Source organism: Dipteris shenzhenensis, chromosome 33 (assembly GCF_047967505.1).
Source record: "Dipteris shenzhenensis isolate YYH24624 ecotype China chromosome 33, Dip_SZ_1.0, whole genome shotgun sequence".
Lineage (NCBI taxonomy): Eukaryota > Viridiplantae > Streptophyta > Polypodiopsida > Gleicheniales > Dipteridaceae > Dipteris > Dipteris shenzhenensis.
Window position 1 is genome coordinate 10,807,919 of NC_141628.1, and position 72,089 is coordinate 10,880,007.

Consider the following 72,089-nt stretch of genomic DNA (forward strand, 5'->3'; position numbering starts at 1 on the left):
TGTATCATCGGATTCGTGGTTGCTTTGATTCATGGTTAAAACTGAAGCTTCAATAGGGCAAGGAAACTCCACAATTGCCTGATGCTGCAAAGGGGTATCTGAGGTGGATTATGGGACAAAGTGAAGGTTCAAGTCATGGACCGAATTTCACCCAGTCTTGGAGGTTCTATACAATCGGTTCAAACATGGAGGGAATGGAATTTATACATAATGTGTACCAAGAGCCAATGGCAATAGGGGTTGCTTTTTTGGACGTAATGTATGGACCAAGCAGATGTAGAAATCAGAACGAGGATTGCTTTGAGTGTTTGTTGAAAAGCTTGATGACAATCGCTTCTCCCCCAGTGCAATTCCTTCTTGTGGTGTTCTTGACCATGGATCATGTATCATGTTTGAAGAATGCATTAAATAAGACATGTGGACAATATAAAATACACTTTGGTTGCCTTAATTTTGAAACTATAGATATATTTATCACTGGATCTATGGATGGCTTAATTGCCTGTGTACTGGTACGCAAGGAAAAGCATTTCAACGATATTGAGCGCTATACCAATGCACAATGTAAGCCATCAATATATGTTGCAAATGAAAAATATGAAAAATCAAGTAGTGCAAAAGAATCAGGTGACGAGGTTGATGATGACGAGGATGATGATGATGAATTTGACATTGTTTTGTCCTTGAAAAGAAAACATTCAAGTATCATGAAAGACATGATCATGGGTTTTTGTCTAGAAGATGAGTATGTATTGGACTTGTTCTATGAGGGGCTTGCTGAAATAGAGTGTCTTTCTTGTAAGAGGCATGTTATTTCAGTTATTGAGACTTATGAGGAGTTGGCAAAGGTGGAAAGTATTTGTTGCACGTATGCTTATAGTAATCATGAAATTCAACAATGGGCTGGCTTGCAAGAACCAATATTGGCAATAGAGGGGGTACCAAAAGAAGATGATACAAATGAAGGTGGAGGGGATAAAGAAATTGATACCATACCAAGACAAAAAGAGCTTCAACCCTTCAATGAAGAGCAGCGTGAGCATTTACAAAAACACGCTTCAAAGTTTTGGGAAACGAAAGAGGAAGCAACATGTCCTTGAAATTGTCCTTTTATATGGTGTTCATGTTTTCCATATGTTATCTTGGTATATTCTCCATATGATGTATTAATTTCATTCCAAGAATCTTTTAATATTACTTGGAAATTTCTTCTATCTCATTGCCATAATTCAAACATGAACATATGTATTCTTGAATATGTTTTGTGATGAATGAATTAGTGTAAATTGTTGTTTCTATCCTTATTCACTTCATATGAATGCTCAAATATGTTTTGGCCACTTGGCCAAATCTTTTCTTAGTGGGAACACTTGGGCAATGCTACATAATGTTGGACTCCACTCTATCTATTATGCAAATGTTTTTGGCATTGTAAGGATATGTAGTTTTGGGGATTAAAATAACTTGAAAGGGTATAGATTCAACAACTTTAGGGGGTATACTATGCATATGAACATGAATGCTTTCTTTTTTTTAGTAATCCAATTTTGTTTTGAAAAAGAAAAACATGAATGCTTTCACTCAAACAAATTTCATTAAGAGCACACAACCTAAAGTTTGACAATTTGGTTTTCCAACTCAATCTTTAGTTTGTTTCTACTTATGAATTTCATTTCCTTGTTTATCAATAGATCTTGGCCATCTCAATTTCACATCGCTAGAAGCATTGCCTGTATATGTGACACTTGATCCAATGATTCATTATGTGCCTAATTTGAACATTAGCATGCAAGTTCCAAGCTCAACATGGTTGATTGAAAATGTTGAGCATGCAATGTCTGGAGTTAATGTTCCATTGACAAATGTGGATGCAAGCTTAGAAGGTAAAGGAGAAGATGCAATGTCATTGTATGAAGCCAAGGTGTAGGAAGAAATCTTAGAAGGTAAAGGAGGACATAAGTCACCCTCAGAAATAATGTCAAAAGAGGTGATAACAAAAATAAGACTAGCAGTGATAATAGATTTGAAAGGGTTATTGCTCGAGCGTTGTTTTTCGAAGTCAAACAAACATATGATCTTGCACAATGGGAAGCATTGGCTTGTTCTCCGTCTTGGGTATTTAGAGTTTCTACAATGGTTGCTCGATCACTACCATGTTGGCATTTGGTCCACTGGAGGAGAAAAGGGCATGCTGCAACACATGCTGAACACTTTGGAGCATCATGTTAACAGAAAGTTACATTTCTTCATGGTTTGGGGTGTGATGGCATGCCACAAGCATACAAAGAGTAGAATCATTCGACCAGATAGGATGAACGTGGAAGCGGAGTTTAAACCATTAATGAGAGTGTGGTGTTGTTTCAAAGAGGAATGCAAACCAGCAAGAACAATGTTCATTGATGTTTCGCCTTACACGGGTTGTGTTAATCCAGCAAAAAATTGCATTTTCTCTACAAAATTTGATATAGATTGTGGTGATTCTATTTTGCTTCATGAGTTATTGCCGTACCTCCAGATGCTAGATGATGCAGTAGATGTGCGTAGTGCCATCTCTTCTACCAGATTTGGTCAAGCTCCGATTGTCGAAGGGCATGATATGTTCTATTATTTTCAACCAATGATCCTTGAATTCAAAAAAAAAACAAAGAAGTGCTCAAAAGGATGAATGTCGACGAATCTCATATGTCTACTCGTAGTTCAATAAAAGACACAAAGAAAGGTATGGCTTCACCTATAACCAAAACTAGAGTGAGAGGGACTTGTACTACTACAAGAAGTATGGTGCATGCTCAACATGTTACATTGAATGAAGAGGAAGAATGCATGCTAGGAAAAAATGCCAAAATGGGGCCATTGAAAGATAGTGAGGCAAAACGCTTTGCTATGGTTCTTGGATGCAAGGAAAGGGGAATCACTGTTGATCCTGCAAGGGCATTCTTAGCCAACTTGATTCAATTTTATTGCATAGACAACCCTTAGTGAATCTAGGTGATCTTGTTAATTAGAGTTGTAGACACAAATGCTCAGCTAAAACATTTGTACCTACATTTTGATTTATATTTGGACACTATTTGGTTAGATTCGATTTGCAAAACATTATGTTTCAATTTGTTTTGTCAAAGAATTGATAGACATTGAGTTAGTACCTTGTGCAAAAAATGCTCTATGCTTTGTGATGTGAGTTTGTATTCCTCTACTAAAAGAATGATTCTTTGATTTTAAACATATGATAGGTGTTGCAGATTGTCCTAAAAAGTTAAAGAGCTATCTTATTACAAATTTTGATCCTGCATCCAATGGTTTATGGAAACATGAATTGCCCATACCCATTGAGCACGTGTTCGAAATGAATGGCATCCATTATGAAGTAAAGAAATCAACAAAACCTGGAGTAGGATATGGTCTTGTTGTACATACGAGCATCAAGAAGAAACAAGATTTGATGGTATATAATGGTCCAAAGTATGATTATGATACTTGGAGATCTCTCCTCAAGTTTTTCCCAAGGATGAAGACTTATGGAATGTTTGAAGATCCATTCATTGAGCCATCGACAGATGTGAAATGTATTGTGGGAGATGCATTGTATGGAAACATTACTGGATATATAAATAGCTCAATGTATTATAAAGAAAGAACAAATGTTATATTTGTATACATCCCTAAGCTACCACCTTGGGCTCAAAAGTCACAAGGAGATTTGAGTGCCCATGGCTACATTACTGTGCAAACCATAAAGGATATCTCCTTCGGAGATGAGCTACTTTGTGAGTATGAATACTAGTATGGAATTGTTAATGATTGTGTTAAACGATGTGATGCAAAATTTAGTTGCAAATTTGGCTATGTGTCAATGGTTTTGATTATATTTAGCACATGAAAGCAATTTAAAAAAAGGTTTTTATCAAGGCCATGTCTCTGAGTTTCATGAGCTCTATTGTGATGGAGAGTTTTAGAGCTCTATTGTGATGGAACGGTGTTTTTGAACACCACATTTATATGATGGATGTCAAAGCTCTACCATAATCCTATTGCATATGTCAATATTGCAATTTATCAACATAGAAACATATGCATTTGGCATTAATTTGATACATCTAATATACCAAATACAAATTGATAGTTGTTGCAAGTTTAAATTTTTTTTTTAACACCACATTTATATGATGGATGTCAAAGCTCTATAACAATCCTATTGCATATATCAATACTACAATTTAATTTACTCCAATGAATCTTCCTAACGCAACATCTATAAATTGGCTTTTGTTTGTGGTTTTGATGTATATGAAACAACAAACATCTTTCTTTCACTAGCGAATCAACAAATGTTTTGGCCATGGGACCATGTTCACATCTATTAAGGCCTTTTGCCATAGCAACATACGGAAGCTTGTTGCTTGGGTTCTAAGAATTGGGAAAGTATTGTGCATGATCTAGTCTCCCCCAACATAATTGAAACTTGGGTCCTCAATGGAGCTAATGTTTCAATAAAAAATATCAAATTTTACTTTTGAAGTGACTATATTTTATTTCGTGGGAATTGGGATTTTCCCAAATTCTCTAATATAGTGTTCTTGGTTAACATGTGAACTCCATACTTGGTGTGCATGGCCAATGATCAATGCTTGTTAGGGTGCTTGGTTTGTGAAGATGCCCTCACTTGCACTCCGAGGGTGCTTTGTCACACAACATCCTAAGGGTTCTTGGTTGTAGAGAAATAAGCATCAGAGCAAAATGGGGTTGTGCAAGTGAGGTGCAAGTATGGAAAGAACCATATGGACATGGGTAAATGAGCATTAAAAGATCAGTACGAGCAATGTGGGAAACATCCAACGACTATATCATCATAGAGAAAAAGTATCAGTGCCCCTTTATAGATAATCATAGCTACAAGAAGTAATCAAGCAACAAGTTGTTGGTGCAAGAATCCTCACACACTCGCCTCAGCTTGAGAAACAAGCTTATCTCTAACTTGAGCAACACTAGCTTGACAATGTATATGACTCTATTTAGACAACTAGTTGGAACCCTTTCTCCATCGATTTGTACACTTAAATAAAAATAAGAACATTATAGACTTGATGTTTTTATCAATATAGCTGACAAAATCAACCCAGGCACATATATTAACCATATTCAAAGATTAGATTACCTGTCTAGTTTCCTCCTAGCCATCCTTGTGCTCAAAGGATCACTGCTTGGATGCTTGATTGGTGGAACTCTAGTGCTTGGTCACTCAAGAAATTGGGTTTGTAAAAATTTGAATAAGGGTTAACTAAAGGAAAGATGCCATTTTTTCATCCTCAAAATTCAAATTCAAACATTCTCATATAGCGAAGCCATTTTTTATTGATATTTGTAAGAAATACATAAGTAAAATAAGAGAAAGGTAATGCTAAAAAATACCTTTGATAATTGATTTACCAATTATATATTGCAAATTTAAATATTACATAAGTCTAGCATTGCAAAGAACCTTCTTTACATGCTTTGATATTTTGAAGAGATGGTCCAAAATTTTCCAATAGAAGGAAGACTTGTTACGAAACAACTTTGACATTTGATTTTATGTTATAAATAGATCACAACCAAAACAACAACAACAATATCATTAACAATAACAAAAATGCATGGAAATGCTATTATATGTTTAAAAATCATACTCCAAAAATAAAAAATCATACTCACAAAATAAATCCTCTTTTGTATAGATATCTCTAATGGATTGTGCAAGAATCTACCAAAGATATTAGTATCCAAATGGCATCTCATTTGTCTTCAATTCAAGATGATAAAGTAGGATGCATTGTATACTTCTAATTAATAGATATATTGATATATCCAGCTACATTTCTAGAGCATGTCCATAGAACGTATCTCCCATGATGTATAGTATACCCTCTCTTGATTTTTTGGATATTTGAGGAGGCTATAAGTCCTCAATCTTGGAATGTGAAGTACTGAGACTAATAATTTGAGCATCATAACAATAGTTTGAGTGCCCATTATACACTAAAAGTCTTTGCAATGCATCTATATTATTAAGCACAAAAGGCCATAACAAAATCCAACAATTTTAGATCTTCTTTACTTTCAATTTGAGAAAATTTAACTTAAATACAAAAATTGTCAATACCAGAGCTAGTGCTCTATAAGCCATTTACTGTAGGGTCTAATTCAATAATTAATTTACTAGTTTTGGTGAGTCATCAAACCCTAACCATAAAATAAAGGACAAAGATTTAATAATATAATTGGGAAAAAATGAGGACTAAAGGAAATAACTAAAGACACATCACAAATAAGCAATTATTAGAATTTATCATTATTAAGGATTTATTATCTATTTAATCCATGCAGTTTTTTGAGAGTCATCATATATGCTTTTGCAAACTTTTCAATGATGTATGGAGGAAAGTAGCCCAATAGTTGGGGCATAGAAAAAAGCTTGCATATTGCTTAAATAAAATTTCCATCTTATTCTATTTAAGAAATATCCAAAGTTGTTGAGCTTGGCTATAAAGCACTTTTCCTTGAAATTTTATTAATTATTCCTTGTCTAGATCATAAGTATCTCCCCTTTCATTTTTGGGGTGGGCAATCTCAAAATCTTTTGAAATAGATGAACTAGGTATATGTTTTGGAGTAGATTCCTCCAAGAAATCTTTGATGTAATTAGTAGTAAACTCCTCCCACTCCAAATTACCTCTTTGAAATACTTGCTATAGTGATAGTGGTCAATATGAATTTTTCACTCCCAACACCGAGTCATAAAAAATGATAACAAAGTCATGCAAACAACAAGTCAACTCCATTTTTGGAAAAAAACCCAAAAAATATGCATTTTGTCAAAATTAGAGGGACGAAATATACACTTCATGTCAAACATTTTAAAAAACTAGTACTTTTATGAAAAAAGAATGCATAAAATATTACTTGCATTTTACTCAAGAACCCAAAAATGTCTAGTATTATCAATTGAAAAAAGTGTTTTCTTTAATTTGAAAAACACGATAAATTACAAAGAAGAAGAAACTCCTTCATTCAACTAAGAGAGTCCTTAGAGCTTTTTCTTTAAAATACCAATTGTTTTTCGTGCAAGTGCCCATATATTTTTAACTCAAATCCATATACAAGCATTTCTACATCCTATAAATCAAGCATGTCCACAAATCGATGAATTCCTTTTTCTTTTTCTTTTATCGCATTGTTTAAGCACCTCTAGATGATATGTTCCCTGAAGTCCATTGGTTGAAAGAGTTTTTTATGAATTGACTTCCACATAAGTAACAACATTACCCTCATGGATAAGTACACATTTCTAGAATACTTGTTGTACATAGCATGCTATCCACAAATTGATAATTTGTAAAATGATGTGACTTTAAGATCTAATACAATTTGATGAAACACTTTTAGTGCATTGTCTAACAAAACAACTTTTCTTTTTTATACACACTTGATCAAATGATTGAATTTTAATATATTTTGACATTAAGATGGGTAGGTATATATACTCGTTGTTTACCGATCAATCTTGATAATGTTCTTTTTGTCTAAAAAATTTCTCAACAACAAAGATAAAGGAGATTAAATGTATTGTGAGTCTCATCTAGGTCCCATCTATCGTAAAGAGTCTAGATATATATAATTTTCTTATAGGATTTACACTTCTTTCCAATGGGATATCACCAATAAGATGGTGTTGGTAGGAGAGAATTCTTAAATGTTTTCCTACATAGCAAACAAGATATTAAACATGCATTCAACACATGTGGCCTTGACAGATCACTACTTGAAAACTGTATATATCATGTGCATTATTAAAAACCCTTTTTTATAAATCATAAGGCTTTAAATTGACCCTTTTTCCATACAAACTTGCGATTTTTTCCATTACACGATGTGAAAACCCCTTTCAATAAATATATTTTCATAAAATTTTGTGAATATTTGCTATTTAAAAATCTTTCTGTTGAACCCATGTGCCCCCAAAGCACTTGGTTTGTTGGTCTCTATGATTTATGTAAGTAATGTTGATAGCATCACACTTGCCCCATAGTTTCATAGAATGGAAACTAGTCATGAGTACATGAAAACTTCTCAACCATTTGTCTCAGCTTAGTAATTGGTATTATTGATGTCCACATGAAACACAACTACTATTGCGGAGCACAATCCATTGTGTGCTTCCAAGTTATACATACTCCGGTGGAGCACAATTCATTGTGTCATTCCAACTTGTTTAGTCTAGTGATTTCCAAAACCTTAATCAAACTTGAGGAGGAAATTTCCATTTAACTAAAAAATAAGTAATATCCTTAGGGTTTCATGTAGGAAACATGTGACTATTACTTGAGTTCAACAAAAGGGCTTTTTTAAAATCATGTTTATAGAAAATATATTTTTAAAAGAGGTAGCCAACTAAAAATTGAAAAGTTTAATAGATTTGTATAGAAAAAGGGTGTCTTTTAATCATATATAGTATTCACAAATAAGGGATTTAAAAAATAGGACTTGAATACACATGATACATGTAGGCTTTATATATACTAGTGCCCTTAAGGTAATATCTTTTTTCTTATACATTGAGAATTATTCAAGCATTCCATTGACTCTCCAAGTTTTTTTGCTATATGGCATTTCTAGATGCAAAATACTTTCATTTGTGTTATGACATGCAAAAGCTCCATTAATTGGTGACTTTATAATTGAATAAATCTAATCTAGGCTTAGATTTACAAACATGAGATCAGATCTACTCTATATCTCCACCACATTCTCTTGCATAATATAAGAATTAATCTCTCATAGAATTGACAAAATGTCACAATGCTTCGTTGTAATATTTTGGCATATCCACCATAAGATGAATTTTTGATAAGGGTAACTTCATTAAACATACCAGCTATCTTGCTTTGATTCTTCATGAAATTGAGCCATAGAGTCTATGAATCTCTTGATATGGAATCTAAATTGAATGATGCTTTTGACCAATCAATACATTTTTTACACTACTCACGATGTCTCCCTGTTCATAACTCATTCGTAACACTTGACATAGTGTCTTTTCCCACCATTATTAAGGCTTTTTATAACTCTTGAAAGGTGTCTATTGAACCCATTATTAAGTCTCAAATATTCTACTAGTCTTTCTTTACGAAAATTTTGTTAGCTGTAGGTTGACAATGCTATGAAACCTTGGAGATTTTACCAGTCTTGGAACCAATTGAATTGAAAAGTACAAGAGGACTCTCATCAAACTAGTCTCATCAAATTACTCTCATGTAATCTCTTATATTGACATCAAATCCTCATTTCATTTCACAAACTTTTTTACTTTAAAATTTTGCAAATTAGTGGATGCAGTGTTCTTACATTCATTCCCTAAAATCCCACTCAAGAATAGATAGTGTAGCTATCATAATGCAACAAATACTCTTTTTGACAAAGGATATGCTTTCAATAGAAGCTCAATATTTTACAATAATAAAATAACAAGAAATGGAATATGTCGGCAAACATATTATTACAAAATATACAGTAAACATTTTCTTACCATTCATATAATATTTATAACCATGGTAAACTGACTTTTACTAGGGAGTAAGTCAAACTAGATCTAGGCAGGTAGCTGTATTGAGTGAGAATATGTTTTCTTTGAATTTTATAATTAGAATAGTTTGGTTTATAGCACTTTTCATCTGTATATAGCACTTCACATTCCACACATAGTACTTTGCATTTATCACATAATGACACATTTGTGTGGGAGAAGAGTTAGAACACTTTTTCTCCAACGTGGCCTTCCTTCAGTTCATGTCAATTTTCACTCATCACAAAGCAATTTGAATTTAGCACATAGCAATGTCAATTTGGCATTATATAATTAGATTGGAATTTGCATTTAGCATACGACCACATGTTTTGTTTTTAGATAATTGAATTTAGCACATAGCAATTTGAATTTGGTTAATAGCACTTTGCATTCCGTACATAGCACTTCGCATTCTGCACATACTTTACATTTAGCACATAACCACAAATCTGAGTGGGGGGGGAGTAGGAACACTTCCTCTCCAAAAATTATAATACCATGGAAGGTGCCCTTCCTTGAGTTCATTTTAATTTGCATTCAGCATAGAGTAATTTGAATTTCGCACATAGCAATTTGAATTTGGTACATAGCAATTCACATTTGGCACATAGTACTTTGTAGTTAGCACATAACCACACATTTATCTTGGGGAAAAGTTGGCACACTTCCTCTCCAAAAAAAATTAGACCAAGGAACATGCCCTTCCTTGGGTTCGTACCGATTTGCATTTAGCACATAGCAAATTGAATTTGGTAAATAACACTTTGCATTTGCACTGTGAGTTTGGCAAATAGCACATTGCATTTAGGTCATATGGTGGGATATTTGATTCTATTAAGGACATTGTTAATCCTAACTTTATGAAATAACCCATGTTGTTAAATTATGTTTTACCAGAAAAGGCACAATATTGTGTTTTCAAAATCATGTAGCAAGTACGTTCTTTTAGAAATTTATTGATGAATTACCATGAGAAAAAACTCGATTACAATGATCTTTTCTTTTTCTCGATGAGAATTTGCTATGTAAAGAGAGAATTTACTTCTCATATTAACATGAGAACGCAAATTCAAAGAGAGAATTTGATATGTGAAGAGAGAATTTGCGTCTCATATTAAATTTCAAAAAAATAACATGTTACTTTCTTTTTATTTTTTTGAAGCAAGTTATTTGCAGAAGTAGAAGTACCTACTTTATTTATACCCTTATAGATCCAAGTCCAAAGAATGACTCCCAATTCACCAATTCAATGGAGCTACAAAATATATTTAAAGACATCTTACAAATATTGTCAATCAAAGAAAGTAATCTTGACTTTAGATAATAGAAATGAAATAAGCTATTATTGTATCATATAATTACATAGCATTTTGCATTTTGTATAATTATATTGTATCATATAATTACACATATAATTACACGGCACTTTGCATTTTTTAAATAGAAATTTGCATTTTCAATTTTACAATTAGGTAGAAGGGGCTCTTAGTGACATTAGCCAATATGACATGGTAAAAGTTGGTGACACACTGACAGGATGAGCAAGAATTGATAAGCAGGTGGGAACAACTTACCACTATAAAACTAGAGGCATCGTCTTGAAGTCGCTCATGGGGAAGTTATACACAAGCACAAACTTGCTAGGAAGCAGTGGTGGACGTTCTTGCGAAGGGTTTAGCTTAGAATGTAGGGAGAAATGAGCAGGTTACACACAAGCAAAGAGAAAAATACCAAAGGTACGATATTTTTGCTCTTCTGTTGGACTAATGTCCCTTATGATCTTTAACAAATGATCTCTCCCACATGCCCGCACCTCATTTCCCAACCATGGAATCCCCTTCATCCTATTCAGAACAAACAAGGCTCAAAGAGGAGGTCGTAACCACCATTTTGAAAATGGGGCTGAAGGCTTTGATCTTTGTCTCATCGCAATATCTTGTCTTGATGAGAATACTGACAATTGGGGGATCGCAGCAAGGAATTCCACCACTTAAAACAAGGAAGAGTTACAAGATCATGAGCATGGGGAGGCATGAGAGAATCTTGAAGAAGAGATGGCAAGGAAGGTTGAAGAAAAGATGGTGATCAGGGAGGCCGAGCTCTTGCATGTCTCTCATCATGACCATCATCACAACAACTTCCGTAACTTTTTCCAAATCCAACGAGGGGTTGAGATCTATGTACTAGAGGCAAGGTTGGATGCCTGTACGGAATAATTATTAAGAGGGCATTCCCGTGTGGTACCTTTCTCCATCCAAAATTCTTGGTTAGCCAAAATTAGGTTATTGGAGACAGGGTGGGCAAGATCCCCATTAACACTGCAAAATACGTTGATGTTAAGTGCACAAAGAGGGCAGCCTCATGTTTGGGAGGTTTTGATTGAATAGAAAGTCTTTGAAGAAGATCCAAAGTAGCATGAGAGTCGCTAAAAAATTGGATACAGCCCTTCGCCACTTGTTCCGTGAATGGTTGTTATTTGGTAGATTAGATGTGGGAATGTCCTCTAAGGTGACAAGGCCCCCCATGTCAATAGGTAGACAAGGTCTCGATTAAGCCCTAAGCTCTTTCAAAGTCCACTTCAACTTCTATAAATGTGGTAGGCTAGCGGTAGAGAGGGGTTCGAGGAATTCTTCGCTTTATGAACAGTCGCTTCCCTTGCTTGGGATATAGCTCCCGCATATCGCATTCATTTCCAAAGTTCATCTTCTTCGTGGATGCATTTAATGTGATGTTAGGCCCAAATTCGTATACCTGCCGCTTCCACTCGATATCCTTCACATGTTGTGGGCATGTCCGATCTCGAAGGTGCTTTTGCAATTTGCTCTTCCACTTTCACGGCCTCCTTTTCCACTTCTTTGGCTGCTAGATGATATTGAACTTCCTCTATGTGTTTCAAGATCTGAATCCTTCACATCCGATTCATTTGTAATCATATTAGAATTATTTTCTATTCCTTTTGAATCTAAGCATGGGCTTGCATCTCAAAGGTCAATAATCCTGTTGAAGCTTTCATTGCTATCCGCATCTGCATCCATTTTCATGCGCGTTCAAATATTCTCATCATGGATATTGTTGTTCTTTCCAAATTTCTTCTCCATTTTAACACCATTACTAGCAATTGTTGCGTAAATTGCAATTCAATTGTTGTGGGCGGTTCATTTGATCTGACTTTGTTCCTCATAATCATTGCCTCCACACCTGTAATCAATCTTAAGGCTTCAAATCCATTCCATTAAATCCACAGCCCTCACATGTTTTTCAATCATCTTGCAATGCCCTGGGATTTCTCATTTGTACACATCTAACAATTAACATAAATACCTCTCTCTCTTGCTTTATCTTTCACGGCTTGCGGCTTTGCTTACGAATCCTTTTCATCCCCTTGTCCTCGGAGAATCACTCATTCTACATCAACAGGTGACCCGGCTATCTTCGTGTGATCTCCACCAACTTGCAGTGCCCTTTGGACGTGGGAGGTAGCAGTGCTTGCTTGTAGTGGATGAAGAAGTCTGGAGGACCCACTACTATATGTGGGAGGCAGCAGTGCTTGCTTGTAGTGGGTTTGCTTGCAGTGGATGAGGAAGACAGAGGAAGAGCAGTATACGAACAGAAAGAAATGCAAAGAGAAGGAAGAGATCAAGGTGGAGACGGTTTACGCATTTTCTTGCTATTCCATTAAAATTTACAAACTAATGTTTAGAATTGAAAAAGAATTGGAAAAATCATGCAATGTGGCTCAAGGAGAGCTCAGCTTTTCATTTCATGGCACAATATTGCATTGTGCTACGCCTAATCAGTAATTGTTACTATGTGCGGACATAAATTCAAGGTTTGTTTCGACGTGAATTAGCAAACACGCATAGAAACGAAGCACTCTTATATTATAGTAGAATAGATCTTATATAACAAAACAGCTGCGGTGCACTGGTAGGCAACTTAGTTACAGAGATTGAACTCAAAAGGTATAAAGCCGAACGCCGGAAATCCACGTTACTTATATATGGTAAATCCGACCCTTGCATTCACAACCCCATAGAACGTCATCATCTGCTCCGCCGCAGGATTCTGGGTCTACGCAAACGGCCGTCAGTGTGCATGGTTCACATCCTTGACATTTGAGGGCACAAGATGGTGGTCCGGAGCCGATTTTGGATTGGAAGCGCTCGTTCTTAGTAGTCTGCAGTCAATGCTTAAGAGTCAGTCGCGAGGTTGTGTGCTCTTGACCTTGTTTACAATGCTGAACAGAAGGAAGACACTAGCTTCACAAGGCCGCTGATAACCTATGCTTGCCTATCATGCTTCAGATGCTCTATTATAACCTCGTTCGTGGGAACGAATTGGGGGGGAGGGACTGTTGATTTGCTGCCATCGATTACGGGCACAAGGTTGACACCTGCGCATAACCAACTTCCAAACTAGTAAGTTCTCAAGTTGAAATCGCGACAGACATCGAAGACCAAGATTGTCAGCAAGGACACAAGCACAGGGAATCTCTTACGCGAACTTATGGCTTGGCTGCAATAAGACAATACGACGAAGCTGAACACGAGCCACAAGCAAACCCTGCCCATGATTTGCTAGCGAAGTTGAGAGTGGCTCTCTGAACGTGGTGGATTGAAATTGACCTTCACTTGGATGACCACAAACATCTGCGCCTCCATCTATATAGCAAATGCTCAAGCCGACCCGGTTGAGCGAGCCTTAAAAGTCCCGACTGAATTTTCCTGGGGCATTTACAGATTGCTCTAATGCAAAATCTGCGAAAGCAAGTTAAAGCTGTCTCCCTGCATTTCGCGTCGGCTCCCGTTTTTGCGGTGCCCCTTTGAGTGCTCGAATTAGCTGATTGTTGCAACTTGCAAGAAGGTCAATCCAAACTCTCAAATCGCTTCGTAGAAATGAATTCATCCGATCTGATACTGCCGGCGTGCTGGATTCATTCTCAGTTAGCAATTACTGATTTTGAGGTTGAGAAGGCTGCGTGTGCGCATCATCGGACACGTTTATGTAGACAGGTGATGCGGATTCATCTTTATGCGCGAACAGGATTCTATGATTCTCACTAGTGACTGAAATAAATTGCACGACCTCACTTTTTTAGCATTCTTGTAAGACGTTATCCTATGGGCTCTTGATTCTCACTAGTGTGGCAAAGTCACGGATTCATGCGCGCATGATTTTCACTAGTGTGGCACAGTCACTGAAATAAATTTGCATGACCTCACTTTTTTAGCATTCCTCTAAGACGTTATCCTATGGTCCTTCATAGAAATGGTACACCATACACATGCACAACTAGGACACATCATCATTTTGTTTTTGCATTAAAATTTAAAGATTGTGGTTAATTAGAATCATGCACAGACCAGATCTAAAGTTATCTCGGCTAACCACACACTACATCCATTCATATGTTATTAAAAACAATTAAATTCAAGTAATGATGAGGTAATGATTATGCAAAGAACATTGCAAAGCAACACAACTAGAGTGAAGGCGAGCTCAAAGTCAACTCCAAGTTGGTGCATGCAATAGAGTCTTTACTGCCTAGATCATGTCTCCAAGGTTCATAGTCTAAAATCAAAAATCGATCCAAACTTGGGAATAGACCAAAGTTAGAATCCGAATCTACGACACTTGAATCTAAAAGCCAAGAATTGAGAATCGCACTTCAAAGTTAGATTCAAATGCAAGCCAAGACTCAACATTCACTTTCAAATGTCTAGGTTTATGAACTACGTCCAACTTCAATAGCATAAACTTAGTCAAAAGAATCTCCAATATCCGTGCTTTAGACTTCAAAATCCGAATCCATACTGCCCTCTTCAATACCAAATCGGTAGTGCTTCACAGAAGGACCTAGATCTAGCTTTCATTATCATAGTACTACTTTGATGGCCAATTAAAGTCTAAATTCGTAAAACACCCAAGAGCTAATGGCCATGGAGTATCGATTTATACTTAAAGACTAGATTCATATGGAAGTCAACCTAAGAAATAGTAAAACACACAAGAGCTAATGGCGAGTATCGATTTACACTTAAAGGCTAGATTCATATGGAAGTCAACCCTTTGAAGTCCAAAGTCGTAAGAACATCTTGATAGATAAAAAATATTGCCCCCTTGTGATATAATGGAGTGAAAGAATTTCCAAAATCTACCAATTGTTGTTTGAGCTTTAAGCCCCAAATTATGTAATTTAGATGTTGTCCTTTGGGTATGGGATTAGTTGGAATCCAATACCAACCTAGTATATGTGAAAATTCGAGGGGAAAAAGATTTGAAATGAGCATAGTTATCATAATCTTGATTCATGCATCTCCATGTTAATCATATGCTTGTCTCAAGCAATTAGGGCTTCAAATGGACCTGCAGCTTGAAAACAAATAGGCTGAAAGTCTCCACAACTAAAACCTACAAGTGCAACATCCAACTCTTTGTCCATCCCTCTCATACTTTATATGGCATGAGGGAGGTCGTCATACTTTTCACCTTTGAGTGAAGCCTAGATAAAAAGTTCTTAATAGTTTTGCGCCTTCATGAACTTGAAGGTAATGAATCCCACCTCACTTACAATGTGCGAAAGAAACTGATTCATTAGTACTAGGTTTATTTCAAACTTCATATTTTATTCAAAAAAGTCTTATGGATATTATTTAATTCCATAAATATTGAATTAATTCTTTTACAAAATAATATTTTTTACCAAATTAAAGAAAGTGCAATTGACATGTCAAATAGATGTGTATAGATATACCTAGACCAAAGTAAATGGATTATTGGCAATTGAATTCAAGGTGTCAAATACATGTATATAGATATACCTCGACCAACGTATGTGGGTATGATTTATTGGCGATTGGTTTTGCACACATTACACCCCAGTTGAAGTAGAGATGGTAGTTAACATGTCATCTTGTTGAAATAAAAAAACCTTACCATGAAACCATATCTTAGTGGTATAGTGCTAGGAGAGATGAGCTATGATTGGTCGAAAGGGATAACTCTCATCCACATTGAGGGCTATGGACAACCTTGGCAATTTGTAAAATACCAAGGTGTCTTGTGTCTTATAGCACATGAAAAGGTGAAGGCTAAGAGACCAAGATCTTTTAGTCTATGGTTCTCAATTCTTCTCTGTCCCTTATCTTGTTCTTCCTTGATGCCTCTTTCCATTGCAGTTTCTCTATATCTTTTTAGCATGATATTAGCAGCACTAGGTTGTACCTCTGGGCCAATGCAAGCTTTGGTGCAGACCCCGCATGGTGCCACAACCATACGGTGCAATTTCTTTTAGGGCACCATGAGACACCACCGAGTGACATGCCCATACCGCGCCATTTTGTACACAGCGGCATCAAGGACCATCCAATTTGCAAGGATATGCAATCACGGCCATTGAGACATCACACGGTCTAGAGAGGTACCACATGGTGTTGTTGCAAAATCTTATTAAAAGACCCCGCCCCGTCACCACCGTGCCTACAATTGTCACTTTCTTCCACTTGTCTGTTTTATTTCATCTCAAGTGAGTTTTTTTCTGTAGTATTTGGTGTCAGTCAGGATGATGATCCGCCTCAATCAATCAAAATCACCTTGCCCTGATTGACTGTAGGATGTTAGAGAGGGAATGAGAAAGAGAGAGAGAGAGAGAGAGAGAGAGAGAGAGAGAACGAAAGGAAAAGAGAGAGAGGGAGAGTACAAGAGAGAGAGGAAAAGAGAGAGAGAGAGAGAGAGAGAGAGAGAGAGAGAGAGAGAGAGAGAGAGTGCATGTTTTTGTATCAGTTAGGCTAGGACTTGACCCACTTTGGCCGGTCAGAATCGCCTCGCCTCGAGTCATGTTTATAATAGCATACTAAAGATCAACGCCAGGTGATGGCTTGCATCTGCCAATCTGTTTTCCCCGCTTTGAGCTTCTTATATATCATATTGATCTATGTATTATTTATATACATAGGTGTTAGTAGGGTTTTATCTGAATGATGGCCTACTTTTGAAGACCATGTGGGTATGCAAAGGCCTAGAAAATGAATTTCTTGATCATCTTCTATACCCAATGTGGGATTTAGGGAGGGTTTGCAGAAGGGAGACAATTTTCAATGTATACTTACTAAAGAGAGTATAGTAATAAGATATCAAGTAGTGCGCTTACAAACGTTGAAAAAATAATCATGGCACATGGATACCTATGGATTGTAATATCGTGAACACCACAGAGGTAGAGGTACATATGCCCAATGGGGATATCCAATATCTTGAGGTCACAGGTAGTTGGAGCTTGAAGCATGTTCAAGAATACATCGTTGTCACCTTTGATGATAGTGATTTTTTCTTTACACTAAATGGGAAGATAGTGAGAAGGCAACTCGAAGCTTGAGAAATGGAAGCCTCCTTGTAACTTGTCCATTCATACTAGTATTGAATAAATGTAATAGTTTTTGAAGTGTGATGTCATTTGTACTGGCAATGAGTAGACTTAATAAAATTAGTAGTTTTTGATGTGTGTTGTAATAGTTTTGAAAATATGATATAGTTTTTGAAGTGTGTTATAATAGCACTTGAATAAATGTAAAAGTTTTGAAACTATGTTGTAATAGTTTTTTACTAAATGTAATAGTTTTTGTTAAGTGTGATGTCATTTGTACTAACATAGGGCCCCTAAATTCCCAAAAAAAATCCATTATTTTACGTGGCAGGGGGAGGCGAGAGTGGAATATGATGGCAAATAATTTAGGCCAATATATTAAATTGTCCAATATTTTATTACCTAAATTGTAGTCGAACCTTTAAGGTATTTAAAGAGACTGAAGTCAACTATATAAAGGACCATTAGGTATGACATAGCCTTTATTGTCCTCACCTCCTAGACAGCCTACTCTTCCCATCTTCCACAAACCTCCAATGGCCACACCCCACGAGGCACACCACCATGACTTCGTTGCATGTACTCATCATTCAAGTAGAGAGGCAGAGTTGTATGACATTTTTGATCGTCAGATAGATGTCATTAGCACAGTCCACAAGCATCTAGATCTCTTTAGAGGTGTGGTAGATTACATGAGAGAGAAAACCAGTCCTTACCTAATTCGGCTAGACATAGATAGAGTACAGTGGGTTCTTGTGAATCTCCTCATTGACTATCGCTGGGTTGATAGCACTTTCAAGTTTAGGTTGCAAAGAAGCAAATCCCTTAGTCCAAAAAGTTTTAGAAGGATTTCCAAGGATGAAGAGTTGGATCTGCAAGTGGATCCTATAGGAACTCGTTTTGTATCCCTGGAAATAGCCTATTGTGTAATTCTTTTGGAAATGGAGGACACAGATGCACCTCCATTCATCAATGTAGAGCTGCCTCTTCTTCTAGTAGTAGGGCAAGATGTGGACATTGAGGAGAATCCTGATGTGGTTGTGGAAGCCGTCATTGCTCTAGATTGGTCTAGTGCATATTTGGACAAGGGAAAGTACACAGTAGAAATAGAGCAGATGACAAAGTTGGTTGTGGTTCCCGAAGCAGGCGAGACATCATCCCCCATAGGACAGCCAGAAGAGGAAGAGGAGGAAGGAGAGCAAAAAGAGAAGGAAGAAGGCATGACGGATGAGGTTTTGATGCAAACCCTTACGTATATTTTGATTGAAAACAGAGAATATTTATTATTGATTGACTTCAATATATTTAAAAATTGAGAGAAGATGAAGTACTGGGGGCACTCTCCACTTGGGAGTGTAGTAGTAACTTAGGTTACCCAAAAGAGGGGCTGGATAGGTGCACAGATTTGGCACCCTGCAAACACTTTGGAGCATCCAATCTTAACTGTGTGGGAGGAAATGCATGACTACTAATGCAGCAGTTACAGAGACAGAGTTCCATGAGGTCCAAGAAAGATTGGAGGCAGAGAGGGCGCAAAAACGCTAGAGACTTGAGAATACTGCTGACGCCTCATCATCGGCACCAGCTCTAGCTATTGATGAGAGCAAAAGCTCCATCGATATAACTCGACCGGGAATGGATGAACAAGATGCTGCCCACATTGTAAGTTCATGATATTTTGTCAATATGAATGAATTTATGTTCTTAGTTTGGCATTGAGAAGATTATTGATGTTATCTCAATTTTTAGCACATCATCGAAGTCGATCAGTTTGCGACACGTAAAGGGGGTAGAGGTGATAGCATCGGTGTGGATTCAGCACTAGGACACTACATGGGAATGTTCGAGCGCCATAGCCTAGTGTACTTCCATACTTTGTTCTCCCCTTATGCGAAGGAGGAGATAATAAAGTGCAGGGCACTTTCAAAGCTAATCTCCCTTGTGCCTTTACCCCCTTCTGTACGCATTGAGTGTATTTTGGTGAGGTGGGACTTGGCACTATCTACTTTTGGAGAGAAACTAGCAGGAAGAATCTAGCGGTTACTGCTATGGGTGCTTCAGTAGGTGTTTATGATGCTGGGCAACTTGTAGAATCTTTCAGTGAACCCACTGTTTTGTCAACTCAGAGGAGAGCAACAATAGTAGCTAAAGCTAAGTAAGCAAATATTTTGTAAAAAGTGCATCTATTGGATGCAATATAGGTGCGCGTAGGCACGACTTTAGGCTAGACAAGGTCCTCGTCTAGCCCAAAGTCGTGCCTGTGTGCACCAGGGCCTCTCAGGGGCCTTTTTTTTTTTTTTGGCTATGTTTTTCTTTTGGGGCATATCTTACTCCCATCACACACACACACACACACACACCCATCACACACACAAATAAAAAAATACAAAACAAAAACAAAAAAAAGCCCCCGAGAGGCCCTAGTGCGCACAGGCACGACTTTGGGCCAGACGGGGTCCCCATCTGGCCCAAAGACACGCTTGTCCACACCAGGTCCTCTCGGGGGCTTTTTTTTGTTTTTGTTTTTGCGGATGCATCCCCCATCACTTACACACTCACCCATCACACACACAAGAAACAAATACATTAAAAATATTAAAAAAAAGCCCCCGAGGGGCCATGGTGTGCACAGGCGTCTAGCCCAAAGTCACGCCTACGAACACCAAGGCCCCTAGGGGGCTTTTTTTTGTTCTTGTTTTTTGGGGGGATGCGCCCCCCATCACATACTAGTGTCTAATCACATTCTACCATGATTATTGACTCATTACATTCTACCATGATTATTTGCCATCAACAATCAATTACATTATGTACATACATCAGATATGGAAGTAAATAATACACTGCAAGATTCCACTTGAAAATGAAAGCTCAAAATTGAAAATCTACAAGAAAAATAGTTTCCAAAGGATTCTATTACAAAAAATATTTACAACCATCTTTGCACAAAATTGCTTTTAACAACCAAAATTAGTGTCCATAGTGAATACAACAAAAAATGTGATCTATGGCCTAAGTTGTGGGTCTTCTCTGATCTGCCTTGCTAGTTGCATGTCTTTTTGCATGATCGTAACCCTCTTGGCATGGATTGCACACAAGTTTGAGTCTCAAGAAGGGTTACGATCGCCACTTCTGCTGCTTCTTGTATGGCGGCCAGTGCGATTGATTGAATACGATAGTCGTCCCTTTAGGACTGCATAATCTCTTTCACCAATCAAGCGAGAGGAGCTCTTGGGATTAGAAGGCTCACACTCCTTTGATGCTTTTTTATCTCTTGAAGTGCCTTCCTTCGAGGCTTTCTACGGTGTCTTCTAGGGACTCCACCTCCACCTCGCCTACCACAAGCTTTTCCTTTTCCTTTTGTTGTGCGATGCAATTCTAACAAAGATTTTTCATCCTATCTAGAATGTGGAAAGTCCTTAGTAGCATTGTGCCATGCGGGTCATCGTTGTTGGCTCTCCATTTGTGCCCTTTGTTGTTGAGCCAATTAAATTCGCATTTGCCTAGCATCTTCTTGTCCTCTGGCCCATTCTTCCAATCTGTGTCTTTTGCACTCCTGTTCTTCTAGTCTACTTTTTGGGTCTTGAGGTGCCTCGGGCTGAGACTCTGAGGATTGGATTGCTCCCCATGATCTTCTTCATCGTCATTTGTTTGCTCATTGGTTTCTGTCCTCTCCTCCTCCTCCTCCTCCTCCTCCTCCTCCTCCTCCTCCTCCTCCTTTTCCTCCTCCTGCCTCCTCTTTCTTCTCTCTTTGATCATTGCATTGTATACATCGGGAGGGATTGGGAGCTTTGTTCTGGAATCAACCGGTCTTCCAGTCTGCTTTGTTTTTGCCATGTCAGTGATGGTGGGGCTATGGGAAATAAGACTGTAGGAAGGAATATACTAGTATGAGAGAGTACTGGTGGTATTGAGAAAATGAAGGTATTTGCATATATATAGGGGTACATTTATTTTGTGCATCATTATTAGTTAGGCCCCTTCCCACTTTACCCCCCCTCAACCCCTCCTCCCCCCCTATTTGTCATCGTCCCCTTGGGGGTTAACCTCACAAAATTTTAGTGTGCCACATGCATTGTAAAGAAGGGATATTTATCAAAAAAATTACTTAGTTCATTAAACATTAGGTTTTTTCATTCAACTTTAGGAAAAAATTACTTAAAGAAGAGGGGTGTTTGTTTTGGGGAAAAAAACTTATTTAAGGGGATTTTGAAATTCCCCTTGAACTCCCATGAGGTCACTCCCCCAACCTTTTCTCATCGCCCACCCTTGTTGGGTCCACAAGTACAAAATTTAACGTTTTTTTTAAAAAAAAGAGCCAATTAATCACTTGTCCACAAGAAATATTGAAGTGTGATTTTAATTAACATCAAGTACACTTGGTTTAGCAATCCATTGCTTTCCAACATGACTTCTGGTTGCTATCCAACTTCTATGTTTTTGGGAAGCTTGCGAAGATATCCATGAATGCATTCTTTTACTCGTTTGAGTTCAACGAACTGCTTGGGCTAACTCCATTTGCAAAGCTTTATTCCTTGCATAGGAGGACCCGACTATACCACGATAGAACCTCTCGAACATCTCATGAAGAGCATTACTTCCATTAATCCCCCCTCCATGTCATGTACTCTTGAAATAAGCACCTCGAGCTCTATAATGAGACTTTTCCATCCCTTGGGCACTCCAAGCATTCAAGGAACCATATTGGCGAAGAAACCATGGACAAAACCATGGACCATGAGCATAAAAAATGTGCTGCATACATAGAAAAAACACATGAGGTAAACAAGAATAAATTGATTGCAATTATAATTTTGAAAATAGCAAAGACCAAACACACCGTGTAGTGAGTAATGTGTGATTCACCCCATCCATCTACCATGGCTTCAATGAACTCTTTCACGATGACTTTATATAGTTGCACATCATCATCATCTATGGAAGGCTTCCTCAAGATCTTTACTAGATTATCCAATTCTTTCCAAACACATATTCTCAAGGTTCTGACATGAGTATCAGCTGCCAAATTAGTGGTGCAATCACATAACTTTTTCCAATAATTCCAATGCAGATTTAATCGATATTTTCCATGATTGGACAAAAACCTTCGTGCCTTAGAGCCTCCCATGGACACTTTATTTGGAAGATTTCTTGATTTCCTGACAATTGTGCATCTTTGATTAGCTTTACATTCCCCCCATGTAGACCCATGCTTGAGAGTAAAGCTTCAACCCTTGCTATACATGATGCTGCTCTCTCCTCCAATTGCATGTTCCATGCATATACAATGTGCAAGTAAAGCAATTTATCAATGAGCCGCATCTCCGCATGTAACACATAGAAATGCACTCTTTGTAATGGAATGTTTAAAATTGGATCCCAATTTTTATTAATCAGATCTCTGTTGGGTGCAGCATCCTGATTGCAGCTCATTACTCCATTGCTCCAATACATCCGTTTGTTAGCCTCATCATCTATGATGTCATTCATTACATCTGTAGCATTCCCAAAGTATTTTCCTCCTTTTATTTTCTTTTTCCCTCTATGTATTCCTATGTTACTACCTCGAGGTTGGTGTAAATGCATACAATAAAGACACGGATGTGTCGCATTTGCACTCAATTCCGTTCCAAACATACACTTCAATGTCTTAAGATCTCCTGCCATGTGCCATTCAACTTTAAATGATCCGAACCCTTCAACTTGACGCAACTCTCCTTTCATTTGCACATCTATGACACTTGGAATTGGAGATCTATCAAATACCCATTTCAAGAATGAGTGTGTCTCTTTAGGAAGTTCAAACACGGCAAGCCACCAAATGTGCTTTTTCGATTGCACACTAAAATCTTCCCTAATTTCCTTATCTTTGGCATGTCCAAGGGCTTTATTCATCAAAGTAATACTAACCCTCTCCAACTTGTGGCCTTTTACAACCTCACACTCATCCAATTTGATAACGAATACTAACTTTCCTTCACAATCTGAAAGATTAAAAGATTTACATGATTAGAAACGATTTCAATAAAAATTCCAGCTCTCTAAATAATATAATTTTAACCTACCCCATGCTTTCATGTTGTAAAACTCCACCATTGTAGCTTGGACCCTATGCAGATCCAAAAAAACATTATTATGCTCTGTGTACTCAAAGGTTCTTGGTCCTTGCTTTGCCCCTTTAGTAGTTGGTCCTCCTTTCTTTCTGCTATGTTAGACATTTGTCTTGTTTGTGCCTTCCAACGTCATGCTTTCTGAGATGTGTATAAATCCACCCAACAAATCTTGAACAACAGAATTTGTTTCTTTCGTTGCATTTCTAACATATACTAGTCCCGGCAATAGAGGATTCTTAATGCCTTGACCTCGAAGTGCATTTACAAAGACATTATACATAGCTAAGTACCCTTGCCGACTAATGCCAGCAGCATCACATGCATGGACAACTTCCGATGGATCTATAAGATTCTCTAAATCAATTGCAACCTCTTGTAATATTGCATGTCACAATGCATGTCGACGAGGGTCCCTAACAATAGAAATGAATTCTTTCTTCTTAACTACACTCTTTATGGCACAAAGTTTGTTAGAGGAATTTCTTCCAATAACCTCATCCATAAAAATTTTGCAAAAATCATTGCAGAGTTTTACTCGAAGAAAAAACATGAAGAAGAAAGGGATTGTTGTGGAAAGGCAATAGCCAATGCCCTGGTCCATATGACCAAGATGGCTAGTGGTCCAGAAGCAAATGCCGATCTAGCCCAACCTAAAGGGAGAGAACATATAGAACTATGTATAGTATTTGCCGACATGTGCTCTCACACAGTGCACTTTCCATTGCCAAGGCTAACCTTGCATGAACCGGTGGGCAAGGGAGGAGAAAGAAAAATTTTCCGAATACAGGTTGTGGGTGTCCCAGGCCTTAGGCCAACATCGTGGTACATTGGCAAGAGGAGTAACAGAGGCGATGCTCACGCTCATCTAGCACCATGGATGTTTATCTATACTTATATATTAATATAAAATCTCGGTGAAAGTTTTTGAGCTAGTTTTTTGAGTTTCAAAGTATTGCGAGGACATAGTACATTTTTATATATTTTCTTTTGAATTTTGAAGTAATAGATGTAAATCTTGGTCACATCAAAGTTTCAAATCCTGACGAATGTTTTAAAAGTTTATGTTTAGGGCATATGAACTTTCAATACCAATAGAAAAGTTTCGCTTCCTAATGAAACTAACTTCAAAAAATCATCCATGTCTAGCACTAAAGAATGAGCTAGCGATGACAGTGGTCCATAGAGCTGTATGTTGGGTATTGGGGTAACTCACACATCCAAGAGCTTTGGGTCGTCACTCTGTTCTTCAATGGTGGAAGTGTGCACGATATGCTTTTGTGTCTCCCACAATGGTGCTAAACATATGGGAGATAGGTTAAGACCATACATTTGAGATAAGAACCTAGCATTGACTTGAACTCTCCACTCACCAAGTTGCAAGCAAGGTTATTATGTCCCCATGCTTTTTCCATTGTTGTTGCTACTACTATTGCCACTGGTTTGAGAGCTATCCAAGAATAGAGATATGCGCACACCGATGTACCGGCAACTAATTACATGTTGAACTTCACACAGGATGATGAGTCTGTCCGACTAGGGACTACTGATTGGGGAAGAAGCCTCCATTGGACCAAAAGCAGGTATCTACAAGACCTGACATATGCTCCTCCAAAGGCATTTCCATGGTTAGTACCAGAGTTGTATGCCAGTACAAATACACGTACAAATGCCAGGGGTGCATGGGCACTAGAATCACATTGTTTTGCTGTTGGTTGGCTATTTAGAGAAATTGCCAACTTTCTCATAGATGTTGTAGGATCTCTTAGTGACAACTCAATGAAAGAAGACATTGCAATCAAACTCTTGGTTGATTGTGAGAACTCACTATGCAGGATTGATCCAAAGGAGCGAGCTACCATGGAAGTAATTTTGACAAAAATGCATAGTTTCAATGTAAACGAGGATGTGGCAATGTGACCCATTGAGGAAACGAAAACATGTTAAACATAGGCTACATCTTTTTTTATCTTGACTCATATGACCGCAATTTGGATTGCCAAATTTTTAGTGTAATGCAATTGTACATATGGATTTAAAAATGTTCCTATAACATGTATCTTCAACTCAATTGTAACAATTTGCAAGAGTTTGCAAGCAGTGTTTTTTCAATTTAATCGATCATGGTATCCAACCTTAGCACTATATTAGGGAATTCTCCCTAGATCCACTTTCAAAGAAGGGCTTAACATTTGACCACATGGTCAAATCTTAATACCTTATTTGAAAGTGGGACTTGGGAGATTCCCAAATTATCTAATATAGTGTTTTCATCCCTTTTGGAACAAATCAAGTCAAGTTATGCCTACATAGATCACTGTGCCTCCTCCTTTTGTTAACCCTCATCAAAAGTTGATACTCTCTTCCTTTCAATGGTAGCTTCACCACACCAAGAGCCACCTACAACTTGCTTCAAAAATGGTACAATTGAATGATGATGAGCTTTGTATCTTATTTTGAGTTTATGGCTCACATCTCCACTTTGGTGTCCATGATATGATCTCTTTGCGACTTCTGCATCATGCTTCAGGATTCATTTTGTAGTTTCTCGAATTGTGCCTTTCCTCTCAAAACTTAGTCTTCCACTTGTCTGTGTGATTATATTGTAGTTGGGCCTCTTTTTGGAGCAATTGAGTCAATCCACTTGTCACTATGAAGTACTTTCTTGTTTTCTAAACATACCCCTTGAGAGAACTTCATCTATCTATTCTCTATTATAGGTAGCACACAAACCTAGTAGTGAGTGCTATTGGATCTAAGACTATAGTAGCTCCTCTCTTATCCCACCATCAATCTTTGATCCCCATGGATTCTTCGACCTCTCTCAATAGGTGCATTTTCTCTTTGAGTGTATAATCGTGTTGCTCATCATTTGAGTTCTAATCATCCTCCTCTCCTAAAGTTGGTTGACCTAATCTTTGTCTCATGAGGGAGGAGGATTCTACAGGGATACCAAGATCTCTATTGGAAGCAATGAGTCTTGATCATCCACTAGGTCCTATGACTAGGGTTGAGATGGTGGAGGCACTAGGACTTCCTCTTGTTCAAAAGGAGGAGGTGAAAATGAGTAATACCATGTCGATGTTGGCCTTAACAATGTTGAGCCTAGTAAAGGCTCATCTTTATTCTGGTAGCATGATCTATGTGCCAAGTTGAGTGATCATCATCTTGGGCTTATTCAATTGTTGTTCTCTCATGACATCTTTCAAAAGTTCTTGGGGTATATGTATTTTGGTTCTTTGATCTTGTTATCTCATAGCCTCTACTTGATCTCTACAACCTAGAGAATGTTGATGGAACCCACATGTAAGATTCAATGATGGAACCCCAAGATGAGTGTCCTTGGTCTTGATTGTGATGACTTTGGATCCCCAATCATGAAGAACTTTCACACTTTTTATCCATGGATGGTCTACCCAATAGCAAGGGGTAGGAATTCTCCTCCATGGTGATGACGATGGTGCTGACTATGTAGTTGATTCCCTTGTTTGTAATGACCATATTAGAGAGCTTGCTCCAACTCTCGTTTGCCATTCTCATCTAAAAAGAAGATGGATTTTGTCTTCAACTAAGGTCTCAGAGCTAATGTCTCAGAGCTAATTTTGAATGCTAACCCACCATCCATGATGACCCTTGAGATGTTTTTCTTCTTTACCTTGATTGTGCTGATGGGTGCCGCCTGTGTTGAGGAACAATCTCAACATCACGTGTTCGATATTGTACAAAGCATAAGACATAGAGTGCTATAAAGGAAAGGGTTGGAAACCCTAACCCTAACCCCAAAGGGATTTATATATATTCATCATTTTCAACTAAATCTAGTGTACAATTAATCATTTGTGGTGTGCTCTCTAGCTATGCCCTCTCTCCTCATCTCCACTCTTCTCCTCCCCTCTCTCCATATTTGTTGACAATATCAGAGATCCCTTGCCTTCTATTGAGGCATTGCGGTTCATATGAGAGTGTGTGAAAGATTCAAAGTTATTGAGTGAGATTTTGTAAGTTTATTTCTTCTCATCCATAAGAGAACATTCTTGTTCATTGATAAAATTTCCGTTCATCCATTTTATGAGAGATTCATTTTTTGTGAGAAGAGTTCAATTGATTGATTGATTGAGAGAGAGAGAGTTCTCCTTGAGAGATTGGGTTTATTAGGACATCTAAGAGAGTTTAGAGAGGTTCATCTCTATTTCTAAGAGACAGAGCTTTCATTTGTTCTACTTCTCTTTCGAGAGTAGGAGAGTCTATTTATGGTGAGAAATCCCATTCTATGCCTTCTATTCTCTTCAATTCATCGCACTAGTGTCCTACATCAACCTCCTGATAGAGCCCAAAGTAAGGCAAGGGCTCAGCTGCATAGTGCAGACTCCCATCACAACTAAGGCCCATGACGACACCTCTACATTAAAGCTCCGCAGCAATGCCAGCGACTAATGTGACTCAAGCAGCCCATGCAATAAGTGACCTTGTAGCTTCACCGTTAATTGCAACACCTCCATGGCAACAACCAATTGGATCCACAGAGACGACATGCTCAGCACCACGCTACAGGATAATGGTGGCAGCACCGACCAGCTCCACTGCAGATCCAACAACTAGTACCTACTTGACCGTCAGACTCACGACCACCTCAACACCTCATAGCCAACTGAAATGGCAAGGCTACAATGACACACTCTCTCAGCAAAAACATACAACTGAAGTTAAGAGGGTTCGCTTCACTGCGGATCAAGTTGCAAGAAAGATACAGAAAGTTAGTGCGAATGACAATAGTATCAGTGAAATGTTTGGTGCTTTTGTCGAGGCGGTCAGAGTTGGGAGACCCAAAAGTCAATTTTATGGAACTTGCATGCCTTGAGCATGACTCGCAGCGTATCAATCTTAAAAAACGAGAGAATTTTTAGGCTAGTGATGGTGCTTCACGTAAGGTCATGCATGTTCGGGTGGATATTCGTCCGGAGGCTTTATGTCATGAGTACTCCCGTCTTCTCAATTGTGGTGTGTTCATCCCTCGCCCTCCTCCAAGCCTGCAAGCCTCTCCTCCTCTACTTGAGATCCAGTCTGCAAGTCTGGAAATTGTCCCCTTGAAGCAGTGCATTATTGATAGCACACAAAAAAGCATGCTGCCGCCAACGATACTGTCGCCTGTCGCATATCCTCCCAAATCGAAGCCCTTTGACGCAAAATCAATTGTTTCACCTTGAAAGAGGCACTGAACAATGATCCACCTTCCTTGTTTATCATTTAAGGCAACAGCTGGTTGAAGAACATGTTTGACCAAGAAAAGAACACTCCAAAAAGGGTGTTCTCCCGCATAAAAGATGCCATAACCAGCATAATGACCTATCCCGCCAGCACAGAGGTGTTGATTATGATCTCGAATGGACACTATATCAAGCTGCAACTCATTTCTATAAGCCCATACAAACTTCCATTTGCGATGAGCATCACACAATCCATGTACATTGAAAGTCAAGCACTTGATTTGTTGAAGCATATTTACAGATTTTATACAGCTATTTACAGCTGAAAGATCCAATGCATCAAGTCGTCATATCCACCTTAGGGTCTGGACCTCTTCCCTGAGGTGACCCAAGAGTCTTTTATGGGAAGAAAAGACCAGCCACTTCTTCTTCTGGGAAGAGAGTACAAGTGGCTGTGATACTAGCACAATAGTCCCAACTCTTGAATTTTCAACGAGTGTATGACCAGTAGAAGAACCACTGTTCCATGTACGAGGAGGTAAGGGTCTCTTGACTAAGACAATTTTCCTCGGTGTCTGCCAACTTTCAGTGGCATTCTTTTCCTTCCCCTTAGGTGAAGCCACAGAAGGCATTGAGGCAGAGGCATTACCATTGATCATAACAAGATCCTTCCCCTTGTCTATTGCTAGATTTGCAAGCTCATTACCTTTATTTTTAATACCAGAAGGCCCAGGGGCATCTTTGCTTTGCACTATAGAAGGCATGGAATCCAAAGGCACTTTGTGCAGAACCAGGGGACATTGCGAAGCCATATGCCCAAACTTTTTACATTCAAAGCATCCTCCTGCAAAAAACCCCATTTCATCTTATAAAAGGCGCTATCCCATGGCCACATTATTAATTGTGACAAAATAAGAATCTGGAGTAGGCTGATCCGTGTCCCAAAAAATGCAAAACCTATTGGAATTTCCATTCGGGCGAGGTGAACAAACCACTTCTCCCAAAGATGCAATAATTTTGGGCAAAAGAGAAGCCAAACATTGGGGGAAATCAACTACTTCAACTCAAACTGGGCAACTATGTCTAATCAATAACAGTAGAAGGAGGATCTTTCCAATCCTTCCGTGTATCTTCAAAGCCTTCATGCATAACATCAAAAACAAGATGTGCCTCATGAGAAGTGTAAATAGGGTCATCCTAACCTGCAACCTGCTTTTGTTTTTTACTGAAAGTCTTGTCAAAAGCATAATCATCCATTGGACCTGAGAGAAGTGGAGAACCACAAGGAAAGGGATAAAGCAAAGGCAAAGCCCAGAGAGGAGAAAGGTATACACGAAAGGTATTGAAAGAAAAGAAAGGCTGGAACAAAGAAAAAGAGCAGAGAATGAACAAAAGGCAAAGAGGCAAAAAAAGGAGAGCACTCCAAGAAACGACGAACAACAGGTACAGAAAACGGAGAGCTGAAAAAACAAGGAGTTGCTGGGGTAGAAGAACTTGCAAAAGGGTCACGGGACTCCAGACGGCCACTAAGGAGACGGGACTCCAGACGGCCACCAAGGAGATGGCAGGAATTGAAACAGCTCTTCAGAGATGGCGTGGGATCTGCAAAACAGGTGCAGGACCCTAGAAGACAGCCGTCCAAAGACCGAAGTCAGGGCTGCAGGAAAGGCACGAGACCTAGGGCGGGGCTCCAGAGGGTGCACGAAACCCTAAACAGGCCTACGACAGCCAAAAAATGCCATACCAGCAGCTCGACCAGCCTGTAGAGAGAGCGCTATTAACGTCTTCGAGAGGCCTGACGGGCCTATGAGACAAAGTACAAATAAAAAAAGAGTAGCTACTACATCTGCTACTCAATAAAAAAAGAGTAGCTACTACATCTCTGAGTAGCAGAGAGTCCAGGAGTGCACATGGCATCTCAGCTCGAAGTTATAGCACACAAGTCTTCCCATGAATTGGCCTTCATTACATAAGTTTAAGATTGAGAGTCCTTGGGTTTGGATTTGAAATCCTTATTTAAAGCTTGCCCATCTTGCCCATTTTTGTACGCTTCCCTCACTTTGGTGAGTTTAGAATTCCTTTGTTTGAGCTGAATTGGAGTGAGCTCCTCAGATATCCAAGTCTTTGTACCCCTCAATTTATGTGTTTGTCTAACGATCTTAGCTCTTACTGCCCTCCCTCTGAAGTAGACATGTGCTTGTGTGTCGTTTTGATTGAAATTGTATATATCATCCTCGTCCCATTTAATATGTGGTATTTTTGTCTTCTAAGGATTTTTACTCGTCATCATGAAGGAACTCCTCTTTCAACCCCTCAATGCCTAAAATCATTCTACTATGCATTTGGATTCTTGCTCTTTTACTTCCATATAGAGATTAGCTTTATCTACTTTTTATAACATCAACAATCGCCTCTCCTTTGATAGAACTTACTTGATTAGTGATCATTTCCTTAACTCTGGAGACAAGCTGTGGTACTGTGGAGATCTGCTGCATTTGTGTAATACTTCTGCGATAAATTCCTATTTTCCACTGCTCTCCATGTCTTGTACCTCCCTTCCAAGAGCTGCAAGTTGAAGCTTGAGCTCTCGTACTTCTTGTTGCAAGTAATAAATATGCTCCTACAGGTCTGAGATGATCCTCTCCTTCAAATACATCTTTGCCTAGGGAGAGAGAGAGAGAGAAATAATATTTTTAATGTTCAACTAAAATATAATTCCATGGGCCTTATGTGTGATGTCATACTTGAAGTGACTTCATAAGGGGAAAATCCCAAATCAGGATGTCCATTGAACTAAGAAATATTTTAGAGATGAGGTAATTATTCAATTCACTTAAATCTTTATCATTATCAAAATGGAACGTATATATTGGGCTAGTATGGCATGATATCCTAGATGGTGGAAGCTCTAGTGAAATTCTCATCAATATTTACAAATATGTTTTTGAGGATGGCATGAGAAACCAATAGACAATCTTAAATGGTCGTTGTTCCAATTTAGGAATTACAAATGCACTTGGGAAAAACATAGCATTTAGAACTCGGAAAAAACATTGCAAACATTAAAATATGCTACAAGTTTATTACCTTCGATTGAAAGTGTTCATTTAGGAGCGTGAGGTTAAGTGTTAGGAACCCCATGGGAACCATATAGAATTATCTTGAAAACCTTAGGTGGAAGTCGTCATAATTCCCAAGTTCCCATGTTGAAACGCTTACTTTCTTCTAAGACACATGCTAAAATTTTCGAGATGGTATAGATGAGGGAATTAATAATAGAGGAATTGATGAGGGAATTAATAATAGAGGACATATAAGAGAGCCATATAAGTCACTAGATTGGAGAGATACATTCCGACGGTGGAAATCTTGCCTTTGAAAATAGTATTAAGGCATGTGGTTACATTACTTCAAATGAAGGCTACCTAGACATTTAAATGCATAAAATTACAAGCTATTGTATACCTTTCATGTAGCCTTTGTTGATTGTAACCCTTTTTGAACGTTAATTAGCACGGCAAGATGATAAAATCCACTGCTATCACACAAAAAACACCTTGTTATTCATATTTGGTGTTGCCAATCCTTTTGTGGACATTGCTTACATGCTGGCTCTTCATATTGTCTCATTGCCTCAAGATATTTAAAGACTGCAATTCTACAAGTTGAACACAACGAGGGCTCTTAAAGATTAGCAACAACCTCTATGCCAAAATCAGCAACACCAAACTCAAGAAATGCTTAGGAACTACAAATTGTAGATGGCACAATTTAACATACAACTACTTCCTGACTACCTCTCATTAAATATCAAACCAGCAATCTTTCTCCAATCATGTTTGAGTATGAACAATTTAAAAAAACAGTAAAAGGTTGTGTTTTATTCAAAATACCATGAATATTTTGAAGCTAGATTATGCTACAACGAGCAGGTGGTGCTATTTGGATGTGACGTCAACAAGGCATATGATAGAGTGCAATAGCATTTCATCCTAAAGATCCTCCAGCATATGGGCAGTCAGGCACGACGGCGACTAGGACTAAGGGTGCAGTTGAGCCATGTGTCTTTAGCTCATGCAGGCATTGCATGTAAAGGACTTCATGGCAACCTGCTTGTGGAAAAACTTGGAAGGATAGTGGTGTAGGTAATGAAAATAGAGTTCCACTGCAAGAATAGACGTGCAATTTAGATCTACAACAAAAACTATTGCTATACAATTGTTATTTCCACCACACAGCACACTGACTACAGAAAAAAGTATGAAAGCCAGGCCATCAAACCCCAAAAGCAGTAACTTTAGCAATTACGGCAATATTTCTGTAAAGAACGATGACGACTTCCTCAAGATTCAGTCCGTCTTTAAGAGTAACACATGAGCTCTGTAGCCAGAGGAAAACACAGTCAGATATGAAATCAAAGGCATGATGTTGAAATGAACAATGGCTCTTTAAATTCCTCAACACACCTGGGAAAAAGAAGAGGTGGCCTCAATAAGGATCAAAAGATACTTTGATGTGAGACATGTACATCAGCACAGTGAATAACTTTTGAGGGACATTTTTCATGTACATAGCTTTGGGGCAATATTCATAGAACGCATGCTATGTCCCACGTGCCAGCCAGAAATACTTTTTAAGTGTAATGGGTAGGGCTGATCTAGGGCTGTTCTCATCTTATGTAAGACACAAAATTTTCATAGCATATACGTCAGCCAGTGTTCCGCATGCCAGCAGAAATTCCATTGATTGTGATTAGAAGGGCATCCCTCAATTTAGGGTTGTTCTCATCTTGCCTCAGGCGGCGCAAGATTTCGACCTGAAGCATATTGATTGGATTTAAGTAACACAGCCTGCTCTCTATCAACCGTTTCAAGGTCTTGTTATTCTCTGAAAGCTTCTGATGCCCACTGATCAGTAAAACATATTTCTCAGTCACATGGAAGGCTTCACGTAAAACTGCACCAAGCTGTTGTCTATTAGGAGCCACCAATAATTCATCGTAATGTTTCGCAATTGAAAGGTCTGCCTTGGCAAGCACCATCTCAATGAGATCAATTGTTGATTGGAAGAAAGGCCACTCCCGGTACATAGCTTGCAATTCTTCCAGATACCCCTTAGAACACGCTGCTTCAAGGCCTGCACCCACTCCAAGCCAAGCAGGAAGAACAAACCTTGTTTGTGTCCAGGCAAATATCCAGGGGATTGCACGTAAGGAATTGATTCCTCCTGTCTTTTTTCTGCGTGTTGGGCGACTGCCTATATTCAAATTTCCAAGTTCAGCTTCAGGGGTAGCTTCATGATAGTACTGCAGAAACTCTTCATTTTCATATACAAAGCTTCGGTATTGTTTGCAACTGATTTCTGAAATCTCTTCCATAACGTTACGCCAGCTAGCAGAACGTGGAGGGTCTGGAGGGTGCAGAGTAGCAAGCAGTACAGCTGTGGTGTAGATCTCCAGTTGCCTAACTGAAGTCTGTGGAAGACCAAATTTCGCTTGGACCATTTCACCTTGCTCTGTTGAGCGAAGTGTTCCCTGTTTAACAAGAAATATGCAGAAACATACTATCAAATATACACTCACAAAGAGGGTACATGACTGCATAATTTTAAACGTAACTCAAATTCTAAAATCAAATGTCAACTTCAAGCCTTACCATGACTGAACCAGGTGGTTGTGATTGAATAGCAAGATACATAGGACCACCTCCACGACCGACACTTCCTCCCCGGCCATGGAACAATGTAACTTTAATACCAAATTCCTTACAGGCTGCTACAACATCCCCCTGTGCCTTATAAAGTTCCCAGGCTGCAGTGAAACGACCAGCATCTTTCCCAGAATCTGAATAACCAAGCATGACCTGTACATGGACTTATTCATACAGATTCAGAACAAACAATTCAGAAGCTCAACCACATATAAAAAGTGTGCATCCAACATGATTTTAACTTTTACAAACCTCTTGATGTCCTTGATGGTTCTGTATGAGATGTTGTCTATACCAGTCAATTGACAAAAGTTTTCGAATCACCATTCCAGCATCTCGTAAATCCTTAACAGTCTCAAAAAGAGGAACTACACGCAGGCTGCAACCCATATGTCGTAAGAAACCAATCATATCCCCACATACAGAAGTCCTTATGCATACTAAACTGAATAGAGAAGTATGAGATATATTCTTAGATCTTGCCGCCTTATCTTATTTTCTTACGTGGTTCCAGGGCATGGTTTTCCAAGCTCCCCACTTAAGACCAAGCGAGCTTCCTTGTGCAATAGCTCGACTGCCAGCACATCACTTGCCTGCAAAGACAATGCAATAGAAAGCACGAAACACATCACATGATTTATCGGAGCTCTTCTCTTGCTCTTTAAATAACCTGAACTTGCATAAACAAAGTGGCATTTTTATATTAAACTATTGTGATGAAGAGTAAGCCTTAATTAATGATCTTCTTAACATAAGTATTAGATAAGCTAGAACAACAGACCGAATGAAAGTAGTGATGAAAGAGCCTGAGAGGAAAGGAGATTTCAAACCTCTGAAGTCATTGAGATAACATAAGCCCCCAAAGAATCACTACCTAGCTCTGCTGCGACACGGAAGGTATCCAACACCTCTTTTACTTCCAAAGAAACCTACAGATGAGCAAATGACATAAGTGTATAATTTGAAACCCATGACAATAAACATGTTCAGTTTTTAACAGATCCCTCCCCCCTCTCTCTCTCTCTCTCTTAAAAACAGATCCCCCCCCCCCCCCCCTCTCTCTCTCTCTCTCTCTCTCTCTCTCTCTCTCTCTCTATATATATATATATATATCAGTGCCAGGGTACATATCTACATCAGAACCCAACCAAGCTCTGTACGTGGGCACAAATCAGCATCACAATCAGTGCCAGGCCACATATATGCATCGCAAGCTCTCTATGTAGATACAAATCTGCATCAGGATCAGCACCAACTCAACCAAGGTCTGTACGGATCTTCGTTGCGATCAGTTGGCAGGCCACATATATGCAGAGGACATCATAAACACTATAGATGATATAGTAAACAGTAAAATGAGAGGAAAAAAGAGCAACAGGAAAAAGCCCTTAATGTCAGAATTGTGAATAAGGCCTGAAAAACAGCAGATACAATATAGAAAGAAGGCAAAGTCTGAGCGTACAAATAGGTGGTGAGTAAAAAAAAGAGATTATTTCTTAAAAGCAAGCAAATTGGAAGTTTCGAGGAGCTAAAACAAAAGCCGAGGAATTTTTCCAGAAATTGCATGGCAACAAACCTCAGGAGAGGAAAGCAACATAGAAAGACATGATACAGTTTGTCAAAGACCTCTACGAAAGGGGAGGAGAAGAGAAAGTAAGTCATGACTTTTCCATCAAAGCAGCAAACAACATCAGAACGGAGGAAGACTGCTGAAAAGGCTATAGATACACAAGGGCTAATTAGCAGAGATGCTCGCATGGGGGGAGATAAGACACAAAAAAATGCTCGCCATACTTCTGAACTGTTGGAGTTAGAGCATACCATGTGTTAAGTAGAGACTGAGGGCCTTCATTGTGGGTGTACCCACCCTTGTGAGGATAGTGTAGAGTAGGTTTGGACGTGTACCAGGGCATGTGCCGATGCCAGGGTCTAGTGGTCTATCCAGCCACCTCTGGGGAAGATCTGCCTATGTGGAGGCCCCACCTGGTGTTGTGCAGATGCCAGGATGGGACCAGATCAGTGCAGGCCAGTTCATCCCGTGGCTTGGGGCCCGATGGGCATGTTGGCAGGCTGCCTTGGAGACACGTGTCTGCAGGTGTATCCAGGAGGGGTGCTGGTCATATGCACAGCTGTTAAGGGCCTCCTTGTAGCCTGCTTGCTGCCACGATGGCAGCCCTTTGGAGGCGTCATGGGTAGGCCTATATAAAGGGCGAGTCAGACAGGGTGAGGCTATATATAGGCCCCCCCTCCCATTGTTGCATCATGTCACAGTTGGAGGTTTTGCCTACCAAATAGAGGGCTTTTCCCTGAGATCCCTTGCAGTCTCTCTTCTCTCTTGCAGTTTGGTTCATGGGGTGTGCTCTCTCCTTTCCTTTTGCCAGCGACAAGCTATCCCAATAAAGCCAGTCACTGCTTTAATAGCATCTACCCACTGCTTTATTAACACTGAGTCACTGGTATAATTCCTTGTTAACGCCAGTCGCTGCTTTAATAAAGCCAGTTCACTGCGCTATTTGCAAAAGCTAACTCACTGCTTTACCAGGTTCCCTATATAAGCAGCCTACCTCATTTTCAGGACCTCACTTTCTGTTGTATCGAAACTCTGCCAAAATTTCTTTCAAATTCTCCCAAAAGCTTCCGCAAACACCCCTGCCATTGAGTCCCATTCCAAAAGGTTATGGTGATGTGGATAGAGACATCAAATTATTATCAGCACCATCCGCCAGATCAACACCGACAAAGAACAGGAAGGAGGAACAAGCACAAAAGGCCCAAGAAGAAGAGGCCGCAAGAAGCTCTAGGAAGAAGAGACCGCTCGCAAACACCAAGCAGAGGCAGGAGCCCAAAGACAGAGAGGAGACAGGGAAACGGGAACAAGAACTCTTAAGACAACACAACAAGAAGAACAAGAGAGGCTTCGGACCTCCACCTAGGTTCTAGCATAAAGCGTTTACAAAAGCATGTTCCATTGAAAACATCCTCCAAAATGCTTCTAAATGTTTCAAAAATTACCAATGAAACACGGACATAATACTCAATACCAATGAAACATCTTATTACCAATGAAACACGGACATAATACTCACTTTGCCAAGTCTCACGTTTGACCTTGCAAGTATCCCTTCTTGCGTGTTTAATATTATTTCATTTTCACATTTCCAAGGCCTGTAGAATATAAGCTGATATATGCCTGAAAGGAGCTTCAGGTTTTCAAAATTCAGACCGAACTTTTGAAGCACTCTAAAAACTTAGTCTGAGTTTCCATTAAATATGACTGTCTTTTTGTAAAAATGTGGACAAAGTCAGGTTTTCAAAATTCAGATCCAACTTTTAAAGCATTCTAAAACTTAGTCTGAGTTTCAGAATCTTTTTGAAGTTTCAAAACATTTCCAGTAAGTATGACCGTCTTTTTGTAAAAATGTGGACAAAGATAATCCAAGGAGGCCTTAGATATCAGTCATGATCGTAGCACAAAGTATTTAGTCACAAACAACAATAACAATGTTGACCCATACCTGCATTTGACCCTATTTGCCTAATTTTCCTTTTTGTTAATGGATCATCCCATCTAAGCTCGACCATGCACATTTAGAGCAAGGGGCAAGTTCACTTTGAAATATCCAGCAGCCATGACTTTACAATATCAAAAGTGATTCTCACATCACAAGAAAGGGTCCTCCCACCTTCCTAGATCTTGTTCCAAAAAAGATTCAGAAGCTCCGGTATTCCTTGTCTTTGGGTGCCTTGGTATCCATTCTAACATAAATGCTGTGCTATCTCAATATTGTGCACACAACGATCTTGTCAATATCCATAATAGGTCAATCTGCCCACTTGGGATCAAGATTATTCCAAGCTGTGTATGGGATTAAATGAATTTGGATCAGATGGTGGAGGTAAGAGGACACCCATATGTCTCATGCTTTGCCTCACCGTAAGCCTTAGACTAGGCTGCTCTATTTGGACACTTATATGGCATGCCATTAGCCCAAGTTCTCCTATCCAGATTCTCTCAACCATGCATTGATGTCAGAAGTCTTTCAGAGCATGAATTCAGGTTCAAGCAGCAAAAGTATAGCCTGAGTTTGCATTTCATTCATGCAGACGGAGCATGCTAACAGCAAGTTGAGAGGGGTTTGATTTAACATATAGATGTTTGATGCTTCACTTCAACTAAATAATAGCCAACTAAACTTCTCTATTTGCAAAACTTACACTTTTAAGTTATATCACATCTGAAACAATATTTTGAGAAAGATTTGGAGACTCGAAAGGGATCTGGTCATCAATACATTGCGGCATTGCCACGAAGAGGAAAACAGATAACATTACCTCTATGGTAGGAGGAAGAAGAGGGCGCTTTCCCTTTAGTTCTGTAGTGAGAAAGTTCAGTTTTCTATCTTCATCCCATTGGCTGTAAGTGCCGATTTCCAAAAACTCAGTTATTGCATCCAAAGTCTCAGTATGCTTGGTTGATTCCTGTAACTCAAAGAGATCGAAACTGCAACTGGTTAGCAAGTGGAAGCATGGATTTCATCACGATTAGGTAGTCTACAACAGATTACTATCAAGCTCAAAAGTGCTATGTCACCTGCCGCAAGTCAAGCTTCATTAATGTCATCCCAAAAGTTGCCACACGTCTGATAAGATCTGCAAGCCGGCCATCCGCCATGACCTCCGAAAAGCATGCTTGCTTGTATATGAACCAGGGCAGGGCCAAATTTTAGTTTGTGAAAGTTGGAAGTAGAAGACATTAAAGGCCAACTTCATGCTGCTTAAATATATGAGGTCATGAATTAATCATACCATAGAATCATAGCAAAGCAGCAGAGGTTCAAGAAGTTCTTCCGGCTTTTCATAATATTCTGATTGATCATAGTCACAACTGATCCCTTCAAGAAGCTCCTCCATACGTCTGCGTGAGTTGATTAGCTACTTGCAACAATAAGACGCTGTCAGGGTTTGCATTCCTCAATCCCTATCTTCCTAATTTATGCAAGCTTCAATATTTACATTCAAATTATTGGATTTGTACCCTGCAAAACTGTTTTAAGTATTCCTAATAATACTGCTGACTAGATTGCAACTGATCCTTATCACAGAGCTTAGAAGAATCCAATCACCTTTTCTCTGACATGTCCTAGAACAACCCTATATGGAGCAATGTCAGGACGTCCACTCATACTAGGATAGAGTAGCTTGTCGACACTTGTCTTACTTAAATTAGACTCTGAAATATTTTTCTTTCTCAACCCCGGCGGGCCCATCCCTGTTACTGCTCCAGTACTTGTTGAAGCTGGTGGGATTGAGTGTATTCCATTACTGGATAATTGTTCCGAATCAGAAAACATAACACTTGTGTGCTCAGCTTTTGCAGCTGTTGGTGATGACTCTTTTGATTGTAGAGCTGAGCTTGAAGTAGTACCAGCAGATGTAGCCTGCATGAACCAGCTTGACACTCTTAATCATTTGATTCGTAGGGCTTATTGTTCGACTATATACATGAAGCATTGAAAATCTTCCTTGTGGATTTCAGAAATCAACTCCATCCATAGGTTTAAACTTGGTCATACAAACCTGAAACGTCGACAGCATGTCTATGTCATCTTTGACTGGTAGCTCCAGAATGGGTATCTGAGACTCTCCATCAGTGCCTGCAATCAAATGCGAGCTTTTAAAAATCAAATTATCATGCTGATTCAGAAGCAACAAATATACAATGAATAAGTTTACAAAGAATGCCCCAAACATATACCTGGCCTCTAATTTGTTCACTCAGATAATTCATGTGGTGCAGGCAACCGATTTACAACTATTGAAACCACCATTAAATCCTCCTGATTCAGGTCTTAGAACAAATCCAATATTGCTAAGTGGAGAACTAAGAACTTGAAGCAGAACGTTCAGTTTGGAAAAACAACTAAGTTGAGCGTCAACACTATGATATATAGATGAGAAAATGGAAAGAATGGTAAGACAGGACCATATCTTCACAATGTACAAAAAGGAGACTTGCACAAAACTAATATTGAAGCAACTTTGCCTCCCTGCTAAGCTTACACCCATCTGTCTTGATAAGGGAAACAATGAAATAAACCCTCCTCTCCTCCTTTCCACTGGTGTTTGAAGGAGGTGGTTCTCTATCTGCATGACGGTTTCATATGAGTTCAAGCCACACTTTGTGGACATTTTTGTTTGCCTATCTTGCTGGGTAAATTCCCAATCTGAGTATTCTCTACCATCCTCTTACTTGTTTGCAAATTGGAGTGAGATCAAAGGAGTTAGTGGGATCCATATTCTGCTGTGGCAGTAGCAGAGATTTGCTCCCCTATTCTCTGAGAATTCTTCACAAATCAGCTTGGTTGGTGCAATGAATGGCTTCAAATGGAAGCCCTAGGCAAATGGACATTGTCACAATTTCCAATCTTTTCAGGTTAAGAATTACAGATTTGCAGACAAGGTCTGCATGAGGGAAGGGAAGAAGAGCACATTACTTTGACCCGTAGGTTCCAAGGCTTCCAAGGGCTTCTGTTTCAAAGATAAAGATTACATGACATAGCACGAGGGAAGGGGAGAAGATCACATAACTTTGACAAGCAGGCTTCAAGGCTTCCAAGAGTCTCTGTTTCAAAGATGTAGATTATGTGAAGTATGCACATCGCTGCTGGAGTGGATGCAGGACCATGAGAAGAGTATAGGAAGAGATGTGACCCTCTGCACATGCACGACCTACAGCTCGAATGGCTGCAAAACTGACCGCATTACAAGTGTCAAGCACTCATTCAATCTCTGCTGCAACCTCCGTCTTTTGCATGCCTTCGGAGGCTTCAATGGATAGAACATAACAGCCCCTTTTATAATGAAAGAGGAGCAGTATGTGCTTCCTCTATAGCAGACCGGCTCACCAACTAAGCCAGCCAGTCAGCAAATATGGGCCAACCCAAAGGAATGTCTTCCAGGGGCCAACCTGACTAACCCAACCCTGCCCTCTAGGTGGCCCTGGTTGGCTCCTAGTTGGCTTAGAGGGCAGGCCCATTGCATGCCCTATAAATTACTCACTCCTAGGCTTACAGGGAAGGACCATTGCCTGCCTTATAAATACTCTCTGCTACGCCTTCCAGCCCCCTTGGCTGGGCATTTTTCTGCCCATACAGCGTAGTCTTAAGGCATCAAACGAAGAATATCCATGTGAGAGTCCCACAAGGACTCCACAGTCATGCAAGTGGGCCGCATGTAATGCCCATAAGACATCAACATCAGCCCCTAATACATATATCTACATGAATCCAGGAACATGCCCAAACTCATCCTCTAAAAACACCGACACATCCAAAGAGGGATACCTCTGAGTCAATCATGCTTGCACTTCTTGTTTGAGAGCTCACACCATAATTACCCAGAACCAAGGACAGGAACGGAAGCAAACACCACATCATCATACACACGAACCCCATTACAAATAACATTGAAGATATCCCCCGCGCTGTTGAGCAATAAACCCACATGTCCCGCGTGGGTGTCCCGCTTGTCCTAATACAATTCCCTGATCTAGGTGCTTCTTTCTTTTCTTTTATGTATTTAAGACAGAATTCCTTTCTTTTGATTTCTTGTATGTAATCCAGAGTTACGTTTTCTCCTTTTATGTATCATAGAGGCATACAAGCCATTTATAGTTTCCCTACCATGGGGTATATGACCATGATGTAATTCAGTATTTTGGTCTCATAGGTTTTTCTGACATTCTGCAGATCTTCTTTCATCCTCTTTTCCCCTCATTTGTTTCTTTAATTGTGTTTTTCAACCTCTTTCCTAGGCTGAAACAGCGAGTCGTATGGTTAGGCTATTATGAAAAATTAATAGGGAATACATGCTGCAACTGCTTAGTTGCTGAACCAGTTGATCTTATCCAAACATAAAGGACAGATTATGCAATCCTATGATGTGACCAATGCAGTGAAAGGCCAATTATGCTCCAAGTTGCCAGCAGAAATGCAGATTTAATGGGAGTTATGATGCAATTAAATCCTCATTTTTCCCGTGAGAAAGTAGACCACTAATAGTTGAATCCTGTGAAAAATGGCCTTCCCAATTCAAACACAAAGATGCTCACATTTTTTAAGATTCCTGAACTCTACACGTGCTTTTGCCTCACCCTTCACAAGCAAAATTATGTTTGACGTAAGAACACAGTCTCCTGGACTTTGAAACTATGAAGCTGGTTTGCAAGACTACCAATACAAATTTATGTTTGACGTAAGAACACAGTGTCCTGGACTTTGAAACTATGAAGCTGGTTTGCAAGACTACCAATACAAAACACTACAAGGACTTCAAATTAGAACAGAAAAAGAATTTGAAGCTCACTATCTCCTTTATGAATCTCCAAAAGACATCAGGTCCTTGTACTGTGACATTAAGGACTGGAAAGTATATGCTGCAAATCTTATAAAATTTTGAAAGGTGGTGTACAGTTTTCTTTCTGTCGAATGCCCTTAAAATGCTTAGGTACACACATGATAAGATGGGTCTCCATCACAAAGACAGCTTGCACACACAAGCACTTGTATGATCCATTCAAGGACAAATGTCTTATCAATGTTGTCCCAAAAATGAAATCGTACACAGCAGCTGTTACAGTAAATTTCGACCTCAAGAACTACATGAAAAGTGTACTTACCAGCACAAGAAGGCATATCAGCACCTGCTGGAAGGTGAGTTGGAAGAGCAGAAACATGGTGCTCTGAATGCTTCCCATGAACTCTGTGGTTGCGTTGGTGGAGCCAGCTCTCATGATGGTGTTCCTCATGTTCATGTTCTATCACAATTTCCAAAAGACAAAATTTTATTCTATGTAACAAAATAAGTTATTTATGTTGACAATTCAATTATGTGAATCCCCCAATTGCTTGTTTCCATGAAATGTAAACAAGAGCTCCAGGTCAACTCGTGGTAAACATTCTCGGTTCAACCACTCTATTTATAATTCTTGCCAAAACAGATGCCCGTCTGCTGAATTTTTAATTTTGATATTGACTTAGTCAGGAATGCAATTTTTGTCTAACTTAGAATGTAACAAAGACATAGTCAGCAGAAATTCATCCGATGCCGTACCTTTAGCTAAAATCTCAGATGCATATTGTGCAAGCTTCTCATCACATCTGTTCATAGAGAACTCAAATCGAAGGTTGTCTATTTCACGTATATATAAATCAGCAGCAATCCACCTTGCCAATAAGCAAACATCTCTTGTCACCTGCCAATCATAAAAGATAACCAGCTTTTCAATCAATTGAACACTTTAATCAGAACTCATCTATTCCCCGTTTGTATCCATTCATTGTCTCCATTTTCTACCAGTATGCAATCTTCAGTCATTGATGTGAAACACATCTGCCAAGAGCAAGGCATTTGCAACCCAAAAAACAAACCTAAAAAGAGACGTTGAAATAACAGAAGCACCAATCTTCACTCGTGCGTCTGAAATACATCTGTCATAAACCAATTTGCCATTTGCGAACACTAAAACACAGAAACCTAGAATGTACAGTAGATAGTGCTTCATCAAAGTGAGCCAAAAATATGCAGGCAAAGCTAGGGGCTATTTATAGGCCTGCCAAGAAGCTGCAAATAGATCGGCAGATGCACAGACCAGACGGGTCTGTCATAGACCTGGTCGGCTTGCTGTAAGGTTGGTTTCAGACCCTGGTCAACTGAGTTCTGTTGGCCCAGACAAGGGGGTATCCAGCCCCTCCACCCCTATAAATACAAGGCATTAGAACACTCCCAGTATCCTGTTGAGGCATGATCCTAGGCAACACATGGAAAGAAGTGTGAGCTTCCTAGCTCCCTACAGTTCTCGACATTTCAGTCTGTTCTGACTGACGGTTTTCCCCAGCACCTTGCCGGATGTTTGTGTGTCTTCTCTAAGCGATTCTTCCCATGCCCATAGATGAATATATTCTGTAGGCTCACGGAAGCAAAAGGATGCAAAGAGTGAAGCAAGAAGTGGAAGCCGTCACATCAACTAGAATGAAAATGAAAGTACAAAGTACTATAAAAGAGAACCCTAGGACCTAGTGTCCTAGTGGTACCACTAGTACTAGGTGTCATAAGACACTAAAAGTACTAGGTGACCTAAGTGCCAATAACTAACGCTACATGGCACATACCAGGGCCCAGAGGACATCAATACGACTAGGAGAAGATGGCCTACAAACCCCCCTCCATGGTATGGGCTGAAGTATTCTGGAAACGTCTCAGAATACTTGGTATTTTCTAGTCATGGTGGCACATGTTCATCCAAAAGGATATAGCCACCTATGAATGTACAAGGTATGCCAGATCATGTAACAAAGGAAACCAAGTGTAAAACCTGTCGAAAGACTTCGAACTTGTGACGAGGAAGTGCCTTTGTAAACATATTTGCTATGTTGTCCTCTGTGGGAAGGTAGGACAACTCTATGTCTCTTGCTAACAACCGCTCTCGAACATAATGATAGTGGACTTCAATGTGCTTGGTACGCGCATGAAACACTGGGATTATGCGCAATGGCCAAAGCACTCTGGCTGTCAGTGTAGACCATAGTGGAGGATGTCTGGCGAATACCAAGATATGTAAGTAACTGTCAAAGCCAGACACACTCTACTGTAGCGGTGAAGGCTGCCTTGTACTCAGCCTCACAGTTGGATGTGGCAACTGTTGGTTGCTTCTTGCTAAGCCAAGAGATACATGAACTGCCAAGCAAAATACAGTTGCCGGTATGTGACACTCTGGTGTCGGAACAACCTGCCCAGTCACTATCTATGTAAGCATGCATGGTAAGTGAACCCTGATCACCATAGAAGAGGACTAAATCATGAGTGCCTCCGGGATATCTGAAGACTCTCTTCACTGCCTGCCAATGCTGTGAACTAGGCATGTGCATGAACTTGCTGAGCTGGGATACTACATACTGTAAGGCATAAGTAAATGAGACATCCAACAGCCTGCTGGTAAAGAGTGCTATCACATGGTGGGCTCCCATCATGAGCTGCAAATTTGAAGCCAGGGTCCACTAGAGTAGAGATTGGCTTGCAATTCTCAAACTGAAAACAATCAAGGAGCTGTCCAATATACTTGGACTGTGACATCATAATACCCCCCTCAACATGAGCAAACTGAATGCCCAAATAATAGTGCAGCTGTCCCATGTCTGGCATTTCAAAAGCTTGCTGCAAATCAGCCTTGAAAGCTGCAATACGCTGAGTATCAGAGCCCGTGATCAGCATGTCATCCACATATAAAATCAGCACTAAAAAATCAGATCCACTCCCACGAACATTAAGAGTGGACTCTGTGGGGCTATTCTGAAAACCAACGGACAGTAAGTGCGCATGAATTTTGGCATACCATGCCCTGGGTGCCTGCTTCAAACCATAAAGGGCTTTTCTCAGCCGGCATACCTTGTTTTCAGAGCCAACAACCTCAAAGACAGGAGGTTGTGTCACATAAACTTCAACCTGCAGATCCGCATGAAGAAAGGCAGTCTTGATGTCAAGCTGGTGCACTTGCCAATGGTGATGGGCTGCAATGGCAATAACACATCTGATAGTAGTAATCTTGAAAGTGGGAGCAAAGGTCTCCTCAAAGTCAATGCCTTGTTGTTGGGCATACCCTTTTGCAATAAGACCGGCTTTGTGTCGATCTATGCTGCCATCAAATTTCCTTGAACCTGCAAATCAGCATGGGGTGCTGGCTGATCGTTGCTTGTTGGAGGGCCTGCAGAAGGGTCATGTTGCTGGTCAAAGTCCCCCTCTGAGGGAAGAAGAGGTAACCAAGAGTCAAAAGCATCAAACATGTCAACTTGTGGCTTAGCTTTGGAGTCCAGAAGAGGAGAAGCTGAATGTTCAACAAAGATTACATCTCTACTGACAATAATCTTCCCAGTATTTGGTTGGTACAACCAATACCCTCTGCTCTCTTGGCTGTAACCAATGAATATGCAATTGATTGCCTTATCATCAAGCTTATGTTTCAGCTGAGATGGTACATGGACATATGCGAGAGACCCAAAAACTCTCATGTGTGAAAGTGAAGTCTTCTTGCCTTTCCATGCTTCATAAGGTGTAACAGTCCTCAATGCCCTTGTAGGTGATCTATTCAGCACATAGTTGGCACACATCACTGCACAAGCCAAATTTTATTGGGCAAGGACTTGGCCTCAAGCATGCATTAGCCATCTCCATAGTGGACCTGTTCTTTCTTTCAGGAACAGGATTATGCTGAGGAGTGTAAGGAGTAGTGCATGAGTGAACAATGCCCTGTGAAGCCAAAAATGCATCAAACCCCTTTGACATATGCTCTCCCTCCCTATCTGTGTTGAGGGTGACAAGCTTGCATCCTGATTCATTCTCAACCATATTCAACCATCTCTGAAAGCATGAGAACACTTCAGATTTGGCTTTTAAAGCATATACCCAGCAATATCTTATGAAGTCATCAATTAGAGGCATGAAGTATTTGTACCCTCCGATGGCATTTGTCCTCATTGAGCCACAGACATCACTATGCACTAGCTGCAATTTCCTTTGTGAGAACTTTGGACAATCCTTTTGAAAAGGAAACCGATGCATCTTACCCAAAAGACAACCCTCACACACATGTTTGGAAACTGTGTGAGTTTGAGGTACATCATTGGCCATGCCCTGTGAATGTAACTTGGACAATCCTTTTGAAAAGGAAACCGATGCATCTTACCCAAAAGACAACCCTCACACACACGTTTGGAAACTGTGTGAGTTTGAGGTACATCATTGGCCATGCCCTGTGAATGTAACTTGGCAAGAGCTCTATAATTGAGATGACCCATTCTCTCATGCCAAAGATGAGTTTCAGCAAGCTGTGAATCTGAAATAGCAAATGCTTCAATAGAAAGTGCAGCTGAGTGATAATCAAGGTGATAAAGCCCCTTTTTCAAAGTGCCAGTGAGAACTATGGCATTGTCATCACGAAGATCATATACTAAGCATCTGTAATCTGCCTACAAAATCGTAGCCCAAATGCATAAGCCCCAAATGTCACCAAAAAATTGCAGATCTACTACAATGTCTGCTCCGGATGGTACAGAACTGTACGGCCGGTACGAAATGTGCCGATGCCGAAGTACGAAAATGTATGGACGTTAAGTACGAAAATCCGTACTACTGTACGGACTGTACGGTAAGGACGAATTCTAATGCACATTACAAAAAATCCGTACGGCTGTACGGACGAGCTAACGCGCCGTACAAAAATCCATACATCTGTACGAACTATACGGAATCATTCGGACGAGTTGACACACCGGAGCTGTGCATGATGTCTGGTAGCTGACGCTTGACGATGGAGCTCAAGTGCGTGAGCTGGAGCTGGAAGTAGGAAGCTAGGAGTAGGGAGCAGGTCCGGGAAGGAAGTGCTCTGATACCACTGTAGGCTCACGGAAGCAAAAGGATGCAAAGAGTGAAGCAAGAAGTGGAAGCCGTCACATCAACTAGAATGAAAATGAAAGTACAAAGTACTATCAAAGAGAACCCTAGGACCTAGTGTCCTAGTGGTACCGCTAGTACTAGGTGTCATAAGACACTAAAAGTACTAGGTGACGTAAGTGCCAATAACTAGGCTTATGCAGATGATTCATTCTTCATAATGATACATGGCACATATCAGGGCCCAAAGGGCATCAATACGACCGAAAGAAGATGGCCTACATATTCGAAGTTCTGCTTGATTACCTTATGCTTCAGATTTCTGAGTGTGGGTTCAGCGCGTGTGCAACAATAGTACGAGAGATCAGAGAGAGATTGATTGTATTGCTCCAATAGGCCCTCTACTCTAGCAGGTTTTGGCAATGGAGGACAAGTTGGTTGGAAACAACTACTTCTTATGTAGTTTTATGCAAAAATCTATTGTTTGCAAAGAAATTATGTCTTGCAGATCTTGCACCTGCCACACCAGCGGGCGGTGGACATCAAGCTGCACCTCCATCTACCACACAACCAGAGAAGGTGGGACTCACCTGATACTCAGGCTAGCTGTAATTCTATGTCAGTCAAGAGATCCATCACTCCTCACATCCATTCATGCACAACTTTGAAACATGCATGGGAGATTCTTGAGACCGTGCCTCAGGCCAAGAAGCTGCTTTTCTCAGGAAGGAGCTTGAGAATTGGGAGTTGCACGAAGGTGACAGCATAATTGATCATCTTACAAAGCTCCATGATCTTGGAGAGCAACTCCTAAATATTAATGAAGTCATTTCTAGGGCATGGTCGTCATTACCATATTCCTACCTGAATTTTCACACTTCTCTTACTTTGTCTTTGATGGGTAATGCACAACCCTACAATTTGAGGAGTTAGTGAGCTTGTTGTTCCATTGGCAAAAAAGGGGATAATACACACCACAAACAAATGGTGTTGCTGAAAGGATAAACAGAACTTCATGGAGATGGCAAGATGCATGGTAAAGGGTAGATATCTGCTTGACAAGTTTTGGCTTGAGGCCATCATGTGTGCAGCACATGTTCTAAACAGGGGCCCTAGAAAGGCATTGAAGACCATCAATCCATCTGAGGCCTGGTATGATAGAAAGCCTAAACTCCTTGTTTATGTTCATGTGCCTTCACCGTGGTTGTAAGACACATTAAGACACGACACGTCTAAAGTGTCTTAAAGATAGGACACGTAAGACACGTCATTGTAATAATAAATCTTTAATCGATATATGTATAAGTATACAAGTGTAAAACTTGCTAGCATAGCTAGCTGCTAGATTCTAGAAGTACAATAAGCTACCCTTAAACAATGCAAGAAGTAACAATGCACTTGTACAATGTACTCGAGACTTAAAAGTTAAAGTTAAGACTCACGACTTAAGAGCTTGCAAGTCACGACTCACAACTTTAAAGATTTAAACTGACAATTGAATATTGATATTCAAAAAACTAGATAAACAACTTAACAAGAGCCTAGAGGGGCTACATAGATTATATACCAACATCATTACTCAATACATATAAATATCATGGCAACAGTCTGTCAATCACATGTGACATGAATGAAATATGCATCTCGATACATATAATTGAAAGGAAACTTTCGACTCTCAAGAGTCAAATCTCTCAAGATTCATCCTAATCCAAATCTGCGAGGTCACTGCCACTGCTGGATCCGAAGTCACCATCAATGATAGCATGGTTAAGTCAAACTCGATGTTTGTTGTTACACCGCACCCACTAAAAAGAACAAGTGTCTAAAGGTGTCTTAAGGTAAGACACATGTCTTAAGTGTCGTAAGTGTCTTAACAGATAAGAGGCAAATTAGATGACAAGACTGTCGACTGCATATTTATGGGTTCCAACAGTTGTAGTAGGAGACACCATCTCTTTAATCCATGCAAGCAGAGAATTTTTTACCTCAGCCAATTGCTGATTTCAGTAACTCAATAGTTACATTTGAAGGTCTACTTCCATTGGACACAGAGGTCCACGAAAACTGCCTGCCTCTGCTCAGATGCTGCAGGGGCCTGGTCGGCCAGACTATGGGGCCCAGGGATATCTGCCCTATAAATAGGGGCCATAATCATTGTGGTGCCTCACAATTTGGCTGTAGATCTTCCTCTAGAGAAGCAGCAGGGAGGTCTTCTGAAGAAGCACTTTGCCAGCCCACTAAAACTCCATAGGAGCATGCAGATTGACATATGTTGGAGAAGTTCTATGTTAAAGAATTGAAGCGTGCAGCAAGATTTTCACCGGACGGTGCCCTCGAGGTGTACTGTCAAGCATCTAGGGCCAACATCAACTAGACCAAATTAGTTGGCTTCGTCAAGATGACTAAGGAGATTCAGGAGATCGTGGATTGGGGGGCCTCCCTTGGCTTACGTAGGATGCCGGGAGGCTAGACAGCGAGGCAATTAGGATAGGCATTGACATTCTAGTAGAGTAGCAAATTGCCACAGTGCTACAAGCGTTTGTATGGGAGCTCACCCAAACTCTCCCTGGCAAGGCGGGCCCACATGGCCAGCCAGGTCCTCTAGCCACGGCCTAGCATATAGCCTCTTGCTGGTGTTTTTACAAGGGTTGCATGGGACAGCTTAGACGCTTCGTGTGCAATTTCTTGTGGGCAGGTTCACATGGTACTAGAAACACTAGAGCCAAGATTGCTTGGCAGACGACCCTACCCCAAGCTCAGCATCATAGATCTAGAATTGCACAGCATAGCCCTGCTAGGCAAGCTAGTAATGCATCGTCTCACCCCAGCCTTGGAAGCTCTTACTTCAGAGAGGGCTTCTCAGGAACACCCCCACACAGGAGGCTAGTGGCGACACTCTCATCAGTGGATCTTCTCAGAGGCCCGCCTCATCGAGAAAGACTCACTGTTGATGAGGAGTCTACATAGTTAGCAGCGTCTACTTGGGGGACTCGGCCCGGGCCAGCTGGCAATGTCGTAAGGAGTTTGAGTGCCAACCCTTCCTTTGGCACCAGGAGTTTCAAAATCATGACGCTACATGCTGGGCAGAAGACACACATTGGCTGGCCACAATGGGACGGCTGGCTGCAATGGGACAGTGGCCCTGCCAGCTTTTTCGGGGCATGTAGTCGTCTCCCCCATGAGACAGAGGCACGTGCACGAGCCCTCTCTCACCTTTTGGGATGGCTGGCCGCAAGCGTTGTAATTATCGTGTTTTCATCATCCAGGCTACATAAAAGTCAGAAAACAACTGCAGGTTTATTACCAAGGCATCCCAACGAAATGCCTAGATATTATGCTGCTCCCTGCAGGCCATCAGATGCATAAACATTCAAGGTTGTTTGGAGTACCTTGGCAGTAACATTCGGGTTGCCATCCCTATCTCCACCCATCCATGAGCCAAACTTTATCGGGTTGCATGTCAATGGAAGTGGCTTCCCAGTATGCTGTTCCAAAACAAGACATCAAACTCTAAAATTGGAATATCAAAGACTATAATCAAAATTAAGCTGCCTCCTATTTATCTCAATGCAGTGCTTCAAGTTATACATCGAGCTCTAAAACTGGAATATCAAAGACTACAAATCAAAATTATGGTGCCTCTTACTTTTCTCAATGCCGTGCTAACACGTCGAAGATACTGGGGCACAGCTTTCCACAATGATTGTTCCACTATATGCAAGCCTGAAAATAAAACCGTATAGGAGCTAAAATTTCACGATGCATATGCAGAACCCACTAAAAAAAGAACTTGGGCATCTCTTTTTTGTGATATCTCACCCGCTCGAGCTTCATCCAAAGGAGTGGGTTGCCTGCGTCTCAACTCATCAGTATGCCATAGAGAGGCGATCTCTCTGACCTGCGTTTCCAGTGCTTACATGACTAGAGATGGAGAAACATACAGATGATGCAGGGGTGGGTGCTGTATATAGAAGAATAACACCGGGGGGAGTAGAAATCTAGAGTTATTGCTGATGGTCTTTCCAAGCTTTAATCTTATCTTATTCAACGATGTGATTCATAATGAAATGCAAGGGAATGATATATACCAAATCTTCAATCAACAGCTCCTTGTCTTCATGGGTTAAATCAGTGCGGTCATTGTACTCCAGAAGATGCTGACAAAGCCACCAAATGATAACTTGGCTTTAAGAACAACTGAAATTACAAACTTCAATATGGCTAGCACTCTAAAACATTTGCTTATCTAAAAGTCAGATATGCTTTTTCTTTAGACGGTTCAACCTTAAGGAGCATTCCTACGAGCACTGCTCTGATAAGAAATCGGTTTTAAATCCCAAAATTACCGCAATGCGCAAATGCTTGTACTGCAAAGTGCGCCTGTTAATCTGAGTGGGATGAGCTGTAAGTACAATTTCTACTTCCTGTACAAAGCAGTCGAGTGAGAAAATTAGCAGCAAGCGCTGCCAAACTATCCGAAATACGAAGAAAGAAAGGAAGTACAGCAAGTACCTGGCTACAAACGGCCTTATAAACGTCATCCTGAGAAAAGCCGCTCTGAATCAGCCTTCCAAACACATCATCGCAAGATTTTGAGACGTGGGCACCTGATCTTGTTCTCCGAACCCTGACGATTCACAATTTCAACGTCAGAGAGCGAGACAAAACCCAAGAACTCAACAGGTGGCCGAAGTCAATATACTCCACGAAAGGGTCCAATAATGCAATATTTGTAATTACCGATGATGTGTTTCAGCTATTCCCATCAAGTTAAGGTAATGACTAAACGCTCTCGCCAAAGGCCCCGCCTCTTCAAGCGTCATGCTGGAAATTTCTTTCTCGAGTTGCCGAGACAGCCACTCCGCTGCATCTTCCACGCCAGCGATGTGCATGTTGCATGCGCTCTAGAAAGCCCGTATCGAAGTGGTTATTCTATTTGCAAGCGACAGCATCATACACATCGGTGTCAAGCTTTCGGTGGAGGGTTACTTACCTGCGCCAAGAGACGAACTCGTTCGACTTTGTCGGTAAATTGATGCCCAACTTCGCGTTGCAAGCAGTCGTTGAGCAGATTGCCAAGAAGATGGCAATCATCATCAAAAGCTTGGAAAGAAATTTCCTCCGCAATATCGTCCGTTGTGTCCGTCATCTTCCTTTGATCAGGACGTTCTCTCGCACAAATGCAACTACCAGAAAAGCTCCGAGCTTTTACGGGTGCAAAATGAGATCTTTGAAACTTAAATCTAGTTCTGCTGAAGGATTAAATCCCGTCAGTAATGGAAAGATGAGATTGTTGATCAAATCTAGTGCCGTTGAAGGATTAAATCCCGGCTGGAGTGCTTTGTTTGCATCCTGTTGCGTATCTATGCTCTTTAACTCCGCTGTCTGAGCAATCAAGGCCAGATGTTTAAGTTTACGGCAGTTTGCAATCTCGATTCGTGCGTGATGTACGATCCATAGATGAATCTCGATCGAAGAGCTGTAGAGTTTAAGCACAGCTATGTAGTGATTAGAGAATTGGGAGCCGCGACATAAGGAGGTTTATCCGGCTGGGAGTGACAAAGGTCCTATTTCCAAGGGCATATTCCCTTCCGGCTTGACTAGGTCTCGCAAGGTCGGGCAAGAGGGCTTAGAGCAGGTCCCCATGGACCGGCATATCCCACGAAAGCCGGGAATGTTGCCTATTTTTGAACCCGCCCCGAATTCTGTGGAGAGGCACCACCGGAGAAGAAGCTCCTTTCCAGGGGGTGGCATGGGGCACCCCCTGGCGACCGGAGATGCCCACTCCGTAGTTTACGTGCCTTTTTTGGGTGTGGTTCTAGGTTCCGTGATGCCCTAACTATGCTGCATTCAAGGCTCGCGGTGGCTTTAACTGGTGCTTGGAGGCATTGGAGGTAAGTGAAAAAAGCTTTGAGCAAGCTTGTTCAGCCGGTCCATGGGGCCGGCTCTTAATGGAGAGTCATACATGTGCCCGTAACTCCGGCAGGGTCCAGCAGGCTTCCAGCAGACCTAGCTTGCATGTGCACCTGATTCCTAGCCTTAAAGGATTGCAATCGAAAACCTCTCATTCAGGAGTTTTCGATGTTCACCCACCTGACTGCCCGCGCTCGATTCTCTTGCGAAACCTCCTGCTACCTATCGATTCTCTCGAGCAACCCCCTGCTACCTATCAGTTTAAGATCCCTTGGAACATCTGGGTCGCCCGTTGTTGCATCCTTGGTGATGGGAACCACTCCAGGAGCTACCACTCTTGTCACGACATCATTTATGCCTTGTGTGCCATTTGGGAGTGCGGGACTCTGGGTTCTACACCGATCGCCGAAGGCGGGAGCGTTCAGCAAGGCTTGGCCTACAAGCATTTTCTGCATCGTCGAGAGAAGTATTCGTTGGTTGTATAGTCCACCACCTTGGTTGTTAGCCCCCGTTCTAGAGATTCCCTAGGCATTGTGCTGGGTTCTCAGGACATAGGCTAGTTTTATCTTAGCGACAACCAGTTCTTCTTTTTTCTTATTTCCCATGGTTCTCCTGATTTGTATGGTGGTTTGTTTCAAGCATAAATAGAAGTTCCTTTTCTATAGCAAAAAAAGGTCCCTAGTGAGGTTCGTCCCCATAGAGCATAAGGTTGCACCTTCGCTTGTACACATCGCCAAGTGCCCACCCTGTGGGTGTGTGAGTGAGAAGGGGGGAGGGGGAACTCCTCTCCAGCTCGAGCATGGCTAGACCATCGCGACCCCATTCATTGGAGCTTTCGCTCACCTAAGTCGCCTGTGCGGGCAATCAATTCCCCACAAGACCTCCTGCTGGGCTTAGCCCGCGCTCCCTCCCCCCCAAAAAAAGCCTACAAAATGAGACAAGGGAGGGGGGAAATCACTTCTCCTTGGTGGCCTTAGTGCTTCTCTTTGGGAAATAAATTGATAAGGGAATAAACACTCCCAACACGATGAATATGTGAAGCTAGTGTACATCTCTCCTAAGAACAGACAACACGTGCACATACACCACGCATTATGGGCTACTTTAAAAAGCTACGAATGGTACAATTGTACTGCTAATGCACAATCATGCTTATGACGCCAACCCACTTTGAAGATCTGGAAAGCTAATAGTAGGCCAACAAGACATAACGTCCCTTTTTAATGTGCACGTTCCCATATATCGAGGTAATGTCAACCTTGGAAAAAGTGTGCGCAACAAAATGATGAAAAGAGCATATTTCTAGTGTTGGCTGGAAATAATATGTGGGCAGCAAATGGATGAATAGAAAACATTAGTTATCTAGGAGTTTCAAGCCCCGCCTTAATTTCTTTACAAATTTCACAATACCATCATGATTAACTGTCGTGTTGTTGGTGCTTTGTGTGGGACACTAGCACACAGCACTATCCACATGAAGTTGTTCATCCATTTGTTTCTTTATGTTCTTGCCAAACTACACCATCTCTACTTTCTCTTGTCTTGGGTTCTCCTCTCCCTAGGGAAAAGAAAATTAAACCTCACTCTATTCTAGATTGTTTTGATTGTGGTGCCATGCTTCTCTCCACATCCATAAGACCAAGTGTATGTTAATAGAGTTTGCTTTCTTCTTAAGCCAATATGTGCCCCTACTCAACTTTTAATCTAAATTCAATTAATTAGTTGTGGAGATTGAAAGAGGCGTGAAAAGGAAGAGGGAAAGGCCATGATTAAACTAAGGGATAAAAGGGGGAGGGGGAGAGTTTCAATCATGGGAGGTCATGATTAAACTAAGGGATAAGGAGGGAGGCAGAGAGTTTCAATTTAATAATAATGGAGGTTAGGGGGCATTAAAGAAGGAGGGACTTGAGATTGGCGTGAGGGGGGCATTAAATAGGAAGTGGATGTTAAGAAGAGGCCAGAAGTGGTGGAAAGCTAGGCTCCAAGACATATGGAAACACTCTGTGGCTGGCAAGGCAAGATTTTTGCTTTGGAAGGTGGTGCATCAGGGGCTACTAGTGCACGGGCGCCTTACAAAGAGGATTTCCCTCAACCTGCCGTGCCCTCTATGTGGGAGGTCTATAGAGGTAGTACAACATACCATGTGGAATTGTCTAATTTCCAGGTAGGTTTGGGCAAGGCTCGAAGCCACCATCCATAAGGCTGTGGCCTGATGTCCTGCATCTATCGTGGGGCCAATTGGAGGAGAGCATTGCTTGGAGACTGTTCAGATTCTAATCTACCCTCCACCCTTACTGCTAGTTGGCCTTACATTTATGCGTCTGCCTTGCTTTCTATGTAGGAAATTCGAAACAAAGTAGTTTTCCACCAAAATGTTGGGGTAGGTATGAGAGAATCTGCTATCTTAAGGCTCATAAGGAACTACCTTAGAGACTTTAGCAAATTAGTATATAAGAAAGGCTTGATTGTTAGCCATGCCCTCACGTATCTTATATGCAAAATCCTTACCGATTAAGCTCTTAATGATTTTGTGCTACGTGCAGCATGAGCCAAGAGCATGTGCCCATTCTGCTTGGCCAATTCTTGTAACTGGTTTTTCATAGGGAGTAACCACCCCTCATAATAAATATTCTCTTTCTTGTTTGTTTTTTTTTACAAGGAAAAAAAAGAAAAAAAGGATGAAAGGACATCCCAAAGGGGGAAAGGGGATGAGGGAGCATTTATGATATTATCATAACAAAAGAGGCATATACAATTACTCTATAGGTTAGTGGTAGGGCTCACGTGGGAAAAACAATGTTTGTGGTTCAAATCCTTTCTTGAACCTTCAGGGCAGCCCCTCTGTTACGAAAATTATATTTCTGATATATCTTGCTTTGGACATTATTATTTTAGTCAAGCGTGACTATGGCAAAGTACTCCATAGGAGCGCATCGAACGCAATGGGGGTCCTAGTGGATACTTTGTGTGGTTAGTTAGGGACGCCTGACTAGCTTGTGTTTTGCCATGCTAGATGGTTTGGAGCTTGCATAAACTGACTTACCAACCCAACATCATAGCACAAATCTGGCCTGGTAATAGTCATATAAATCAAACTTCCTACTATGCGTTTGTATCTAGTAGGGTCTTCCAGAAGCTCACCTACATCTGCGCTCAACTTCACATTCTGCTCCAAAGGAACTGAAATAGGCTTACAGCTTGTCATCCCATATTTGGACAGCATGTCCAATCCATACTGCCTCTGCAAGAGCCATATCCCACTTGTGGATCTAATCAACTCATGCGTGTCATCACAAACAGCAGTAGATTCTGCGCCACCGCTCTTTGGAAAGGTTCTACCATCACATGACGCACGCGATCATGAAGGCTTGAAAAAGAAAATTCGTTTGAGTTGTTTTCTACAACATATTAAGTCAAAGGTTTCTTTGACTTTCTATAAAGCAAGGGACCCCAAGGTTCAAAGGCCCTCTTTAAAAAAATTTTAAAAAAAAGAAAGAAAGAAGAAGAGGAAAATGCAGCAAGCAACGAGGCTCAATAAGGTGATCGGAGCTCAACAAGGTGAAGATCATAGCCAAATCTGAACGCTTCAATCAAGAAGGCGATTGAAACCACGAATCACCGAGCAATTAATTGGAGATCGATTGAGCGCAAAGATGATGACAAGCGACATCATCGGTCACATATCTCCCACTCTAGTCTTTTCTACCTCCGATCAAAGAGCGAGATAAGTGATTTCTATGCTTTATATTTCATACACTTAGTATCTTCCACCATCCGTTGTTTTACCATACACTTGAATCACATTTTTATTTCATCCGTTTAATCTTTCATACACTTAGTATTCTTATTTTTCTCTGCTCTGCTTTATTTGTATTTATCGCATTATCATGGCACATCAGCCACAACCACCCACGCTTCAAGAGCAATTAGACGCACTTCAGGCACAGTTAGCCAATGAGCGTGAGCATAGGGAGAGATTGGAAAAGAAAATCAATGGTAAGAAAAGGAAGAGGCATTCATCTGACGATGAGTCGTTCGATGATGATTTCAATGATGATCCTATTATCAGGACAGTCAAAGCCACACTGAGAGCACAAAATTCAAGGAAAGACAGTAAGATAAGTAGAAAGCTTTCTCATTTCAAAATTTTGATGGAAAGAAAGAAGCATGCACTGTCTTGGTCTTGGATCAGTCAACTAGATGATTATTTTTCAAGGGAGAAATTCTCTGAAAAAGACAAGATTAAATGTGTTGCAAATCATTTAGTAGAGAGTGATGTACTTTGGTGGAACATCACTAAGCACAATAAAAGGCGACCAAAATCTTGGAAGTCTTTTCAAAAGCTCATCAAGAGAGATTTTCTTCCCTCAAATTTCAAAGCAAAAGCTAGACAACAGTGGGATATCTTCAGGCAGTTCGATAAGGAAACGATCTCCACATATACTAATAGATTTTAGCAAATGTTGATCCAATTATAGTCCTTAGAGAAAGTTAATGAGCGAGATCAACGCAGGAAGTATGTGGCAGGTCTAAAATCTAAGTTGAGAGCTGAGATTAACATGTTTCATCCTCGCTCACTGAACTCTGCAATTTCTCTTCCAATGAATTATAGGAGGAAGAATGGGATCCCAAAAGAAGGGAAATATTTAGAACGGCATGTACCCTTCCATAAGAAAAAGAGATTTGATAAAAAGCCTTTCTTTAAATCTAAAAATGGTTTTATTCCACAGAAGACAGATTCTTCTTCGAAGCCGAACGGTGGAAATTTTCCAAAGAAAGAAATAAGGTGTTTCAAGTGCAACAAGGTGGGACACATAGCCACTGAGTGTCCCGAAAGAAAGAAGACCCCGACGGCGAAAGTGCATATGATTGATGCCGACGAAGCAGCCAAGCAAGAGGGAGGTAAGTATAATTGTCATGCTCTTCTAAAGATGAAAGGTTTCGTTAATGGCAAAGAAGTTGTTATTCTGCATGATGATGGTAGTACACATGATTTCATTTCGGAAAGAGCCTTAGCAAAGCTAAAAACCTAGAGACTTTCCCATCTAACTACAAGGTCATAGCTGCTTTTACCAAAACAAAGTACAATTGCACTAGAGAAGTCAAGAATCTTGAAATCTCAATCAAACCCTACAAGGATACACGAGACTTTCTAGTGGCACCCCTACAAGGAGTGGACATTATCTTAGGAATGCCATGGAGGCATCAATATAATCCTAAGATAGATTACGATTCACATCAGATGTGGATTGAGAAGGACATACAAGAAATATGTCTAAAAAGCTCAATGAAACCTAAGATCAGTCCTTTACTCAACCACACACAAGCCAAAAGTGCAATTAGGAAACGTGAGAAGACATATCTGATTTTGGTGAATATGGTAACGACTATTTAGCCAAACACTAAGCTTACACACCAAAAGTTTCTTTCTCAGTTTTTTGATTGTTTCTTAGAGGATTTACCGCCTAGACTACCATGTTCTCGACCTGAAGATCATAAGATAGAAATCTTACCGGGCAATACTCCACCTTGCAAAGCTCCTTATAGAGTCAATCAGCTAGAACAAAAGGAAATTCAAAAGCAAGTGGAGGAACTGATAGAGAGAGGATTGATAAGACGTAGCAGTTCTCCTTATGGAGCACCTGTCTTATTAGTCAAAAAGAAAAATGGAACCTATTGAATGTGCATAGACTATCGTGCACTAAACAAAATCACAGTGAAGAGCAAATATCCAATCTCTGGGATTGATGATCTTTAGGACAAATTGAAAGGGGCCAAGGTCTTTAGTAAGATAGATCTCAAATCCGGCTATCATCAAGTTTGTATGGTAGAAGAGGATATATACAAGACTGCCTTTACAACTCAAACGGGACATTATGAGTTCCTAGTTATGCCTTTTGGGCTAACTAATGCTCCAGCCACTTTTAGTAGAATGATGAACCGAATTTTTCTTAAACACCAAGATTGTGTGGTAGTATTTTTCGATGATATTATGGTGTTTAGCAAAGACATTAAGGAGCATAAGGAACATCTGAAGCTAGTCTTTTCACTCTTGAAAGAAAATCAATTGTACATAAATCTTGAAAAGAGCAGTTTCTTTCAAGATCAAATAGAGTATTTGGGTCACATTGTATCTACCAATGGGATTCAAGTAGATCCAAAGAAGATTGAATGCATAGTCACATGGCCTAAACCTCGAGATATACATGAATTAAGATCATTCTTGGGATTGTGTACCTTTTACAGAAAGTTTGTCAAGAATTTCGCATACATTGCACATCCATTGATAGACCTTCTTAGAAAAGCTAAGCATTTCTTATGGACCGAGTGTCAAGATAAATCTTTTATAGCTTTGAAAGAAGCTCTCATACAAGCTCCTATGTTGCAACTACCTGATTTCTCTAGACCATTCTTTGTACTTGTAACCGATGCTAGTGGATATGGAATGGGAGCTGTACTTATACAAGATGGACACCCAATAGCATATGAGAGCAGAAAGTTAAAACTAGTGGAATGCAATTATAGTACATATGATAAAGAATTAACCATTGTTGTGCATGTCTTACGAATGCGGAAACACTATTTGATGGGATCTGAGTTTCTTATCAAAACTGATCAGCAAAGTATCAAGCATTTGTTGACTCAGCCATTAATATCCGATAGGCACATCAAGTGGGCATCATTTATACAGAGTTTTCAGCCCATGATTCAGTATCAACCTGGAAAGGAAAATGTAGTTGTTGATGCTCTTAGCAGAAAGCCAAGCATTAATCACATCACTACTGTAGAGACCCAGCCTTTCGAAGGTACAAAGAATTCTTATCAAGGGGATCCAAACTTTTCCGATGTATGGAGCAAATTGGAATCCTATGTTGGACTATTCATGCAATGATGGATAACTCTTTTATCAAAAGAAATTATGCATCACTCGACCCTTTAGACAAATTGTAATGGAGGAAATGCACCAACCACCATATATGGGACATAGGGGAGTGACTGCCATTTTACAAGTGATAACGAGGGAATTTCATTGGCCTACTATAAGAAAAGATGTGGCTAAGTTTGTAGCCGAATGCATCACTTGCCAGAAGATCAAGAGTTACAAAGGAAAGACCCCAGGATTGCTAATGCGCCTTTGCCTATTCCTACGCAACCTTGGGAACAAATATCTATGGATTTCATAACAGGTTTTCCTACTATAGCGAATCAAAATAATATGATTTGGATGATAGTAGATCAATTTAGTAAGCAAGCTTATTTCATCCCATGCAAGAAGACTTTAACAGCTCAGCAAACTACACATTTATTCATTAAGCATATCTTTGTTCATCATGGCTTGCCAAAGATTATAGTGTCTGATCGAGATTCGAAGTTTTGTAGTAATTTCTAGACTGCATTATTTCATAATCTAGGCACTAAGTTAGATTTCTCATCAACTTTTCATCCAAAATTGAATGGACAAATTGAAGTTACAAACAGTACTATTCTGAATATGATAAGAGCTTATGCGGGAAGTCAACCGAAGACTTGGGACAAATATCTTCATCTCTTACAGTTTGCTTATAATAATACTCCTCATTCCGCAACTGGAAGAGCACTCTTTGAGATTATCTATGGGAAGGTTTACCTATTCCTATCACACGATTGACCCATAGAGTGGAGGCAGCAGATGCATTTACCCATGACTATCAAAATATTCTCAAAGAGGTCCGAGAAGCCATTGCAATCGCTCAAGAGAAGTACACAAAACAAGTTAATAAGAAACAAAAACACATGCTTTTTTAGGAAGGTGATTATGTACTTCGGATTGAGAAAGGAAGATTGAAGAGTGTTGAGAAATGGCCAGTAATCAAGATGTCTCCACGTTTTTATTGACCTTTCAAGGTGATTCAGAAAATCAATGATCTAGCTTATAGGCTTGAATTACCTGATAATTGGAAAATACATAATGCTTTCCATATCAACCTCTTAAAGCCCTTCAAAGAACCATTACCTATTCATCATGTCTATGAAGAGGCTCCATTGATTGTTGATGAAGAAGAAATTCTAGAACCCGAATGCATTATTGATCATCAACAGACCTCGACCTGAAAATGAAATGTCTATATTAAATACTTGCTCAAATTTAAGAATCATCTGAGAGATGATGCTCAGTGGATGCCTGAGCGGTTCTTTCGAACTCTTCCAGACCTCATTAGTTCCTATAAACAAACACACAACTGAGGTCAGTTGCAATCCAAGCAAGAGGGATGTTACGAAAATTATATTTTTGATATATCTTGCTTTGGACATTATTATTTTAGTCAAGTGTGACTATGGCAAAGTACTCCATAGGAGCGCACCGGACACAGCGTGAGTCCTAGTGGATACTTTGTGTGGTTAGTTAGGGACGCCTGACTAGCTTGTGTTTTGCCATGCTAGATGTAAAGAGAGTGGGAGAGAAATAAGGAGTCTCACTTGCAGCTTTCTCACATACACAATGGGGGAATGCACACAAAGGTGGAGGCTGAAAACAGTTTTCCTCTTCTTAGTTGTGTAAGCCAAAAGAACTCTAAGTATAAAAGGAATAGGTGAACCCTATATGTGGGTCTTAAACCAAACTCAGCTAACCTAGGTGGCATACTAACTCAACCACTAACTAGAGTACATAAAGATAGCTATCATCTAGCTATTATTCATGGGTGGTGTACCAAACGCATCTGCAACTAACAAGTCGGTGACATAAATGCACAATGGTCACCCTGGCATATCATGAGTGGAGCTTGATATCTCAACACTCCCCCTTGAGCTCAATCCCGATTCCTGCACACCAAGTAGGTCTCTGAACTTGCGTAGCTTCTCTACGCCCAATGCTTTCGTGAATATGTCAGCTACCTAATCCTCTGTGCTGACATAAACTAGATTAATAAAACCTACTAGAACCTTCTCCTGCACATAGTGATAATGCACCTCAATGTGCTTTGTTCTAGTATGATAGACTGGGTTATTTGCCAAGTGTATACTGCTCATGTTGTCACAATAAATGACAATTGGCCCATCTGTAGACTGATGCATATCATAAAGTAGCTTACGCAACCAAGCTACCTCACATGTAGCCATTGTTGCACCCCTGTACTCAGCCTCTGTGCTCGACAAGGCAACTGTAGGCTATTTCTTGCTGCTCCATGTGCCTGCAACACTCCCAAAAGAGAACACATATCCACTGGTAGATCGTCTATTAGAAATACTACCAGCCCAATTAGCATCAGTGTATCCATGCAACTGTATTCGAACCCCAGTCTCATAAAATAGTCCATACTGCAATGTGGACTTCACATACCTCAGTATGCGTCTAGCTGCATCCAAATGCGGTTTCCAAATGAGAAATATATGGTTTCCTACCAGTATACCTCTCCTCTAGCATCATGCCATGTATTGCTGCAATGGGAGTCCTGTTCATTATGTAGACTGTTGTAGCAACTGCTTCAGCCTATGCCCAAACACTTCACTTTTCTTTTTTGTAAAATACACCCAAAATTTTTTGCTGTAGTGATCAATAAAAGTGACAAAACAATAACAACCTCCAATAGATGCAGCTTTAGTAGTCCACACATCAGAGTGGATTAATTCCAATGGAACGGCCTCTTACTCTCTTGAACATGTCTAAGGAATGGCTTCCTTGCCTATTTTCCAAATTTACAAGCTTCACATACCTTATGCATTTCTGCAACCTTGAACTTAGGCAATCCTGCAACAATATTTTGGGCCTGAATTAATTTAAGTCGTTGTACATTAACATGACCAATGCGTTTATGCTAGATATCAATATCTGCAACTACACCGGTCCCATGTGCAAACATTGCTGCACTCAATTCAGGCATGCCCGCATTCAACGTAAACATCATGCCCTTCTTCTTCCCTTTTGTTATCAAGCGACCTTTATTTTTCATATCCTCAACAAAGTATCCATGATGATTAAATCTGACTTGCAAGCCCTACTCAACCATTTGACCAATAGAAACCAGGTTCTTGGTGATATTCGGGACATGAAATACATCAGACAAGTATTTCTTTTTCCCATCCTGCATAGACAAAGGAATTTTACCAATCTACATAATAAGAATGTGCAGTATCATCACCAGTCTCCACGAATCCTGGTCTTTCCATTTTCCTTGCATCCTGCATCCATTCTACATGACCTGTCATGTGGTTTGACACACCTGAGTCAACATACCACACATCATGCTTTCTTCTGCACTTGTCACAGAATTGGTCATGTGTTGCATCATAAACAAATGCTCATTTCTGTCATCACCCTGTCTACTAGAGGATGCATAATTGCCTTGCTGCAATTTTCCAGTCATGATGTCATTCTGCTTTTTATAGTAGTCTTTAACCATATGACCCATTTTACCATAGTAGTAGCATTCAACATTGCTATTTGCATTTTGGCCTCTCTGCCATCCACCACGACCTCTTTGGCTCCCCCTTCCTCTAAGGTTACCACGTCCTCCTCCATAGGACTAGTTTTCTTGAATTTGTTGCATATTCTGATTTCTGCCACAGCCTCCAGATCGGCCTGCTCTACCTCCACCTCTACCTCTTCCAGCATTTGAGTAGAAGATAGTTTCTTTTGAAGTTCCTCCTGAAGAAGATGCACCACTATTTCTCTGCTCTTCAGAAATTAGAAGAGCAATCAACTCCTCAAAATTAGGAAATTTTTCACGGATAGCAATGGATGTCCGGAATTGTGCATAATCCTTTCCTAGACCATTCGGGGTCACAGAAACTAAATCATCATCTTCCACTGGCGACCCAATGGAAGCAAGTGCATCTGCAATCTTCTTCACCTTCATGTGGTATTCATTGATGATCATATTTTCTCTCTGCACATTATGCAACTCCTGCTTGAGTTGCATTTTCCTAGCTTGCGTATTTGTGCTATACATTTTTGTCAAAGTATCCCACGCCTCCTTCAGCATGCTTGCATCCTGAATATGCATAATCATAGAATCTGAAATACTGATAGATAGCCAGTACATAACTTTTCTGGCTTTCTCATGCCAGCCTTCAAATGCGTGCAACTCGTGTTGATTGGGAACATTAGGAATAACTGGTTCTTATTCAGCTCTAGTAATGAACTCCCAATAGCCTTTTCCCTTAAGGAAATTCGTCATTCTAAACTTCCATGCTTGGAAGTTGTTCTTGTTAAGCTTTTCAATGACAATCTATGAAAGAGCATCAGATGCCATTATAGAACACAGCAAGAATATTCTATCATTGCAAAAAACACAACTTCTGCCTCACAAGGGCAAATCTGCAAAACTGACGAAAGTGGTATTTGACCACACAGTCACTTCCTAGTGACGATTATGCATCAACAGGCAATAAGAATGATTCTAACTCCCAATATCTCTGTGCACAGGCATACGATGCAATTTTTGCGGTAACTTTTCACCGACCTATGGAATAGTGGTCGCACAGCAAAAATAGGGCACTTTCTTGAGTGCCTGCGGAAAACTTCTGCCACCAAAATGGGCCCCAAAATGGCAGCAGCATATACTGCCCTCTCGCTGCACCGGGAAGGGCGTCCCAATCTGAGACAGTGCACTCTTGCACTTTCCAGCTGTGCTACCTACAGAGATTTGCTCCCAAACTTGAAAAAGGACAACAACACTGATCCTCTTACCAAGACACTATGAACTTGGTTTGCTTTCTTGAGCTCCTTACCATGAATTGAGCTCTAATACCATGTAAAGAGAGTGGGAGAGAAGTAAGGAGTCTCACTTGCAGATTTCTCACATACACAATGGGGGAATACATACAAAGGTGGAGGCTGAAAACAATTTTCCTCTTCTTAGTTGTGTAAGCCAAAAGAACTCTCTCTAAGTACAAAAGGAATAGGTGAACCTTATATGTGGGTCTCAAACCAAACTCAGCTAACCTAGGTGGCATACTAACTGAGCCACTAACTAGAGTACATAAAGATAGGTGTCATCCAACTATTATTCATGGGCGGTGTACCAAGTGCATCTGCAGCTAACAAGTTGGTGACATAAATGATCAACGGTCACCCTGGCATATCATGAGTGGAGCTCGATATCTCAACGCTAGATGATTGATATTGTGGGTGATTCCATGTTAACACTGATGTTGCTAGTGTTATTGGTGTTGTGCTTGATTATTGTGCTTTAAGCGCGGCTATGTTGGGATTGGTTTTTTCGGTGATTTGTTCAATTGATTGTTAATAACTAATGTAATTGGTGGCTTGAGTATAGGTGATGGAACTCATGGCAAGGATTGGAGTTAGTGCGAGGGTACCGATCGAGGTGTCGCACAGCACATTATATATGGCCATGGGCCAATTTTGTATTTGTTTTATTATTGCAAGTTTGAGCAATATATTTTATAGTGGTCATAATTCATTTTTGGGCCCGAAGATGGCTATGTAAAGCAAATCCCTCATTTTGGAAGAGAGGGATAATTTTGGCTCCTTGGTGCTTTTTATGAAAGATCATAAATACTCTAGATGAGGAAGTGTGAGCCACTCATCTAGGGGGGGAAATTGTACCCAGTCTACTGTCGCTTTCGTGGTGTGATTGTGCTCTTCTTCTTCAATTGATTAAGTGGTGAATTTGTGTGAAAAGAATTACCTTTTGGTTTCACCCTCTTAGACATAGATTAACCTAAAGATTAGACTATGCATAAAATATATTAACCATGGAAAAACATAGGTTAATTAGCCTCCATGCACCAAAACAAACTAATTAATTGAATTAAATTAGGAAGAGCCATTATTTAATATTATGTCCCCATGTGATAATGTCCCTGTAAGAAATAGGTTCCCACAATGTTCAAAATTTTGCATTAGTATTAGTAGCCTGGTGCATGGGAAAGTTTACTCTAAGCATAAGCATAATTGAGGCACATTTGAGAAGGACAGTGTCAATATTCTAGAAAGTTTTAGCCGAGAAGGTTCCTCACTATTCCCAAGCAAGTATATAGAGGGAGGGTGAAGTTGCTTTGCCATTCCTTCCCTTTGTCCCTCCCGGGCTCCCTTCCCATGTGCTGAGCCTACCACCATCCATCCTCCCTTTGCCTTGCCCCCTTTCACCCCTCAGCTGAGGAAAGGCTTGTCACATATATTCCAGCTTGGGAGAGGCAACGTCGATAATAACCATTTCTACCACCAAATACATTAGGATGAAGAGAGGGGAGGAGTGCAAGATGGGGAGGAGAGAGAGACTAAGAGGAGTGTTGAATGGCGAGGAGTGGAGACGCGTGGAAGAATCTAGATATAGATATACTATGCAAAGATTGGATCCATTTATAAACTATTATATGCGAATTCAATGTTGGTGATTGTATTATTAAAATCTGGGAGAGAAGAATGTAGATTGTTCAGAGCTTGGCTCTCCAAAGTTTCAAGCAGCCTGTTAGGACTCTCCTCGATATCGTGTTTGATCTTTGCCATCAACATTCATTTCTCTTTCCAATGCACAATGGAATTTTCTTCATAATATTCAGAATCGAGTGTAGTTGATTTGAGCTGAAAATCATCAATAGATTGATGGATATGAATTTTTGATTTGATAAGATAGCCAACATATGCACAAGAAGTCAATTTCTAGCTTCACGACTCACACTATCACTAGGCAAATGCCAAAAAGTAATAAAATACAAAATGATCTTTATTTAAGGATGCCACACAACCTTACCATATAACAATTTTGTAACACATCGACTTGTAAGTGTCTTTTTTCTCATGTGAACATTTACAACTTATTCTTACACATGTTATAAGGTACATCGTGTCTAAAATCTTCTTATTTATTCTGACAGATCATAATATGAGCCCATTATAAAAGTGAGCTTGCCTTTTAAAATCTCTGATAGCAAAAGTTTCCCTTACTAAGCAAGCCAATTTGAAAATTGTTAATGTGTTCACATCTCTATGAAGTGATCCTATGGGGTAAAATGATAACACTTGCACTACTCCACTTAGACTTTAATATTAAAGTAAGTTACTCAACGAAATACATCTAACCCCAATGAGTTTCAAGTAAATCAAATGGTTAAAGTTAAACATATATTTGACATAACAAACCATGGTTTAAATGCATCACATGGCTAATGTCAAAATTGTAGTATCACTAACTTCTTCACTAAGGTGCAAGTCATTTGAACTTGCTTATATGATAGATGGATGTATGTAAAAGTCAAGAAGACTCAAAACGTTACTCATCAGACCCTACCATTCGAAGTACAAATCTTAGGAGTCTCCCAAATGGGTGCATTTAAATGATCTCTTTAGTGTAATAAAATCATATTCCTTTGTTATTGGTTCATTTAATAAGTCAAAAACTCAGAGAGACAATTGTTGAGCGAGTTGAAAATGTTGTAGGATTGGGATGAATTTTACAAAAGTTTAATAAAAGCTCTAAAATATTTCAAGCTAAGGACTATTCAACAAAATCTCTACAATTATTTGGCATGGATTTCAAAATAGAAGACTAACTAACCAAATGTTTTCCAAAACTTAGAGGCATAAAAGTAATACACATAAGAATTCATGTTGACATAGGATGCACATGTTTCATGTTGTTCATGTATTAGTTTTTTATAGGTCAATGCTATTTTGCTACATGCAAAATGTGTTATTTTATGGTTCCTTATGTTGATCACTGGATCCCTACTAGATCTTGATAAAGTAGTAAACCTTTGAAATGTTTTAGATAAGAAATTATAAATTAAGCTCTCTCATATCCCCTATAAGATACACCATGCACCTCCCTTTTGTTAGCAATAACTAGTGCTCAATGAAGACCCAAAGTAGCTAGCGCTTTACAAGGAAATCTATATTCTTGTTTCAAGCATAGTATCCCAAGCAATGGGCCTCATGATAGAAGTTATATTTTTAATACTTAGTGACATCTTATGTGTCTTCTTTCTTAGCCTAATTTTTGTCAAACTAGAGTTTTTTTAATATCTTAGTAGCACTCCTTATGTAGTCAATAGGGAGGCAAAGCATAGGAATACAAAAGCCCTAGGAATGACCATACATATTTTATCATCATTAGATATGGGGTCTTGAGATATCCAATCTTGTGACTCTTCAATGACCCATTTTTGGGTACTGTTGTTAACTATCATACTTGTCAATGTGCATTAATACAAGCAACATTATTCGTGAATTATTATTATATTGAAATATTTAATCATAAATGCGAATTAAAAAAAGGCAGGTAAAACGGTGAGAAAATATGAAGAGTGGAGATGAGGAAGAGCAGGGGCATAGCTAGAGAGCACACTACAAATGACTTACTATTCACTAGATTCATTGTGAGGAATCAATATATACAAACCGAGCTAGGGTTTTCAATCTTTTTAAAAACAAAAACTCTTTTGGGTTAGTGCTTATCCACATGTAAACACATGATATTGAGATGAATCTTCAACACTTCCTTCAAGATAAACATCATGAAGTAGGCCTTCCCCCAAGATGGCGATTCTGGGTTTAACGAAGGATTGATCATTATTGCTCTATCATGCCCCCTTAGTGGGAATGCCCTTTCTTTGAGTTAAACTAAGAGCTTGTCTTCCCAAGTGTTTTGGTAAAAATATGTGCAACATTATCTTTGCTTACATGGTGTTGTAGTTTGATATCTTCATGGATGAAGTGTTCTCTAACATTAATATGATTTGTTCTTTAACGATATGTTAGATTCTTTTCTAAGAGATGAATGATTATCTGAGTATATTATAGTTGGCTTTGTTTCATCAAAATAATTTATTCCTACCAAGATTTGTTTTGAGCCATATAGCTTCACATGCACCTCTGGCAAGAGCTCAATATTTTACTTTTGTGGGAAAAAAAGAAACTATTGTGGTTGCTTGTTAAAAAACCAAGAAATGGCATTGCGCGGTTAAAAAAATGCATATCCTTGTGTTGATCTCATGATCACCAACATAATCACTATCACAATCTGGACCATGCAAATTTGTGACTACGCCTATATTATATTTCAAACTATTTTGTGCCTTTGATTTATTTCAAGACTCTTTTTGCTGCATACAATACCCCTATTTTGGATTTGACATAAACTAAGCTAGAGTACTAAGTGCATAACAAATGTCTAGCCTGGTGATTGTATGATAGCTCAATGAACCAATGAGTTGCTATAGTGCCTATCATTGACTGTAGGCTTTTCTTCTTTTGTTGTTGATCTCAGATTTTGCTCCATAGATGTGGTTGCGATCTTAAAATCTTGCATATGAAATCGATATCTACCCTTTGGACTTAGTAATACAGTGTATGATCTACATAAGACTTTGTGTATCCAAGATTAGAAAAATAGTTTTCAATTCCACATACAAATTTCTCATTGCTTGTTTCAAACCATAGAGACTCTTCTTTAATATGAATACTTGATTTATTTTTCTAGTAACATATTTGTGAAGTTGTTGCATTACATAGTTGTCATTTCAATTTTTAAAATATTCCCTAAAGAAATCATACATTTTAATAAAAAGACCAAATTTGCACAATGTATTGTGTAAAAGGCATGAAAAACAGACTTTTCAAAAAGATTGCATTATATTGTAAGAGCACAATATAAAACTGATGTAGAATATGAAGAAAAGTTTTCATGATTCTATGTTCCTAGAGATTTCAAAAAATAAAGGATAAATTCACGTTGTTGACATAATGATTTATTTCCATCACACATCATTTGTGCCATAATATCACTCATTGTATATCTACAAGATACAATGCCTATTAATGATGAAGAAATGTATTACAAAACCATAGTTGAGTATAGTCAATATGTTTGTCTTAGCCTATGCTCTCTTTCAATAGGGTTATCCATGTATTTGAGTTTCTATGCACAATGCCTATACTTTCATTCACTCAAAACAATCCTAAGGTCGTGTTTTTCTTCCCCACGAGGGGTTAGGTGTTCTCGATCTGTGGGAAAAGCATTATTAGGTTTTTCTAACATTCTTTTGGAGTTGAGCTTAGGACTGAGATATCTCTCTGTTATATTCCTTCAATGGTTAGGGGTGCATTGAGCAGCATCCACATGCTGCTACACATAAAAAAGTTTAGCAAATTGACCCACAAGCATGCAAACAATCACATAATGCACAAACAAATGGAACACATAACACACAACACACAAAGCAGCAAAGTAGTCACATAAAAAATGCAACATCATGAAATTTGGCACATGTGTAGACATCATTAAAAAGGTTAAATCAAGCACTAGTTCTAGGCACTTTCCATAGGAAAAGTACTTGACATAACTTAGTCATTTGAAGTTGGAATTGAGTGCAGTCTTCACTATCATCGTCAATACATCAAATCCAATAGTTTTATAAACATTTGAATTTTTTAAATACAAAATTGAAAGGTGCTACTCAAATTGTACATTTTTCATAATCTGGTCTTTGTTAAAGTAGACTGACATCCACTAGCATCATATCAACATCAAGCAACATCAAGTTGGAGTCTTTTGACAAAGTAATGAGACTAGGCATACATATGTGTTGAGGACAAAGATACAATACCCAACTTATAGTAGAAAATGAAAAAAATGAAATCTAAATAGTATGCCCAAGTCATCTACAATGGACTTGGAGAGGTTACCAAAACATTCAAGATATAGCCTTTCAAAAGCAAGTAACACCCTGGAAGGGCTACATCATTTCTATTCAGGTGAAGCGAGGAAAGGACAAACAAGTGAGTAAGCCTTTATACCCTTA

The 72,089-nt window shown here is 39.8% G+C and overlaps 1 protein-coding gene across 1 annotated transcript; it reads right to left on the bottom strand.

Moving 5' to 3' along the window:
- Positions 1-33,665: 33,665 nt before the first annotated feature.
- PPC4 (phosphoenolpyruvate carboxylase 4) lies at positions 33,666-54,064 on the bottom strand. The gene is made up of 20 exons (XM_087371462.1): positions 53,425-54,064; positions 53,172-53,335; positions 52,944-53,058; positions 52,778-52,855; positions 52,520-52,588; positions 52,251-52,329; positions 52,078-52,154; positions 51,821-51,916; positions 44,097-44,238; positions 43,663-43,800; positions 40,563-40,639; positions 40,109-40,423; positions 39,792-39,917; positions 39,577-39,678; positions 39,318-39,464; positions 35,816-35,914; positions 35,490-35,578; positions 35,238-35,364; positions 34,932-35,138; positions 33,666-34,810 (listed from the first exon to the last, which is right to left on the bottom strand). The coding sequence occupies exons 1-20, from the start codon at positions 53,578-53,580 to the stop codon at positions 33,986-33,988; spliced, it is 3,228 nt and encodes a 1,075-aa protein (XP_087227588.1). The 5' UTR covers positions 53,581-54,064; the 3' UTR covers positions 33,666-33,985.
- Positions 54,065-72,089: the final 18,025 nt, after the last annotated feature.

Coding starts and splice junctions, on each gene's coding strand:
- PPC4 (XM_087371462.1), bottom strand. CDS start 53,580: ATGACGGACACAACGGACGATATTGCGGAGGAAATTTCTTTCCAAGCT. Junction 35,915..39,317: donor TTCTTCCTCCTACCATAGAG/GTAATGTTATCT, acceptor GCTCATCTGTAG/GTTTCTTTGGAAGTAAAAGA. Junction 35,365..35,489: donor AAACCATGCCCTGGAACCAC/GTAAGAAAATAA, acceptor TATGGGTTGCAG/CCTGCGTGTAGTTCCTCTTT.